This window comes from Gastrolobium bilobum, unplaced genomic scaffold (genome assembly GCF_033153095.1).
Source record: "Gastrolobium bilobum isolate Gb01-03AN ecotype WA unplaced genomic scaffold, APGP_CSIRO_Gbil_v1 utg10537, whole genome shotgun sequence".
Classification (NCBI taxonomy): domain Eukaryota; kingdom Viridiplantae; phylum Streptophyta; class Magnoliopsida; order Fabales; family Fabaceae; genus Gastrolobium; species Gastrolobium bilobum.
The window spans coordinates 206,276-278,364 of record NW_026897921.1 but is presented as its reverse complement, the minus strand read 5'-3'; the positions used below and the strand labels follow the sequence as shown (position 1 = coordinate 278,364).

Here is a 72,089-nt window from a genome sequence, read left to right as displayed (position 1 = left end):
CAATTTCATATGAAACTGTATTTTATTTTTACAAACTGGTTATTTACCAAACCATAAAAATAATTGGTTATCCATAACCAAACTGCTCTACAATTATAGAACAAATAAGAAAATCTGTTGTGAGTTATCCTTTTAACGGCGCTGATTCATCACCTTAAACATCTCAGAGACGTTAAGCCAATTGATTAATTTTGTTGCCCTTTTCGTTATGATTTTTTAACTTCATCTTTGTCATTTCAAAGCCTTCGCCTTGTCAAGTTGTGAGTTTACCCAGAGGTCTGTATGCGGTTTTTTTTTTTAGAAAAAAAGTTGTTACATTACATAAAAAATGCTTTCTTAGGATGCGACATTTCGATTTATGAGTAATTTTTTTAAAATAAATGTTTTCTATTTGAGCTGCTTAACTTTTACTGCTAGTTTATTGTTTGGAAGTTTGAGTCAATTGACTAATATAATAGGCATGATAAAAGGTAATACTTATTTATTTTTTAATTTTAGAGCAGTTTGGTTATGGAGAACCATGGATAACCAATTATTTTTATGGTTTGGTAAATAATCAGTTTATAAAATAAAATGCAGTTTTATATGAAATCGATTTTAAAAATAACCGATTTTTAAAGTGTGGAACAGTTTGGTTATGGATTGGTTTGGTTCTTTTAGACATTTGAACACCTCTACTAGTGGGGATAACCGAGAGAGCCTATTCGCCTCAAAGAGGTAATTAGGATTGATATAAAAAACTGTCTTTCATGTACAAATCCTCTGTTTCGGGTTCAACTTGTTGGGCTTCCTCCTTAATGCTAAGCACAAAACCCTAAACCTTTTCCTTCCCATATAAATACATTAGTTGTGGGATGGAGGTAGGTTAGAAAAAGAAAAAGAAAAAAAAGATTGAATTGTGAGATTTGAGGGTTTTGAGTCTCTAAGCTTTGATTTTGAGAGCACCTTTAAGGAGAAGCTTGAGTGTTATACCTCCTTAGGAAAGTTTGAGAAAAAACCACCATTGTCGGTCAGGTTTGAGTGTACCACCATTGTTGGTGATGCTTGATCTTTTGTAACCCATTATTTTCATAGTGGAAGTTTGATTCTGGAATAGTGTCCCGTGGATATTTTACTTCTTCACATTGGAAAAGATTTTTCCACATCAAAATATGTTGTGTTCTTCTCTCTCTCTCTCTCCTCTGTGTTTTTTGTTTTTCCGCTGCGCAGACCGACTTATTGATACAGGCAGACCTCTGATTGAAGAGACGAGCTCCTAGCTTGACATTTGACTTTCGCAAAAGCTTCTTAGCTGAGATTGAGGGAACCAAGTTCCCAACATAACCCGGATCTCTTCTTAGGCCGACGTATGAACCCCTTCGACTGACTTGCTCCTAATACCCAACTTATGACTTAACCTGTTAGCCCGGATCGTGGGTACGATCCCCTCTCTCCTACGTAACTGCCATAACCACCTTCGGAGGAATTGCTTCAGATCCCCGATCCTCCTCTATAACTGCTCAGGACAACCACTATAAATATAAATATGTCTATAGTACTAAAGTAAGTGACTCAACTACATTGCATTCACTATTCCTACCAAGCCTGTACATTCGCCATTCTATACACTTAAACATATATGCTATTGTTACTAGATCACATATAACCTAGTCTATTTCAAATACGTATCCTATTGTCCTATACCGTAGTTGATGTTCACTATGAACATCCTTGATCCAAACAATGATGTTAGCGCTACTTGTCGATTAAGTGTGAACTCATGGATGTGACAAAAAAGGAAAATAGATCTTTTGTTGTTCTTTGATATCGTGCAATTGCTACTATAAATATATACAGTCTTGTTAATAAGATAAGAGAAGCCATTCCTCGAGGAATAATTTGATGAGGCTTGGATGCCCATGATTGATATAATATAGCACCTTCTGATTCATTTAATCGATGATTTGTGAAAAATAAAGAAATAAAAAGTTTGTGTTAACATTTATATTAATATGATTTAATTTGACAAGTGTCTCACTTTGTTTGAGTGCTAAAGATATTTGTACACTAAAAAGGTTACACTATTTTCACCAAAGACTCATAGCTCAGTTGGTAGCAGTGGAAGCTGAGTAGTGGAAAGAAAAGAGTTTGATCCCCATATGTCATCTTTGGGAGGAGCTTAAATATCTTTATCTCTGACCCGCTCTGCCCTTTGGATTAGTCTTATAGCCGGCTCGAAGATTCGAAACTTGTAAGGATACTGGGGGGAGCCGACTCGCCTCAAATAGATAATTAGGGTCGGGTAACTCCAAAAAAAAAAAATTACACTATTTTTACATTTTGCATTTCATGAAAAAGAGAAAAAAATATTATAACAATTTTTTTATTTTATTATTTAAAATATAAGAATAGTACACTATTTTGGTGTATGAATATTATTTCTATTTTAGCGTGCTGCACGATCCAAATTCAGGTCCAACTTATGATATCACTTAGGGAACGGGATGGACACCTATAAATAGGGAATATCAATACCAATTGAGTTAGTTTTTTATAATGGAGAAGAGCGAATCCTAATTTGGTGACAGAAGCACATCTTTCATGCTTTGGAGCATTGGAGCGGGTTGATTTCAAGAACACATTGGGAGCTTTGAGTATTCACAACGCCATCACACCAATGGAGTTTGGGGAACCTTTATTTCCTTCTCTTGTCTTTGAATTCGCTATGCTAGGCTAGATATTTATGTAGTTAGGGATAGATGGAACCCAATTGAATTATTATTTTATTGAATTAAATTGTCTCTGTAATTTTTCCTTTTTCATAATTGTTTGAATTTATCTTTGTTTAATGCTTTCTATGAGTTTGCTCCTTATAGATTGATCTAGGAGAATTGTATGACAATAAGAATGTTGGTGCATGAACCCTGATAAGTTCATCATAATCCTTGTGATATAGGAATAGACATAGGACAATTATGTAATCTTTAGATTCTTGAACTTAATGCATATGTTTCTCGAGGAATAACCATAGAACTATGATTCTTTCAAAATCACATAGAATTAGAGTAACAAGTGATTGAGTCTTAATTGAATTAGAGGAATTGATTGACATTATATTAAAGGAAGTTACTTGATTATTTAATTCATAACATAAGAAGGATATTGAGGAAAATCGAAACTCTAACTACACTTTTTCTTGATTATCAAAACCAACTTCTTTTTAATTGTTTGTTTTAATTTTGAATTCTTATGCGTTTGATTCATCTTAGTTTTAATTCAAAGTTCTCATAATCCTTGTCCAAATAAAGTGCGAATAGTGAACTAATACTTGAAATCTAATCCTCGTGAGAACGATCTCTTACTCACGTATAATTTTATTACTTTTATGAGCGGTGCACTTGCCGATGTCACAAGACAACTTACAAATAAACTACTAAGGTATCTTTTAAGGTAATACACATATGGGAAAAATATATTTGCTTTGATGCATAATTTTTTTTTTCTACCACATCCACATAAAGGAGAGAGGGTTCTATTCAAAGAAAAGAAAAGAAAAAACTATGGGACCCATTCACCTTTATGTGAGTGTGACAGGAAATTTTTCTATGATAAAAATAGAAATATCAAACCATACACATACATTCTACATGTGAGCAAGTTTAAAAATTAATTAAAAATAATAAAAAGTTTGATGTATTTAATATGTATCGAGCTTTATCTGCAAAAGAATTTGGTTAAATTTAAATGGTTATATTATTATAAGAAATCATTAATATAAAAATTATGTAAATATTGTTCTTTTTTCTACTTATACGGGTATGTGTTTCTTTTTCGAAACTGTATCGCATAATTTGGGCCTAGATGCTAGATCACTTGGATGCGGTTCTCCAGCAATTGAGCCCATGGCAAGACAAAACTTATTGGGTCCAAAACTTGTCTAGGTAATAACTATTCTAAGTTAAAACATCTAGACCTACCTTAGTCTAATTCTCAGATATGCAAAAGGAGAAACTGAAATATTCATGCTCTATTTTAACCCATACAAAAAAGAAGTACTTTTGCAGCCTTTTGCTGATTGAGAAATGCAGGACAATATGGATTTATAAGATTTTAAAAAATTATATGAATTTTTAGCAAATATTCAAAATTACAAGAGTCAATAAAAATAAATAACAAAGAAATGCAATGATGTTAATAAAAAAAAGTAAACTTAACAACGGGTTGAAAATTATCTCAAAAATTACTAAACAACAACTCTCCACATATCAATAAAATCTAATATAATTTTCTCAATGAGTTTAAGTTTGAGTTTGAGTTTGATTTGCGAAAATAATAATCATATATCAATGGTTAACTTCCAAGTTAAATATTAATTAATGAGTTTGATTTGTGAAAATAATAACCATTGATTGACGGAAATCAACGATTAAAATATGGTTGTAAACAAAAATAGGTTGTATGTATAATATTCCCCATAAAAAAATAACAAAGAAATGCCATGAAATTAATAAAAAAAAGTAAAACCTAATATAATTTTCTCAATCAGTAAAACATAATATAATTTTTAACAAACATTCAAAATTACTAAACAACAGATTTTCACATATCTAATGGGTTGAAAATTATCTTCTTCATTTGGTATCAAAGTTATGCATATATGATTATAAGACCCAATTTTTTTTTAATTATAAAAATAATTCTAAATTTGCATATAGAACCTAAAGTTCATGATAAAATTTCGTTTGAATTTTTTTGCAATTGATTTTGAAAACCTTGGGATTTTTATTTTACGTGATGAGAGTTTTCTAACCATATATCATATGCATATTTTCATTGAATATTCTAAGAAAATTTTGAATCTGAAATTTTGAGTTTAATTACATGAAAGTTTAAAAAATTTCTCAAATTTTTTTCTGTCGATACATTGAAACCTTAAATTGCTTTGGGACTTTTGAGAAACAAGTTTTTAGTTATCTATTGACACAAAAATTGTTTGAAATCTTTTCCTATAATGAAGGAATTTCGTTCATGAATGTATTGTTACGAAATATAGGGTTCATATTATGAAAGTTTCAATATTTCTTTAAATTGATATTGCTTCATTTATCTAAAACGAAAAATTGGTTTGAGGGTTTTAGTTTCCCTGTTATTTTTTCACTGTTTTATGTTGTTTTTAATACAAAAATCACACATTTTTGTGCCAAGAAAAACCGCGACCCATAGCTTGAAAAATCACTTTTTAAACTTTCAAAATTTCTCAAAAATAGCTCAAAAATATGTTATTTTTGAGATAGATTATATTAAAATCTCGTTGGTTTGTTGTTTCTCGATTGTTTTGTAATAAAAATCGCTCAAAAATATGTTTTTTTTTTAGTTTTGACGAAACTCCCATGGCAGAACCCAATTTCGAGCAGTCAATAGGAAGAAGAAAACACTGCAACAGAAGAATCTCAAGAAATCCTAAGGGTTAGGGTGAGATTGTGAGAGAGACATCCTATTTATATTTTTCACTAAAAAGTCTCACGAAATCCACACCAATAGAAAATCTATTAAAATCGTCGGATTTTTGAATATCACGAGATTGTGATTCCATTGTTTAAAATCCTGATTGAATACCAACGGATTTTAAAATAATTCTTTAAAATCCTAATCGAATACCACGTGACTTTTTTTTAATCTATTAAAATCGTAATCGAATACCAACGGATTTTTTTTGTCCAAAAACAATCCATTAAAATCCTTTAAAATTCCAATCCAATACACCCCCTAAGTCTTTAGACTTATATTTAGTTAAAGTACTAGGGAGAGGGTAGAGAAATTTTAGGAGTAAGTATAATTAAGTCTTTAGAATTACATTAAATCTCTCATCATTTAGATCAAGATTATTCTATAAATAAAAAGAGATGATAATGTATTTCTCTGAATGCTTGATAATGTATTTCTACACTAACAATAAGAGAGATTGAAATATGTATATATATATATATAGGCTTATCGTTTCTCAAGCTGCTTGAGATAATTTTTCTGCGGCTACTAAATAATACCGTTCAAAGATGGATCAATGGTGATAAAGAAAGAGAAAGAAAAAGGAAATCATAATCATTCAAAGGTGAATGAGTCAATTAATATAAGGAAATAAATAAATAAAACGATGTAGTTTTGGGATAGCCAGAGATAAACTTATCTCAAGGTGCTTGAGAAATATTTTTCTCTATATATATATATATATGGGGAAGGATATTGTAACAACCAAGTTGTGTTACTACCATGTTACTACCACTCAATTTCACCGTTAGATCGCTTATGTTGATCCAACGGTTATATTTATTTTCATCTTTGTATGGATATGATTCCCCATATTTAAAGTGAAAGCATTAAATATGAGAGATCATAATCATACAAAGGTAGAAATAAATATAAAGTATTAATTTTTTTTTGGTAGTAACATGGTAATAACACAACTTGATTGTTACAATATCCTTCCCCTATATATATATATATATATATATATATATATATATATATATAGGAGGCATCTTTTGAAATAAATGACAACCATTAAATGTGATGTAAATTAATGACTGAAATGAAGAGTAAGACTTTTAAGTCTTATACCAGAGTCAAAAGATTTCTCCTCATATATATATATATAAGGATCCGTTTACAAATTTTTTTTACAAATTACACTAAGTATGACCAGTCATGTGCTCTTGATTGAAATATGATCGGTCATACTCAGTGTAGTTTGTAAACAAAAAATTTATAAATATAACCTTCCCCATATATATGTGTATGAGGTTTACATTTCTGCAGCTACTGTACGTGCAACAATCAAAAACTTGCATATATATATATATATATATATATATATATATATATATATATATATATATATTTAAAAGCATTACATGCGGGGAATCATAACCATACAAATGATGAAAGCATTAAATGTGAGGAATCATAACCATACACCTATCGTTGTTGTACGTAAAGCGGCTGCAGAAATGATTTTACCTATATATATATATATATATTTGATAAATAGATTGAAACATATTGATGATAACATATTTTATTTTTTGACTCTAATAATCAATTTAAAAATTATTACTAAATTCATAATTTGTAATATAGAATATAACTATTATGTTTTAAAAATATAATCTTAAGAGAATAATAAATACATGATTTTAGCAAAAGAAATATTGATTATGAACTCTATTTATTAAATTTAAAAAATATTATTAATTAGTTTATTATGATGTCTTTTATTATTTGAACAACGAATTTTTAAATACTCTTAATTCTTTTAAATATAATTATTTCAATGACATATTTTAACAACATATTTTTTTATCAAGTTATATTATTAATATTTATAAGTAAAATATAAAACATTATAATTTATGTCAACACCATTTAATAATAATATTTATAATATTAAATTAATTTTAATAATATATTTGATATGTTTAAAATTTATTAAATACTAAAAATGACAACTTTCAATAAACGGTATATATAGATTTCACCATGGTCTTGCTTAGGGTCTCTATTTTTTGTTAGTAAGACAAGAAAGTTTGTTGTGTGACTTGAGGTTAGGCCCTCTGAGAAATTCTTGCTCTGCTTCATTCTCAGCCATAACAACCTGTTGGAGCTCAACTATATCTGCCTAGTGCGCCTCTCTATTAGGTGATTTTGATGCATGATGGCCTCCATATGTTCTTTTATTTATGTTAATAAAGAAATAAGATTTTTAAACTTTGGTGCATAACTATATGACCCCAACGTACAGGAACTTTGGTGCATAAGAGGACGATCACTTCACAAGGTTGCCCGTTTAAAGTACCATGAACCATTTTTTTCATTGATAAAATTCTGGGAGTTTTTTTTTCCTTTTTAATAATATAACAATTTACCAACAATAATTGCTTCAAGTAGCAAGGAGTTTATTCCCTTTAACTAGAGTTTTCAAAGTTCGAATATTGGAAATTGAGAAAATAGTCTCGAGAGAGTTGTCCTTATAATAGGTCCGGCAATGTTTGAACTGAATTAGTTGAAGAACCAATGAACCGATAGGTATATAAAATAATAGAATAATATAACACTTTGCATATTTATTTATCTATAAAAAAGTTCCTATATTACAATTTCAAGTGAATTTGTATTCCATTCTTATAACAAAAATGAATATGATTATATTTTAAAATTCTAAATTTCACTTCATATCCACATTAGTGCATCTTTTCCAGTACACGAAAACAATAACTTTTATTGTAGGAAAAACTTTTGTGATAATTTGCAGAACTAGGTTCACAGTTTTTTGTTGTATGTATATCAGTAAATCCAATGAAAGAGATGAGGATGACAATGGTTGCAACGTGGGTGAAGTGGATAATATAAAAGTAGTTTCTCCCCATAAGGCAAGAGTCGAGGCTATGAATTGTTTTTCCCCTTAATTTGAAGAACCAAAACAAGCCATTACTTTCTCACGAGATATGTGACATACCAGAGCTAGACAGCTAAAAACAATGGAGAACAGTGTAGAAGCTCTTTGATTTTTGATTCCGTGACACAACACACAACCCCCACCCTTAAACACATAGGTATGCATGTACCTATCTATGGGTCAACACTCCTCCAATAATTAGTGTCCTTTTCGTCCAACCAACGATATATCAGTCTCAACAAAATATTAGGGAATCATCTATAATCCTATCTAGTTATATTCACAGGCGGAAATATGATTTTTTAATTTATGAGAAGAGTCGAAAATAAAATACTAAAGTTATAAATATTAGCAAGAATAATAAGATGAGTTAATTATTATAAATACTTTTTTGAGAGCCTCATTATTTGCTCTAACAATTTATTATTATTAAATAAGTATTATTTTATATATAATAATAATAAAATAATCAAAATTTAAGAAGGGGCGGGGTCGCTTGCCCTTCCCTCAGTCCATCTTGGCTATATTAACACACTCATTTTCATTGTGAATAATCTGAATTTTACACATGTCTCATTAATTTCCAAGTTGATGAGATTTTCCCTAACTCATCGCCTCTCCTTTTATCTCCAAGAGCAACGTGATAAGTGATAACAAACTATAATGCTTGTAAAATATCTTGCAAAATCATCTCAGTTTTTAACTTGTTTTTCCTATTTCTTAATTCTTATTCCTATAATATGATGATCAAAGTTAATTAGATAATAATTCCCTCTACACCTCGAGTGCTTTATCATCTCCTTGGTCATGATCAACAATTGGATGATTTCTATTTACATTTTCATCTGATACTCCCTTCAACTCCACCTTAATCAAACATTTTCTCACCAACTCCTCTCCCCACTCCCACACATGCAACACAAGGAACGTTCCAATGCCACCTATTAAACCATAAGCTATGGAGTACGTTAATGGCATCAACACAATGGTCACAAATGCAGGTATAGCTTCCCTCATGTCATCCCAGTTAATCTCAACCACACATCTCATCATCAACACCCCAACCAAGATCAACGGTGGACCAACCGCCCAAGGGGGTATCGAGGCCAACAAAGGCGTGAAAAAGAAAGCCAAGAAAAAATACCCAGCCACGGTTAACGCCGTCAGCCCCGTCCGTCCACCTTCGCGGATCCCCGTTGACGACTCAATAAACGTCGTTACTGGTGACGTGCCCAAAAGTGACCCCACCACAATGGATGACGCATCAGCCATGAAAGCAAAATATTGACCCTCGAAATCACCGTTCAGATCAAGAAACCCCGCAAATCTAGCCATTGAATATAAAGTACCCGTGGTGTCTAATATATCAACGTATAAGAACGTGAACAAAGCCTCCCAAAAGCTACCTTTACCCATAATACCCTCAAAACTCAACGCCCCAACGGTGCTCCTAATCACGTGCACATCCACCACCTTCTTAAAATAGTGATAACCCGAGTCACCCAACTCAGTATTCGGGAACACCGTAACAGCAGTGTTCCTGAACCAGGAGATAACCGTGACGAAAACGATGCCGTATATCATAGCCCCTTTGATGTTTCTCATCAAGCAATATGCTATAATAACGAACCCAACCAAACCGAGCCACAACGTTGGACTCTCCATCCGGTTCTTCAAACACAATATGTTGTCAGAGACAGTGCCACCAGGGAGCAAACTAACGGTTCCGTTAATCGCCGTTATAACCGGAGCTAACGCCGTTAGATCGGATCTCGGGCAGGCTCCGAGTGTGACAAGGGTTGATGGGCTGTACCCGATAAGCCCAATACCTTCGTTGCTTTGAAGCCCAATGAAGGCTAAGAAGAGACCGATTCCAGCTGAGGACGAGACTCGGACGGGTTTCGGAACGAGTTTGGCGAGTTTGGCGCGAAATCCAACGGCTGAGATTAAGAGAAAAATTAACCCTTCTAAGAAAATAGCCGTTAAAGCTGTTCTGTATGGTACAGTACCCGACCCGTGAAACCCGACAACTGAGTAAGCGAAGTAAGCGTTGGCACCCATACCCGGAGCCAAGGCTAAAGGAAGGTTCGCGAAGATACCCATTATGGTGCATCCTACGAGGGAGGACAACACTGTGGCAACGATGAGGTCCTTTCTTGTTCTTTCCACGCATGCAGCGTAACCCGGGTTAACGGGCGGGTACTTGCATGAGTCGTCGGGTCGGATGACCTTTCGGGTCAGGCCGGTACATTGTTGGAGCGGGATACTTGGGTCGGAGCAGATGGGCGTGCAGTCGGAGACACTGCAGGTTCCGCCGGAGTCGGCGATGATGCTTGCGTTGACGGCGAGGATGTAAGCCATGGTGAGGAATGTGGCGGTGCCGGCGCGGAGTTCGGTGGTGAAGGTTGTGTTTCGCTCTGCGAGCTTGAAGCGCTTGCCGACTCGGCTTTGAGCCACGAGGGAGTTGAGCCGAGCCGAAAGGGAGGGTTTGGGGTTTGGGGTTGGTTGGGGTGGTTGTTGGAGTTGTAACGGTGCAGGTGCCATTGGTTATATTGCAACAACGAGAAAGGGTGTTTTTTTGTTATGGTGCTTAAATGTTGGAGGTCCTCTCGTATTTATATTCATTCATTCTTAGTGCTGTCGGACCTCACCTCCATTGGGTCCTTAAATGTTGGATATCCCTTTTTAATTTTTTTCTTTGGGTTAATCATTATCTTTTCAAGTGATTCATATATGACATAGAAAGAAAGGAAAGAATATATTAGAGAAAAATAAATAAAATGGTGTTGAGGAATCTAAATGAGTGAGTGAAGTTTTATATTGGTTAAAAATAAACTAAATGAACATCATATAACTGCAAGGACTAATGCACGTAATGTTTTAATATTTTGGGTTTGATTTTAATATTGTTGATATGAGAGCCACTAGATAAGGGTGAATTGAAAATATGTGAAGCAAAGTTTCGATGAGAAGTTAAACATTGATGAGCTTCATGAATATTCGAAAGAAGCGCTGCAATCACAATTCTTTTTCAGCCGCGTACTCCTCCCGTGGAGAACACTTTTCATACAACTGTAGTACATACGACTGCGAATTAAAAAAATACACCTGAATTTTTCTTTTTTCTTTTCTTTAATCTGTATCTATGACACTCAAAACAAAATACTTTAATTGGATTGTCGCACCCAATCAACGGTGCGACAGTAGCATTAAAAATATTTTGTCGCCCCCGTGGGCCCAACACATGACAATATTGGTATGACCAAATTTGTTTTTATATGAAAAGAATAAAAATTCATGTTTTGCTATCATAAGTCAATATGTTTTTTAAAAAAAAATAAAAAAAATGAAAGGGTTATTGGACAGTCCATACTTTTTCTTTACTCGAGCAATACTTGAGACTGGTATAGTGATCATGGGCTCTTGGCGGGTGAGGGTACTTGTTCCATTGGTTAATTGATTACTATAAACAAGGGTATCCCTCAAGAGGAGGGTATGTTCTTTCCACTTTGATGCTTGTACGCTGTGGAAATTAATCTTAACTGATGTGAATGTTTGAGTCTCTTTTGTAGGTAACACCCACCTAGCATGGACTACCCTACCTGCACTTTGACTAGTTTAAAAATGAAGTGATAACTACCCAAAGAAGTGAACAGGAATAGTTATCTTTGTGGGATTGAAAAAATTGATATTTATTTATCATTTAAAGAGAATATTATATTAATTAATATTTCAATTTTTCAATTTTGATTAATGAAAATATTTTTGTTATAAATTATTTGTTTAAATTATAGCACAAAAGATATAGTCCATGCATGATGCAACAACAACAGAAATATATAATAGTCCAAATTAGGTAATTGAGTTTTTATTTTTTTAGTTTTTAACTGGGTTAGATTGCTGAGATTAACTAGAAATTTCTTGTAATAATTACCTTTTCCAAAATTCAAAATTTAGTGTTCCCCTACAAGGTTACTGAAATTTAGAGCTGATTGCTGAATTTAAAAGAAAAAAAAAGTGGTGGAAATTATCAATCCATCCAAAAGTCATTAAGTATATATGTGATTATTATCATTAATCCTTTTTTTACTTAATTTTGGTTGTGTAGCACTTTTTGATTATACTTTTCATGTCAATAATTAGACTCTGGACTAATTGTTGTTCTTGAAAATAAAATAATTCACGGTCATGCTTCTAATATAATTACCCAAAGCATATATATAGGATGTAATTTATCACAGTGGCTAACTGTTACTTGCAATGAAAGGGTGTACTATCAATATGAAGGGGGATTAGGACAAGTGATTAGTATGCTTTTGAAGGATAGAATTTCATTTTACAAAAAAAAAAAAAAAAAAAGGGATGGAATTTCATAAAGAATATATAACAGCGTGAGGTTGAGCGTGTATGAAGGGAAATTAAATTATACATGAAAAGGACATAACAAATTGCACCAACAAAGGTTCCATCCCATGAGTGACCACAATGCAGTAACATCATGTTTTCTGTTTACAACCTTATTCCTCCAACAAATTTGGAATGCTTTTTCCAAAAAGAGTTTCATTTCCATTGGTTAAGTTCCTTTTCATATATATATTTTTAAATATTAGTTTTTAAATTAAATTAAATCCTAGCAACTAAAGCTTTTCAGAGTTAATATATGTAATTCAAATTAATTGATGCCGGTTGAACACGTGAGAATGACATAATTTTCTAAATAATTCTCTTATACGAGTACACAAACACAAGCAATGAACATTCCATTAACTATAGAATCTTCTTCTTCATTGATAACCATAGATAATTCTTCAAACCATGATATGTGGAAAGAATAAGAACTAATTGACTGAGAAAACGAAAATGAAATAAAGGGTTTTTGTATGGAATATGGGGACCCTTGTCTCTCTGAACTTTTGCACCTCACGGGGGCTTCTCAACAAGTGATGGACTCACTCATATGTTGCTTTTACATGTTTTATGATCACACCCATCAATTTCCACCACCGCCCTCCATCTCCTATCTCTTTCCTCTCCCTTTTTCTCTGTTAGGTCAGAAGTGCAACTTTTAGGTATGGTGGGGGCTCCTTTTTTCTTGCTTGATTGACCCTCTTCAAATATGTTTTCCATCAAAATAACTATGGAGTTAATGTTTCTCATATTGTGGGAGATAATTTTATTTCATACACACACATAAAAGTGTGTGAAGCTAGTATATGTTATCTTTCTTTCTCTCTTCTCTTCACATGGGCCCTACACACTTTTATGTATATATGAGATAAAATTATCTCCTACAATATGAGAAACAATAATCTCAATTACTATTATTTATACTATTGTATTTGTTCCGACCAGACAACACCCTCTTAGTGCCAACCGGAAGGGCTGTTTTCCCTTCCAAGATATCAATCAAGGCACATTCACCCTCCTACAACGCAGATAGTGCATCCACCTTGACATTGGCCCTAAATATCTTAACACCCTGACTCCGTAGGCTATTAAGTTGGGGGGCTTTTGTTTCGACCAACCCAAATGGTTGGCCCAGTAGCCAGGCCCAATATGGAAGCCCATAACTGAGGGCTGACTGAAGACCCCCTTCCTTTGAAGAGCAGCTGGTAGCACACCCATATACTTGGTACCCCTCTTTCGCATACAAGCAGCCATTATACACTGACAATGGCTGCCTAACATTTTGATCATATAAGATAGGCTATGATGTCTAGGTTGTCCCATCCTCCCATACCGTCTACCTTACAAGGAAGCTCTACCCACCTATAAATACCTCATCACTCTCATAAAGACAAATACACTGTTCTATTATCTCATGAGTTGTCACTCTGTTTATTTGGAGAGCCATCATAGCCATTAAACACCTCCCCCACCACCATTACACAACATCTATGAAGCTCTTTAAGAAGAGTCTTGGTTCATATCATTGTCATAAAGAGCACCCTATATTAAAATATATCTGATTCTCTTGATCACCGGATAACTCAATATTGGCAACACATACTTATCAATTCGTATATTTTATTTTTTGTTAAGATATAAAGTAAAAGCACAATTTAAAATAATTATATAGTGAAAATTCTTAAAGACAATTATTACGGCAGAGTAAGACTTACTTGTTTTATATTTATCTCTGAATATTTGAATGAGTGATGTTTTTTAAATAATTATCCTTAAATGAGGAAAAAAGACGCAATTACATTCTTTTTATATTTATCTTTCAACTTTTAAATAAGAAATTAATAATGGTAACTTTGAAAAGACAAAAAATTGTATAGCAAAATGGATAGTCTCCTTAAAATAGTATATCCTTTACTCCTAGATCAGATTTTAGAAAAAATCGTTTTAAAAGAACATGTCCTGAAAGAATTGATTTTAAAAAATTAATGTTAACAAACTTAATTTTTTTTTGGGGGGGGGGGGGGGGGGGGGAATGTGGATCATCTTGATTTCCATAACCTTTGACTTGTATCTCATGCATCTCAACACATACCTAGTCAATGTTTCACTTTTATATTTCGAGTTAAGGTTTTACGTTTATATCTTGAGCCAAGGCTTTATGTTTATATCCTTTTTCCAGGTTTTTTTTTTTTTTTTTTGGTAACACCTTGCTCAAGGTTTTACCTTTATATTCTACACAATAATTACCATAATCTTCTATCATTTTACTAACTTCTAAGATTCTTATATAAATTTACTATATTTAACTTACGTCTTCCATAAAAATATTAACTAAATTTTATTAAACAAATGTTATGTGCACTGTCATGTTAATATTATGCCAGTACTTCATTAACTCGGTATATTAAGTTTATACAAAAGTAAGTATCTCTTCTTTGACATTGGTAAAAGCAAACAGTCACTACAAGAAAAAAGTTTATTTGTGACAAAAATTTTCATCACAAATTTTGTCACAAATGACAATTTTCGACACAAATAATCAAATTTCGTCACAAATAAATTTGCGACTTAGAAATTTGTGACGAAATTTCATATGTAGTGACGAAATTTGTAACACTAATAAGATTTTTTCTTGTAGTGAGTATAATGCATTAGTGCAATGTGTGTCAAGTGCATTGCATATAGCTTAATTCACTGTATCAAATCAGAGTTTTGCGAGCTTTTTGCTTTCTTTTACATCATTCTTGGCTAATTAATTTGCATTACTTGTAAAGTGGCATCATCCTTTCGACATTGTTAATGGATTACAGATTTGATTGCCAATTCATTGGATGAGCAAAATACTATAAAATTCAAAACCGACCATGAGAATTAATTATTATTATTTATATTATCACAACTACTTTACAATGACCAATGAGAGACTTAATTGGTTGATTTATTATGGTTGTTTGGTTGGTTTTCACTTGCAGTAACATATCCGAGCAGGTTTTGTCAAAGCTCACTCTATTATGTTTGTTTGGTTGGTTTTCACTTGCTCTTAATATGACAAGCAACTTTTTGGTGGGATTTACACTGTCTCTCCAATGTTCAAAAAGTTGAGGATCATTTCAAACATGTAAATTGCCATAAATTATTATAATTTAGAAAAACTAAACTAGTGCTTCTTCTGGTCCTCTCGTTCTCTCAAGAAAGAAGAAAAAAGGGACAAAAAAAAGACCGATTGCTAAGTTATAGTGTGGAGTAGGCAGAAAGCACTTTTGACATTTAGAATGTACCACACTATTTAAGGACAATATTATATTGTTCTTTTATTGATCTAGTAATATATGCTAAGCTTTTTCGTTAATTGCTAGCGTTTGATATATTTTTCTAATAAATTATTTGTAAAGAATTATTTTAACCCAAAGTTTAAGTTGGTGAGTGAAAACCACAGTAATGATTTTATAATATATCTATCTAACACACCTCATCTTACAAGAGCTCATTGAACTTGAAGGTTAGATAATACATATGTCTCTCCTACTTATACTAAAAAACTTCACAATATTTAATTATTTATTAATTAAATAAGATAGTGAGAATCGAACTGATCTCGTAACCAATTGGTCATATAGACTGTGATATTATGTAAAAAATAATTTTAACCCAAAGTTTAAGCTAGTAATTGAAGGTAACAGTAATAATTTTATATTATATCTCTCTAATACTATTATTATTATTATTATTATTTGTTTTTCTTTGGGTGGGGTAAACTGCCTTTGATATATAAGTGCTAGATACTTAAACCCTTTTGTGAAAAAGAATAAGAAAATGAAGGAAATGTAACTTGTAAAGCATATGGCCGACAAATTGTTGAATTTGATATCCAATAAAAAGACAAGGCTTTGTGCTCCTGAGACTTTATCGAATCTTTTGATTTTATCACTTCAATGAATTCGGTATGGATTATTGTTCATTTGTTCTTCGTTTGACATATATATTTCGTAGAAGAAATTAAGTTCGAACACTGAATGACAAATTTCTATCCATTTATGTTCAATAAAAGTTGGGAGAAGAATATGACAAGTTCGGAAGTATTTTCTTCTGGTGTAGAAAAAAAAAATAAGTGCCAATTAGTGCGGTCAAATTTTTTAATAAATAAAAATCAATTAAACATGAATTTTGAAGTATATCCGGTGAAAAATATGTTTTATCATATTGAAAAACTTATGTATACGAAGCATTATATCAAGACTTATATCACTAAGGTCCAAGATAATGGGTTCAAGTCAATGACTTCATATTTGGATCATTATCCACAAACACATTGCAATATGTACTTTGTATTTGGGCTCTCCAAAATAATAAATGGTCAAGTTTTAGTAGGTTTTTTTTGTAAGTCCAAAGAGGAAGAAGAGTGAAGTGTCCAACCTTTTCTAAGTGGGGCTCAAGTGAGTAATGGTCCTCTCCTTGGTGTTTGTTTACAGGAGATTGCAAGGAAAGAATAAAACAATGTCTCAAGAACCCGTGGAAATAAGACAGCAAAAAAAGTTTTTTTATTGTCCAGTCAAAATATAATATTTAGATACTTTTTTTGAATAATAAATTTATGAGTTACTAACGTTAACATATACTTCAGTTGATGATAGAACCATATAAGTGGTAGCATATTTATAATCAAATTTTAAAATGTGTATATTTGTATTTTATATATATATATATATATATATATATATATATATATATATATATATATGGAAAAATATCTGTTTACAAACTTTTTTTATAAATTTTTACAAATTACACTATATACTTTCGGAAGTACATAATGTAACTTAGCGTACTTCCGAGAGTACATAGTATAGTTTGTAAACAAAAAGTTTGTAAATATAACTTTCCGGCCTCATATATTATATATATAAATATATATAAGGGTTTATTTTTTTGCCATCAATATTGATAAGTTATCTATATTGAGCCAAAATGATGTTGTTTTGCGACAGAAATAAATGTATTTTTGTATTTATAATTTGTTTCAATGTTATAATAGTTTTTATCATTATAATATTTTAATCTTTCAATCCAAAATGACGTCATTTTGTGAGTGAATGTAGATAATTTATCTGCATTCATTGTAAAAACATTAAAACCTATATATATGATGAAAAATAATAGTTTCACGTTGTAGGAGACTACTATATTATGTCATAGACACTTTAATAATTGTGCTGCTAATTTTTTTTCCTTTTAGTGATGAGCTCCACCACTTTATGTCTTAGCATAAAATATACTCTCTCCTGCGAGCTAAGAGTAGATAAACCCATATATGATTCTCATTAAACATTACACTTTATAAGCTTAGTGATAAGTTTGTGAACTGAATATTGATACTATAAACTACGAAGCATCCGAGATGATGTAATTTATGGAAAGGAATTAACTAGTGACATCTACTTAAAACTCGTCCAACGCTATTATTTTATTTGACCCCAAATAATTCAAAAAATGGGATAATTTGAATATATTTACAATTACTATAAATATTATTTTTTAGTTATTAATTATGTAATTAAGATACATTATATATTTAGTTAATTTGTTTCAAATATTAATTTTTTAATAGGTATTAAAATGAAGTTGATTTGAAATAATAGTTAAATTTTAATTACAGATGAGGGTTGAGTTAACTAGCAAAATTGAACAATTTCAATGAAAATATTTTAAGTTTGATTGTTGCTAGTGGACGACATTTATTGTTTGGATTTTATTAGTCTCCTTTCAAATAAGATAATTATTTTATGTTGTAAAGAGAAAACAGGTGGATCCCAATATTATAAGAAAAGAAAAGAAAAAGATGGAGTACGAAAATCAAAGTGAGAGAAAATACCTTATGTGAAAGGAGAGTAATATTTCTTTTATTGTTTAATCTTGAAATAGAGCGACCTCTCTACTTTCCAATATTCTCTTTATAAAAAATAGTTAACATTTTTATGACAGAAAAAAATATTTCTTGGACACAATGCGGTAAGATTATCCTACCTTTTATATTGATTAATGATTAATAACGTAAACAGTAACAAATTATCATAAATTAATGAATTAGTGTTTATAATTATATTTATAAATATAAATACCATAACACTGATTTTATTTTATAAATGAAAATTTTAAATTTTTAACTAGGACCAAGACCATTTGTAATATATAACAACCAAAGTAATTTTGAAAAACACCTAGAGGAAGAATATTAGGCCATATTTAAACTCACGTAGAAACTATTATGGGCTATTTGACCATTTTGTCCCTCATTAATTAATTAATAACTATTTTGCCCCTGATTCAAAATTATCCACCAATCTGCTCCTCTTTAATCGATTAACTTGCATTTTTAATCGATTAAATGGTTGTTGGGAGATTTAATCGACTACATCTCCCTACTTAATCGATTAAAAAATCATACTGACTTGTTTCCCTTTGTTGCCTGTTGGGAGATTTAATCGATTAAATAGGGAGATTTAGTCGATTAAATCTCCCAACAGTCATTTTTGCCTGTTTTGACCATTTAATCAATTAAAAATGCAAGGTAGTCGATTAAAGAGGGGCAGATTGGTAGATAATTTCAAATCAGGGGAAAAATGGTTATTAATTAATTAATGAGGGACATAAGAGTGAAAAAGCCAATTATTATGAGTATATATGTTGCAGATCTAGCAAGTGTACTAGTCGTACAAGTAATAAAATGACGAGTAAAGATCGTTCCCACGAGGATTTGTGTCAAGCACTGACTAACCATATGTACTTTGAGTTGAATCAAACAAAAGTTCATAGATTGCATAGATTTCTTGTCACCAGAAACTACACTGAATTGAATTAAAACTTGATAAATAAATAAAATGTAAATTATAATGTAAACAAGTAGTCAGATGTCATTTTCCCTCAAACATGAATTTATAAATGAACCAATTTCCATTATGAATTATCTACTATGTGATGTTGATCAACCTTTTTCTTATCATCTCAAGATGTAATCCCTTATTACCCTGATAGACACATTAATCAGAAACCCTAATCCCTTGGTGATTCCTTTCTTAATACATGCATTAATTACTAAGGTCTTAAGAACACATCAGAATCCTAACATCAATCCCTTGACTACTAGAACACTGATGATGAAGTTGTCAAAAATAGAGAAATAATGTAAACATGTCTGTTCTACACCATTCCTCAACATGAAGAATTAATCAAGACAACTTCATACAATCACATAATAGATAAACAAAACATCTAATTAACCATTCATAAATTCAAACTTGAGTTCCATTGAATCAGACTACAAAGGACTCTACTCAGACATAATACAAATAATAACAAGAGAAGAAGAAGAAAGATCAAACTCCATTGTCATGATAGTTGAGTCTTCAATCTTCAAGTACAATTACATGAAAATATTCTAACTATTACAATACTAAGTCCTAAGAATTTGGAAAGTCAAAGAAAATGAGGAGTCAGATCAGATCTATGAAAGATCTGACCTGATCTCCCTTCTCCTAGTGTGATGGGGAAAGTCAGAATGAGATATGATAGGATTGGATTGTATGTCAGAGTATGAAGGCCTCTTGTCCTTTTATAGTTTACAAATTACAACTGAAAACTGACTTGGGCGCTAAAACGTTCACTTATGGGCGTTTTAGCGTCCAACCTTGACGGATGCCCAACTGCTTTCAACTGTCTTGGGCGCTAAAATGTTCGATTTGGGCGTTTTAGCGCTCACGACCAGAACCTTTTTGCACATCAGAGCGCTAAAACGCTTGACTTGGCCGTTTTAGCGCTCAGCACCAGCACTTTTTGGCTTCATTTTGCAGCAGGGTGCTAAAACTCTTGACTTTGGGCGTTTTAGCGCCCAACAGTTAGAATTTTCCCATTCTTCAGAATCTTCTCCATTCTCTCTTTTGCTTCCTGAGCTTCATTTCCCTACAAAAACAATGTAAATTTTCAACATAAGCTTCAAAACTTGTATTTGAGAGATTTCCAGGACATTAACCTCTTTTTCATCCATTTAATCACACAATTTGATATTAATTCATGCTTAAAAACCTGATGAACCAAGGGTTTATCAATATATACAAAAGTAACATAAAATTATATGGGTTATATATCTCTCATGCTAGAGGAGAGAATTGTATCTTATACATACACAAAACACAGGTGGATCTCACCTGTTTTTTCTCTTTCCTCTTTGTTTGTGGGCCGCATTTATGCTTTGTGTCTGCTATAGGAGACAATCATTCTCCTACAGCATTCTCTCCTAGAGTAGGAGCGATATATTATATATACCTTTATGGTATTAAATTATGAGTTAATACTTGTTAAATTATGAGAAATATCTTAAGTTATGAAAATTGAATGATTTTATTCTTTAAATATGGATAAGAACATAACAACTTAAATGAAAATATGATAAGGTGACCTTTTCTTATTGCTCTAATTAATTATGATTTTTATGATTGGTGATGGATACATGACATAATTCTTACAAAGTTGAAATGAATGAAAAATATTTATTTATTATTAATTACTAAAGGCTAAAATGCTTGAAAGAAAATAAAATACAAAAGGAAAAACATAAATTAAAAATATATTAGCTCTAATCCACAATATAACATTAAATCATCGGCAAAAAATAAAGGATTCAAGCTCCACGGGGGAGAATGAGAATCTAGCCAAGCTTCACTTGTGTGAAGAGCCGATTTGGTGAGTTGATCGGTACAAGAATCTAGCAACCTCTAATCTTACGCCCACCAACTCAAATTTCATTTTTCACAATGCGTGAGATATATGCATCACAGTTTTGTGCGGTTACCTTAGAAATGGTGGATTCAAATTCCTCTTCCATCACTAGGCTTTTGCACCCAAGACTTCAAGCAAGCTCGATTCCTTTTAACATTCCTTGTAACTCAACCATAAGGAGAGTGCAATCACCTAAAAAGAAAGAGAAGCCCTTTATCGAGCCACTTGCTTTATTTGTGAGAAAACATTCAGAAGCCCTTTATCGAGCCCAATAAGTGCTTGGATTTCTAGCCATATCAAAATTTAGCTTCACCCATACAACATTTGGAGTTTCCCAATTACGATTGATATGGTGCTCATTAGCCACTTGCAAACCTTGATATCAACTTTGGTTGGAAGAGATTATATTCCCCATGTGTGCATTGATGAAGGCATGAGGGATAAGAGGTACTATAAAACCTTCGTCATGGATATACTTATTGTGCCATTCCCATAAGTATTAGCAAGAAACTATAAAGATACTTATTTGGTCTTGATTTTGATAGGTTTTCCAACTAAATTTAAGGCCATCATAAAATAATTGATCTCTACTTAGATAAAATATGTTTGTATTTTCTATGTAGGGAATCTAAGATCTCCATTTAATTTTGGCATAAGAATTATCTGTGAGCACATGAGTATGCTACATTTTCTCCAAAATCATATACAACACATCATCATAATCCAAAACTCCAAGGAAATAAGCCATCTCTGTGTGGGCTTCTTGCCCTGTGAGGTTCCACCTCTTTCAGCTGAAGTACCTAAAATATCATTCTCCAAAAAGGGTGAGATTCACATCTCAATCAGCTCAGGGTTCTTGGAGTATTACTCCACCCATGAATTAATTTCCTGCATGATAGGTTCGATAATATAGTATAATAACCTCATATAAACATAGACAAAATCTGAATCTTCCAAGGTTTGTCCTAAAGGATAAATGCCCCAAGGAATAGTCCATAAATAACCATTCTAAGGACTGTCCCAAAGGATAAAATCTCCAAGGAAGGTTTATACATGATAGTTCAAAGGTTTTTTTTCAAAGGATGAATGCCCCAAGGAAAGTACACTTCTAAGGGTTGTCCTAAAGAATGAATGCCCCAAAGAAGGTTCACGTATGAGTTCATTGGCCAAGAACTAATCAATGAATCATCATTCAACTCATTACATAAATCATCACAGAAGCTTCTAGGTACTTGTCCATTGGTTCATTCATCAATGATATAATAACCTCATGTGAATGCATCTATAATACTTATCTAACATTCAATCAATTATCTATTCTTAACCATAACTCCTAAACAAACATAATGGAACAACATAAAGGGAAATAACACTTCAAGAGCAAGAGTTTACCTCTTGAAGTTATTTCTTTACAAGCTATCTTTAAGCTTAAGCAACCTATTCACAATTAGCCACTTCACCAATACAACCTACTCAAGGTATAATTCCAATCAAACACTTACATAACAATATATTCATCATGTAAAACCCTCTAATTCCCTTCAAAGTGTTAAGTTTAATAACTTACCAATTCCTTGAAATATCAAGGACCAATGTCTTCACCAATGGATTGATCCAATGGTTGATCTTCCACTAAGATACCACTTAGTTCAACACTACACAACCAAACAAACATAACTTCACCATCAAAAGCCACATCAAATCCATGAACACCAAAATCTATAATTTCTCAAAAACCTAGTTTATGATTTCTTCATAAAACTTAGAGTAAGTTGAGTTATCTTACCATAAAGTTCCTTAAAATGATTGTAGGAGTAATTTCCAAGCTTTAGAGAGTCAAGACTCTCCTCCCACACCAAGCTTCAAGAATGTCGCCTTACTTGGAGAAGAAATTTCTCTCAACACAAAGCACCTCAAAGGAAACTAATTGGTAGGTTTTGCTAATTGTAAGAAACTAAGCAACTTTCATTACACAACCTAAGTGTTTCAATGGTTAACACTCAAATGAGTTTTTTTCAACAATGGTGAGGCGGTTTGGAGAAAAGAAAACATGGTGAAACATGAGAAAGATTAAGTGTTTAAGTCATTTAATCAAGGTTCGACCTTGGTCAATAAAACACACATGACAAGTTACTAAGTTGCCCTTCATTCTTAATCACCTTCTAATCCATGACTTAGACTATCTAACATGATTTTAAACTCATAAAATTTATGAATTAACTTTATCACTAAATTCCTTCTAAGTTTTGGACAAATTTGCTTAATTGCATTTTTACCCCAAAACTTTCTCTATTTGCACTTTTACTCCGAAAAGTGACTTAATTCACATAATTAGATTTTTAATATAATCAACCTCTTTTAATCTCTAATTAATTCCTAAACTCATAATTTAATTAGTCAAGTTATTATAGAAGACAGGGCCTAGGTCACCTAAATCCAACATGTAACAAACTGACAATCATCCAATGCAATAGCAAAAAAAAAATAAAAAAAAGTAAAAGATCCATTAGATCTCCACCTTTTTTTCCCTGGGTTAAGGCAATTTTATTTAAATTTCCCCGTACGAACCAATGATCAGATATGGAAGAACTTAGCCTTCTCAAGTAAGGCAAAAAAGAACTCATTTCCTCACACTTTGAGCTTACATAAAAAACTATAAACATGACAAAATTGTTAGTAGAGAGTGGGATCTTACATTGAATGTATTGGTTGGACTACTCCAAGGGAGTGATCTGCATATCCCTTTCCATTCACATAATCCAAATCCCTCCCTAATAGATCGATAACATATAATGTACTTAGAAAGGCCAAGTTTGCTGATTTTCTCCTTGGCCCGTAGTTCACTGATCCTGGGCTTAAAGAAAACAACCATATCTATTGATGTTTTTTTATGAGAGTTTTTAGGGTCCTACTAAAACTCGCTTTAACCTTTATAATCTAGATTAAAGAATTCATAAAGCCATTTCCTCGTTGGAGATTTAATTGGAAGCTACATGTTCCTATGCCATTACTACACTTGTATTGTGGACAGTGAAAAACTCCACCTCTATATATGTACTGCCACCATATTAGTATTGGTGACCGAGCCCACTAAATCAAACCCTTTTCTAATTGACACTCCATGTAAATATAGGGTATACATGGTGTTGGAATCCATGTTTGGGTTCATAATTGGATGGTGTTGTGATATCCTAAACCCTAAACACATAAAATAAGATATTAGTGTTTCTCATGTTGTAGGAGATAATTTTATCTCCTACATATATAAAAGTGTATGAGACTCATGTTTTTCTTTTTTCTCCCTTATCTTTACATGACCCCAAATGGACCCTACACACTTTTATGTATGTATAGGAAATAAAATTATCTATGTTCTTCAACATGAGAAACATTAATCACATAAAACAAATTATTAATGTGATAAATTAATTTTTAATGTGATTAATGAATTTAAAGTAAAGTATAATAAATATTAAGAGAATTTTTTTATTTTAAATATCAAAAAAATATTTGTACATAATTAAATGTACATATGTATGCATGCATGCTTTCAAAGAAATTATCATCCATCTGCTTATAAGGAAAGAAATTTCAAACTACAAAACTTGAATAATGCATTTCTTGTAAATCTCTGAAAAATTAATATTTTTAATATAGGAGCTACTAAAAAGTTATAGTCATGGATTATTATATATTAATTATGTTATTTTGTATTTCTTTTAATTATTTTTTAATGATATGCTTAGGTCCTCTTAGAACATATAATGCATATAAATTATATGTACTTATTGATTTCAAAATATTGGCAAACAAAGCTCCAATAATTCCCACACAGATATTTTTTTTTTATAATTATTGTGTAACTATTTTTTATTATTACATTATTAAATTTATCATTTGCACAATAACTTCATTTCCTTAGACAAAATGAGGCACAAGGACACATTTGTAAAGTACGGATCTTTGATACATAGAAATATCCATATTTATGAGAATATCTTTGCAGGCAAGGTTATATATTTTCGATGGTAGACTATCTTAATATATTATGATTTTAGCACGATTCATTTAAAATCATGGATGAATTTTTCATGCTAAGTTATGACTAAATACATTATATTTTTGCGAAAGCCCTTTTTTTTCCGTAATCACGAAAGCCCTTCTTATTTGTTATATTTGATAGGATAAATATATCATTAAGTGTATGATTTTAAATTTAAAGAATAGAGCCTAAAGTAGAGACTTTATATGTCCAAGGCAAAAGTATCATCCAATAAAATTTCTATTTTTATCGAGATATATAATATAAAATTTGTATTATAATATATAATTCTATTTCAATTATGATATTTATATTTAGGGAAATATTTATCTCATGTTACATGAAAATAATTCTCTCATGTAACAGAGACAAAGTAGTGGAGTTCACATTATTTTTTCTTTGAGTTCGTTTTTTTTGCAGTTACTGCAGATAAGAAGCTCAATACGACGTCGTTCTGGGGCGAAAACCATGGTGTTTTTGTAATTTTAATCTATTTCAGGATTATAATAGTCCTTATATTTATAATTTTTTAAGATTTTAATATCAAAACGACGTCGTTTTGAGAATAAATGTAGATAACTTATCTGCAGAAACATTTTTCTCTCTCTTTTTTTTTTTACAAATAATGGACCCCACTATTGTCTCTGTTGCATGAGATAATTATCTCATGCAACATGAGATTAATAGATCCCTTATATTATATTTAAGAAAGGTGCATAATATTTTGGGGTTAATTTGTATTTATCATTTAACATGACCACATAAAGTTTTCTACACACACAATATTTTGTGGGACCCTTAAGTTTTGAAGAAAAAAGGAAAAAAAAAACTGTGACACGCAAAATGAATCTCTATAACATAACACAATCATCTTTCCTACAACATAACACTTATAAAACCCTAATATTTTAGGTTGGTTTAATGATTTGTATTCTCACATTTCATAATAATGATATTTTAGTGGAAGACTTACCTTCCAAGTTTTCTTTATAAACTAGGAACGTTATACTTCCAATGGGGATCCTTAAGTAAAAAATATAGTTCTTCCAACTTTAAAGAGATTGTACGCTGATTTAAGATAAGAACGTAAATAAATATGGGATAGTTTATTCTACATATTATTTTTTTTGCTTATCTTTGTCTATCACTCTTCAATATTGTTAGATCAGAATTCTGATTATATTTTTTATTTCTCTCTTCTATTGAGATTTTGATCTAACGGTATTTAACGGTGGTAGATAAATGTAGGCAATAAAAATAATAGGTAGAATAATATATCCCAATAAATATTATCTATGAACTTACACACTACACACTAAATGAAATCTACCCCATTTACATATGTTAGCCCAATATATTTTAGGTTGCAACAAAATTTGATTTAATTTATTATTTTACTTCAACAATTGAACACTATTAACACTTAACAACATGAATTTTTGGCTTAAAAATAATATTAAGTGGATAATGAAGTCTCTAACCACCGACTTACCATTCAGCAAAGCAAACCATTCATTTCCATATCTAGCTTAATTGGACTCAGTCTTCACTTGAAGGGGCTAGGCAAAAAGACCATATCAAGACCCGGTTCGGTTCACGGACTACGTTCCATCGGTTCGGCTCGGTTCACTAGCATAGCTTAATCCGATTTTGGTTTTTCTCTTTCCTCCTTCAAAATTTTCTCCCTTCTTATCTTCTTTCTCTCTCTTCTAGCGAAAGTTTCTCTCTCTTATTTTTTCAGAACCCAAACACCGAACAACCCGCGACCGAGGCTCCGACCCGAATCGGAAGAGTTGAGTCCAGCTCCGAACATGTTCACGCGCTTCTGCCCCAATCGCATTTCGCTCCCATTCTCTCAGGTTTTCTTCTTCTCGTTTTTGCAATGGATGCGAAATCTGTAAATGTTCGATTCCCATTTCATTTCCGCTTCGATTGATGCCACAATTGCCATAGCTGAAGCTCCAAATCATTCTCTTTTTTCTAGGCATAGTTGTTTGTTAAATTTCATATTTTCTATTGAACTATCGAGGCCTTAGCTGCTATAGGGTAATTTCAATTTGAATTTCTTAGTACAAATTCTGAATCTATTTTTCTTTTTAGGTTTGAAATTTAAGGGTTCTGAAGTTTCTGTGTCTATCTTCGATATTGACTATCGAGAGGGGGAAAGTATAATAGGGTTAGGGTTTTCTTGAAAGTATTGGTTTTTGTTGCGAACAACAAGAGAGGATACGTTTGGGAAGAACACAGAGGGTTAGGGGTTAGAGGATAATGTGTATACTGTGTGTGATTCAGAAGTGGTCTCGCCGGGTTGCTACATTGCTACCTTGGTTAGTTATTCCATTAATTGGTCTGTGGGCGCTTTCTCAGCTACTACCACCTGCTTTTCGGTTTGAGATTACTTCGCCACGTCTTGCTTGTGTCTTTGTGTTGTTGGTTACTCTCTTCTGGTATGAGATTTTGATGCCTCAGCTGTCTGCTTGGCGGGTGCGGAGGAATGCACGGCTTAGAGAGAGGAAGAGGTCTGAGGCTATAGAAATGCAGAAGCTAAGGAAGACAGCTACGAGGCGGTGCCGTAACTGCTTGAATCCCTATAGGGATCAGAACCCTGGTGGGGGTCGGTTTATGTGTTCGTACTGTGGGCATGTTTCGAAGAGACCTGTTTTAGACTTGCCTGTGCCGCCAGGGTTGGGGATTTCGAATTCTGGTATAGTTAAGGACTTGGTTGGAAAAAGTGGCAAGATATTAAATAGCAAGGTTTGGTCTGAAAATGGGTGGATGTGCAGTCAGGACTGGTTGGAGAATGGCAATCCTAGCAGCTGGAGGATGAATGAGAATGGTGGTATTTGTGGAGGAGATGAGCATTGTTTGACAGAGGGGTCACATTCTGGTCTTTTGTTTTATGTTTGCAAGTTTTTGACATCTTTTTTCTTGGGCATTAGATGGCTCTGGAGAAAGATTTTTAGAGTTAGTTCAGGGGAAAATTGCTTGTCTGATGCTGAACATAGTACACTCTTAGCAAAACAGGGTGAGAATGGGGCGAGCCTCAATGAAAGTAGAGGGGAAAAAGCACGCAGGAAAGCTGAGGAGAAAAGGCAGGCTAGGCTAGAGAAAGAACTTTTGGAAGAGGAAGAGAGAAAACAAAGGGAGGAGGTTGCAAGGTTAGTGGAGGAGCGTAGGAGACTGAGAGATGAGAAACTGGAAGCTGAAAAAGATCACAGCAAATCATCACCTTCCAGTAAGGAGAATGACAGTAGGAAGGAAGCTGAAAAGAAGCGTCAGGAAAAAAGAAAAGAGAAAGATAAGAGCTCCAGTAAGAGCAACTCTGATGCAGAAGAATTGGAAAGAAGAGCTGGCAAGGAAAGTGAACGGAAGCGGGACTTTGACAAAAAGAGTGAAATGGATCGTAGAGAGCATCATAAATCTGGGTTAGAGAGTGGCAGGGGACAAAGTACAGACAATGCACATAGTAAAAATGTAACTGCAAACAATTATAACCGAGGGAGTGCTGGAACAAGGTACCTTGATCATATGCGGGGTACAATTTTGTCCTCTTCAAAAGCTTTTGGTTTTGGAAGGGGTACTAATAATCCTGCCACTATGCTCAAAGAAAACAAGTTTAACAGTTATGTAGATCATGTTCATACTGCTGCCGGAAGGAGAGATGTATGTCCTCCTGAACGTCCGATTGCAAAATCCAATTTGAATGGAGATGATAGGAATATCAATCACTCTGTAAGTTATCTTGCTTTTGGTCCCTTTTCTTTGCCTTTTTATCATACTGTTAATGTTTTAAGCAGGTTTTGTTGAAGGTTGATTGGTGTAGGAATACTATTTACTGTCTCTTTTTTTTAGAAAAAAATGTTATGTGGATTTTTCAAACCAGAATTATATTCAAATGTCTTTTGTCTCTAATCTTCAGTTTGTTTGGCCACATTGTGAACTGTCAGTCTCTTAAATTTATGAACAAAATTATATGATGCTTTAGTTAATATTAATTGTTTGCTATATAGGATTATATTAGGTAGCAGTTAACAAATTCTCTATAAAGAAAACAGTATTATTATGATGATTGCTCCCTGCAGGTTCTCCCAGAACCACAGCCTTGGAAAGCACCTAAAATGTCATGGCAGCAATTGTTTACTAGATCTTCATCTGTTCCTCAGTCCTCAAATTCAAATGTAATATGTAGACCAAATTCCAAAATTCAAGCAGAAGCCAAAAGCCCTCAGTTATCAAGCCAGTCACCGGTTACACAATCATTTAATAATCCAATTCACTTTGGTCTTCCATCACCTTTTAAAATTTCTACCCATCCAAATGGATCAAGCAGTAGTAGTCTAGGTTTTTCTCCTGCAGTTGAATCTTTATTCTCTCCAGTTGGAAATACATCGCGTGACTTTAGACATGACAAGCAAGAGCTTTTTGAAGACCCTTGTTATGTTCCAGATCCGGTATCATTGCTTGGGCCTGTTTCAGAGTCACTTGATAATTTTCAGTTGGACTTGGGAAGTGGCTTTGGGACAGACATGGAAGTAGCAAAGCCTCACTCTTTAAAAGACATATCTGATGGTTCTGATGTTAATAAGCCATCTCCAATTGAGTCCCCATTGTCTCGAGAAAAGCATAGCTGTTCTAATTGGTTTCCAAGTACCCCCAAGGGCCAAGACATGCATGCTTTTCCTTTGGATGATGCAGCTGCAAATGAGAAGGGAACATGGCAGATGTGGAGTACACCACTTGGTCAGGAAGGTTTAGGTTTGGTTGGTGGCCCAGGAAGCTGGCTGTTACCCTCACAAAGAAATGTACCAAACAAAGATGACTTTGTGCTTCCATCATCTCAGAATACTATGGCTTCACTTTTTAACAAAGATGATAATATAATATCTGGGACCCATTCTCCACAAAACGTTTTTATTCCTAATGGTCAGAGTGGCGGGAACTTCAGCCCTGTTACTGTTTCAAGTGGCTATGATCCTTGGTTACAGAGTGCTTTATTCCCACCATTGTCAGGTGGCCTTACAACTCAGGAGGGAGCTACTCAGAATGAAATCATATATGGGAGTCCAAATGGATCTGCTAGCAGCTATGTTCTTGAGGGTTCTCCGGCTAACAGTTGGTCCAAGTGAGTAATAACTGTTTGGCTTATTTTTTGCCTTCTATTGTATTAGCTAATTTGGAATCCTGCTGTAGATGGATCCTTGTTGTTGACCATTTGAAATTGATGAAACTTGTTTAGCACAAAAGATGAGATAAACAATCCCCTCATTTTGTTTATCCCAAATGAATTGTAGACCTCTAAAGATTGATTGATAACATGATTGTTAGGGAGACTGTTTTGTATCTTTCAATTTCTATTGAGATTCATGATTCATCATGCCATCAAGGTGATGATGCTTTGTGGGGAAATTTTTTGGTTTCAGTGATGAAGATTTATTAAAGATGTACTTATAACAAGTGATGGAACGATGATAGGAATGCACTTGGTTTCTATCTATATGCAATGACTAATAATATTTTACCCTAGGATTGATTGATAACGTGATTGTTTTTAATGTTATTCAATATTTATACCTCAGGTGTACTATAATACAATGCTTCTGTATGTAGGAGATGCCAGCTACTAATTGGTTCATAGTTGGTTAGGTTCCAGCTATTTTCTGTTTTATTGTTAGGCTTTAGTTAGTGACTCATTTGTTGAGTCATCAGTCTTTAGCTAAATAAGTAGGGCACGTGTAAACCTTTCTAATTTGACCAATTACAATACATACAAAGTTCTTTTCTAATTATCTTCTTTACCTTTCCTCTCTCTGTCTCCTCTCTTTCTCTCGTTTTCTTTTCTACTCAGAAGCTCCCCCACAACTTTCATGGTTTCTACCTTAAATCTTAATACACTGAAACCAAAAATTTTCTCCACAAAGTATAATCACCTTGGTAGCATGTTGAATCTCAATAGGAATAGAAAAATACAAAACATTCTCTCCAACAATCAAAGTTATCAAATGCGGATTGAAGCGTGTCGCGGCCAACCCTGAAAAATGTCATTGCGCTGTAGCGGGTTGCAGTTGCGGAAATAGCGGAATAGATCAATGGAACCTAGATATTCCACACGTATATATGCTCAAAATTAAAAAAATCAAAGCATGCTAGTAAAACATGGATAAGGACAGTGGAGAAGTATTAACAAGTAACAAAACAATTCTTCAATACAAGTAACATAACAAATTATTAAGAATTAAAAGAAAAAGAAAAAGCACCATCATATAAAAATTAAAAAAAGGAAGCCTTAGATATCATAGACAGAATAAAAATGAGTTAAAAACATCATAAAAAACACCGTCATAAATTTTTTTTTGAAGGCTGTTTATGTTTATGTTTTTTTTTATTTTTTTTTATAAAATAGAGTTAAAATATCAAGAAGCTGCACTTGTTAAAATGTCACAAAGCAATGTTCAATAGGGTCTATTCTTGCTAAGCCTAAAATTAAAAATATAAAATATGTTTGATTAAGCTTTCTAAAATGTGTCATGAAGGCTTTGAGAAAAAACAGAGAGAACTGAGATTGGGCATGACATATGAGAGTTCAAACTCCACATCTATGTTAAGACAAAACAGAGTAGAAAAAAAAGAGAACAGTTTAAAAAAAGAAGAAGAAAAGAAAATAGATAGAACCTAGAACAGCGAGAGTCGTTGCCGGAAGTCAGTTGCTGTCTGCGTTCGCTGTTTGCCGGAAGTGGAAGGGCTGGCCACTGTTGTTCGCTGCTGGTTGAGAGTGAGAATGACGAATAGAGGCACATTACAAATAATGGTTAAAAGATAATTTAACAAAAAAAGTCTGTTGGGTCATTAAATGAAGGGCAAAAATGGAATTTCAGAGCCCTTTTTCTGTAGCGGCGCAAAGTTCCGCAATTCTCCCGCAAAAGCAGACGCAATAGCCGCAAAAGCAAACCAACACATTGCGTAGCGGCTTGTAGCAGTAGGTCTCGCAATGTGCAACCCGAACGCAATTGCACGCAATAGCGGCGCATTTAACAACTATGATATGCAATGGCTAATAATATTTTACCCTATATGTAAAATTTGTATTACATCTGACGTGTAAAAAACATTCCAATTCAAATGTAAATTTCTTAATATTTTATGTGCTACGTTAATCTTAAGTATGGTCCCACTGGTCTGTAGGCTGTTTCTAGAATTACGGGTTGCTTATTGATACTTTGACTCAGTCTATCAAAATGTAATTTTAAGAGGCTGAACTATTGCTATTCCAGAGGAGTGCATATTGCTTAGGGCATTTTTGAACAGATTGATTGAATCAAATTTTAATCCTTCCTCACAGGAAGAAATCTTATAAAGCAGAATTAGTCAATTAGATGCATAAATTCACACCCAATTAGGAAAAGTACTGCCAAACAAATTTTTATTCATTCAACGTTTTAAATGAGGATGAGCTGCTTTTGATGCTTGTTGGTAATAGTTTGACTATTTGACTATTTGCATACACTAAAATAAAGAGAGGTATTGTACTAAAATAAAATAAAAATAGAGGTATATACTTCAAAACTGTTTTGTTTTATCATCATCAGCCTGTTTCTTCAGAGAAGAATCAGGAACAGCAAATTAAATAGGAATAAGAGATAAAGTAAATGGCATAGATGCCCTCTATGTGGACTTATGGGATTGCTGCTTTGAACAGTGGCGGAGCCACCAAGGCACCAGCTGGTTTTCAAAAATGCTACATATTTTCTTTAAAAATTATAGTATAGCCTTGGTATTGGTTAGTTTTTTAAGAATAATACAACATTGGTACTAGCTGGATTTTACTAGTTGGGTCTTTTGCACTAGCTAGATTTTACTAGTTGGGTCTTTGGCACTAGCTGAATCTTGTCCTTGGCTCTGCCACTGGCTTTGAACAGATTTTCCTAATTTTGGTTTTTCTGCTGTCCATAGACCACATATTGTTGTCGGACATCTTTGGATGCACAATACATGACCAAATAAGTTGTTGGATTCTACTTTAAATATGCCTTTTTATGCTGTTTCATATGGTAAAAATGGATTTAGTTGCAAGATATAAGCCAAATGATTGTGTGGTTCCATCTGTTTGATCATATGCCAATCCATTCATGAAATGAATGGGTATGTATAGGTATGGTGTTGGTGCTGAACGGTATACTTTCATGCCCAGTTTCTTTCTCATCTGTTCTGTTGTTTGATTGAGTCTTAAAGTGGTATATAAGCATGTTCATTGATAAGTTCTTGTTGTAATCAATTTGACTATCCTGTCTACTTATAGCTGTATACTGACAGCAAAATTGTCGTACTCTGCTGATGGGTTGAACCTGACAAATAAAGAAAAAAAATAATCATAATATCATAATGGAAACGAAGGTGAAAAAGATGAAGTCTGCATGTCTTGAAAATTCTTTTGGGCTTCTTGTGTCCCTTTTGACTGCTTGTGGCTTGATGCTTGTGCTGACATTGTCTTGAATGTTTTCTGTCTCCTTGATTCTGTAACTTGTGGTCCTCCTCCTCTAATATAAATTTTTAGGAGTATCTTACTCAAATCTCCCCTCTATTTTGTGTTTGTTACACATAACTTCCTCTATTTCTAAATGTATACAAACCGCCTCCTTTTTTTTTATAAATATGGTGCACTTCACATAGCTGTTACTTAATAGCCTATCGATATTTTTTGTGTGGATTGATGAAAACACTCTTACTAACTGCAGGTTTTAGCTCATTAAACCAAACTCTCTATTTCTTAAACCTTACACAAACATTCTCATATTTATAAATGCATTACAGATTTACAGTTAAATCCCCTCTATTACAATAAAAAATTGAAATTATTAAATACTTAGATCACAAAAATTATAAAATAATTTTAGAGTATCATAAGAGAATAAACAACAAAATTAGCTCTAGTTATATATCTTTAAAGAGTATTACTTTAAAATTGTTGTAATGAAAAATCAATAAAAACTTAGTTGTATGAATTTTTGTCACATACTAATAAGATGGATCAAAACTAATAGTAATAATTCTTCAAGAACTAAATGATAAAAAGAATACATTTTGAATTTCTTTAGACATGGATATTAGTAAAAATGCTTCAAGAATAATAGAAAAATGAAACAGGATTATTGTGTAGAATAATAAGGGTTTACGTCTTTAATGTTTTGCAAAATATAATAATTTCCACCTCTCTTACATTTTTCCTTAATGTTAAATAGTGTACTTTGCAAAACATTGAAGAAGTAAACCCTTATTATTTTGCTCAATAATCTTTTTCCTTTTTAATTTTATAATTCTTGAAGTATTTTGATTAATATTCATGTCTTAAGAAATTTAAACGTTATTTCTTTTATCTTTTAATTCTTGAGAAATTAATCCTAAAAGTTAGTTTTGATCCATCTTAGTAGTATGTGATAGCAATTCATGTGATTGAGATTTTATTGAATTTTCATTGCAACAATATTAAAGTACTTTTTTATTTTGAAGATATGAAACTAGAACTTGTTTTGTTATTTATTCTAATGTGATTTAAAAAATTTTGTAGTCTAAGTATTCAATAATTTCAAACTTCTACTGTAATTTAACTGTAATGCATTTATCAAATATGAGGGGGTTTGTGGAAGGTTTAAGAAATAAAGGGGATTTTGTGTAAAGAGCCAAAAGCTGTAATTAGTAAGGATATTTTCATCAATCCAACACAAAAATAACGGTTGATATTGACTAACAGTTCCCTGAAGTTCACTATCGAAAGTTGGACTTGAGTGTAGCTTATTTATAAAATATGAGGGGTTTGCGTAACAAATGCAAAAGAAGAGGTTGGAGTAATATACTCAATTTTTAGTGTTCATATACACGGTTGAAGCTGTTGTTTAGACCTTGTTCTCTTTTATGATTTTTTATTTTTGATAAAAAAACTGAGTTATTTTAGCTGGTAGTTTTAACAGGTTGTTGTTTTTTGTTTACTTTGCAGAAAGGAATGGCCTGTACATGGTTTTGTGGAAAGCATAGGAAAGTCATCTGTTTCAACGCCCCATAATGGAGATCTACATCCAACCTCAGATGTACAGTCATTTGGGTCATTTGATTAAAAAGATATTAGTGACAGGGTTTATGAGGGACTCGATAAACACAACTGTTCTCTTGAGGGAAGGGTTTTAGAATACTGAACGCATTGTGTCTTCCTTTCTTCTTTATGAAAAGGGAGATCAATGTTTTCATTACTTTAGCATTGATAGGAATACATGTTGGATGCATTCTGAGCATGGCAACAAGAGAGATGCCCCCATTTTGACGTCAATATGTCCTTTGGAGAATGGTGCTTCGTATTCCCTCGTGTCATGGTCTTCAAATATATACTGTAATTGATGTCTTAATGAGAAATGAACTGATACTAACATCATCTGCTGCCAATGGAATATACTTGTGTTTCTGTATGTGGCGAGCAACGTCTTTGAGCACAAAGTTGGGTGTGTTCTGACCCAGTTATTATTAATACAACTCACCCGTAATGGATTCTTTTTTCCCCCCCTTTTGTTTATTTCCCGATGGGAGTTTTTGAATCCTTTGATCGATGTGTTAAATTAATGGGAAAGCGTCGTTTGGAAACGGGTGATAATAAGTTATTATTTTGTACACATAATTTTATAGCATAATGTACACAAAATAAAAATAAAAAATAAAAAATTCTTGCATAAATTGCCTAATCGCATAAGTAGCTTGAATTTGGTCGTGCATAAATAGCGTTGGGGGTGTCCGTAGTGGTTTTTCGAATGGAGCAGAATTTATAGATATTATAGAATCTATATTTGAAAAGGTAAAAATGTGTTATTTTAAATGACACACTTTACATTTTTTAACTCTCATAAAAAGGTGGGACTTACATCTTTAAAAAAAATTCTCCCGCTCTCTCTCTCATGATTTAATCTCTTTCTCTCACTTAAAATGACATAATTTTATATCTTTTAAAATAATACATATTTTTTCCATTTGAAAATTGTTAATACAATAATTGAAAAATTATATAAATTCAGTGTACGGAATTCTTCAAACAATGATAAAGTGCTGTTTTTGCTATAAAGGTAAAGGAGTGTACCAGTACAACACTATGTAAGGATAAAATTTAAAAAATCCGACCTGCCGGATTCGAACCAGCGACCTAAGGATTATCTGCTTGGAGCATTTCCCACTACAGTCCTCCGCTCTACCAACTGAGCTAAGGTCGGGTTGTGATATACATTCCAAACAAACCTTAATTTAATATATGACATTACATTGAGCGTTACTTACACAATGTAAAAACAAAAATTATAATATTTATGTGCATACATTTTGAGGCATTGATAATATCTTATTCATCATGATGTCTTCAAATTCTTATATGGAGGAGTTAACAGTGATAAACGTTGCTTCATAAATCATAATAGATTAGAGTTTTCAGACTCTGCACGAAGATACTATCCTTAAGCTTTAGAGCTACGCTAACAACGAAATTTTCAGTGTTGAAATGAACTCCAATTGCAAATAGCTAAGGAAAGTACAATTGAATGATGATGTAAGATTAAGATGGATCAATAAACTATCGAACAAAAGTATTTTTTTCCTATAAACTCAGTTCGTGGTAAATTTTATATGAAACATTAAATTTCATGACTATAAATTTCAAGTTAAATTATTTTTTAGTACTTCACGTTACCATGTATTAAATCTGCTATGAACTCTAGTTTCAAGTAATACAGCTTTAGAAGAATCATTTGACGTTTGTGAAATTACATAGAACATGCATAAAATAGTCCCAAAAAGTGAGTTAAAAACACCAAATACTGAATTTGCCCTTGTTTTACAGTTTAATCCTTATACTTTCCAGTTTACTGCAAAACTGTTAAATGATTTACATTACAGTAATGCTGAGAGGCCTTGCTTTCTAGTTATTACATCAAGTAGTTCTGAACCCAACGAATGCTAAGTATTTTAATGCCTCAAAGTTTTGATTCACTGTTCAAAACATGCAGCAGTCAGATCATAAAATTTATTGACATTAGGGATGATATTTAAGGAACCATACCTAAATAAGCTTAGAAATTCTTAAGGTGGACAACAGTAATCGGACAATTGTTTTCACTTTTCAATCAAGCTCTTCCATATTTTTTTTTTCTGCCTAGTCCACATAATTTTTTTTAAAAATTCGAATTTAATAAACATTTTTTTTTTCACTTTACTACATCGAGACACATTAAAAAAAAAAGAGCAAAACAAAAACGGCTGTCTTGGTCAATCTCAATCCAGATATATCCTGTCTTATTATTTACAGTTAAATCAGAGCCACGATCTTCTCTGCCACAAAACATTGCTCCAGCACTTGCTAGTAATCTGCCATTAATAGAAAATGTTCCGATTAAGACATCATAGTTCACAAGATATATTTCATGACCCATGTCACAGTCACAATGAGTGCCTCCACAACACAAGAAAATGCTCACAAGCAACAAAAGTTTCACTTTATCTTTGTAGATACATCACACTAAAGATCAAAGAAGCAAGCCTGGAGCAATGGTAAAATTGCTCCTTAGTGACATAAAAATCCAAATCCGGAAAACGGCCTCTTTGCAAATATGCAAGGATAAAGCTGCATACAAGAATTGCCTTTAACTCCACTCTTGCTAGTCAGGGTTTAATGAAAAGTGATTTTTTTATCACATGAAACATCAGCAATTAAACAAATATATACAACCTAGATCAAAATCTACATTGAAGTATTTCGTTGTTTCAATTAGGAAAACTCCAGGCCTACATATGTAAATTATAATCTGATATTTGATGGAAGCAAAAAAAAAAAAAGTAGATACAATGATTTTGATTCGTTGTAATCCTAGTCCAGTGATTACAACAACATATATATCCAATACCAATTGAAAAGGTAATGGAATAGAGGCATGTCCATACCATTGTTGGTTTTTTCTGAACTCAGTAAGCACTGGATATATGTTCTCAAAGGCTGTGTACGTTTCATCTCTCACCTAAAGAAATGGAAATGAATACATCATTAATCCCATGTGCCGGAAAAATGGTTTAATATAAAATTACATGGGAATATCTCAAGACCATTTATTTTACCTTGGCTCCCGTCAGAACAATTTTTCCAGAGACAAATATAAGCAAGACTATCTTGGGTTGCTTCATACGATAGATTAGTCCTGGAAACAACTCTGGTTCATACTGCCACCAGGAACAAGCAAGTTCAACAACGTTCATCATTCCCTAAATTTCTAGTATATAGAAAAAAACTAGCTGCACATGCCAAGACACAACATCATCTATACTTTCCTTTACCACACAACAAGCATCACGACTGAAAAGACTCCCATTAACTTCAAACAGTTCGAATTTTAAAATTTTTAAAACCTTTAAAACATATAAGCTATCAGCAAAGTACGTTTGGTAATGGATATGATAGGATCAAAGCAGCTCCGATATAATAAAAAATAAAAAAGGATTAGTGGTTATTTGGTTGTCATGGACATCAAGATTGGTTTTGCATCTGTATTAGTCAAATATTTTTTTCATAGTTTACATCCGTGGTACCTCTTATGAAATACAGTTTCTCTATAGAATATTTGACATCAGGTATATAATTCAAGGAAACAACATACAAATTATATAATATGATACCGAACACTGAGATTTGAGTTCCCAACAACAATTTTGCAAATAATTTTTTTAACATAAAGTCACCAGGAGCATAAACAGGCCCTAAATAAACCAGGAAAAACAGAACATAATAGCTACATTTCATACTTACACTTGAGAAAGCACCATGAGAATATGCAAGACCCTCAAGCCGTATGGGGAACTTTACATCACAAGAGCCAACAATATTCTGAATCTTGAAATCCTAAAGCACAATACAAAAGGAATAAATCAATGACAAGCACTACTTATGTAGTGAGAAAAAGAACCGATAAACAATTTTAGATGAAGCAATTTTAATGGATATAATGAGAAAGAGTAGAGGTGGAACCTTAAATTTAGCTGGGAAACCGAGCTTTTGGATAATCCTTGCATACTGAAGGAGAAAACCTAGTTAGAAAATACTATAAATATTCAAGAATAAAATGATTTCCTAATTCCAATTAAAAAAAAAAGTAATATACATTGAACATGCTTATACATAGGAAAAGAGAACAATAAAACCATCCATCCTCCACCATTGGTTTAAGGAGCTTATTTTTCTACAAGCAACAAGATGAATAGGCTCGAAACCAAGCTACCATTTATGGCAAGGTTCTCCAGTCTAACGAACCTGAACTTGAGAAACCTAAATCATATACAGGATGAATGAGCTAACAAAAGGAAAAAAAGAACATTAGCATACCTTCCTTGCTGCCAATTTAGACTGCTGCTCACTCTTAGCTCCAGTACAGACCTAACCATGCCAATTAAATTTAAAAAAGCATAAGAAATAGAAGCACATTACAAGCAACATACTAAACCAATTTGTTTCCACAAGAGAAGAGGTCCATAAAAAAAGCATGAAAAAATTATCCTAACGTAAGTTCTGCAAAAACATTACAAGCACCTATAATGGTGAACAAGTGGCAAATGGACAAATCTGAATTTTATAAATACAGCATTCAATTGGCATTAGTTGTCCAAATGCCTGTCCACTGATCTTATCAGCACAGTTAACTAAAACATGGGATAAGAAAAGGGAATTCGATAACAGAACCAGACAACCACGAATTGATGTCCAACTTCACCTACATAGTATCTAAGCCTAGCAAGAGAAACCCTTTATTTCAGCCGCCTATTTTGTTTCTCTCCTCTGCAGCTGTCCACCTCACATCTACAAACCAGTTTGTTGCCCCAAGTGGCTGTTTGGTTCCATATTCCTCCTAGATCTGTATCTTAGTAATCACAGCAGAATCGCAATTCCTGCGATTCTGTGCAATTCTGGTGATTCAGACATTAATTCCAGCACCAAAAACAAAATTTCAACCAATCTGTACTGGTTGGTTGCAGAATCACATTGAATCACATGAATCTATTGCGTTCATGCAATTCCAAGTAAACTGGAAAGAAGTACCAGATGCAACAAAAGGAACATACCATCTTGCCAGATGCAAAAATGAGTGCAGTTGTTTTTGGTTCCCTAATCCTCATAATCACAGCAGCAAAACGCTGCAAAGATTCAAATCACAGACATCAGAACTGCAGACAAATGACCGAATTGCATGACAACATATCTAGCATGTATGTTTATCATTGATTTCCAATAAAAGTGGATAAGTGGTTGACATCAATAGTAACAATGATAGAAAATCTTAGATCAAACAAGCTTTTCTGTACCAGATAGAATACTGCAATTTTTGAAAAGCAAGAAACAAAACTCCACAACTGAACAAAAACCAAGTCAACCTTCACTGTACTTGCAATGCAAAATACAACACAATATGCAATGCACGCGCGCACGCACACACACATATATGGGATCAATTCACAACAAAAAACAAAACTTGCCTTGGGATTGTATTCTGCATTACGAGCTTGAAGCGCAATTGATTTAAGCTCCAACTTACAGTCCAAATTGACTGTCGACACAATATTTCTGGCAGTACAAATAGTACACATTTTTAGATATTCCAATACAAATATAAGCAAAGGTTATCCAGCCCAAGCAACTGATAACATCACAAAATCACCAGAAGAAGCATATCGACCATATATTTTGAGTTCATCTTGGAAGAAACACACATACACATGGGGACATCAGTCTAGAAAAGAATACACTACAAGGAATTCCATATTGGAGAATGATTCCCCTCCATTATACGAAAAACAAGACTAACTTTAACCAGGACAACTTCTATTTAGAAGCAATAAAAACCACTCCCCATTAAACCCCAACTAACGAGGGTGAGGTGAGGGTAATCCTTATACACAGTTTTATCCTTGCATAATTGCAAAGAAGTTATTTTCCAATTTCAAACTCGTAACCTTTCAGTCAAGGAAGAATAGTTTTACCACTGCTTGAGGCTCGCTCTCTTAGAAGCAATAGTTGATTGGAATAAAATAAATGATATAATGACAAAAGAGAGTATTTTAGCCCAAATACCAGTAAACCCATCTGATCCGCTCCACATAAAAACACAAGCTGAATTTGGATAACAGTATACCCCATCAGAAAAGAGTTAATTTTTTTATCATTTGCAAGTTGTAATCTCAATATCATACATGGAGGATCACTTGGAATATGGATAGCAACATCTGGTCACTTCTTTATTACAAATGAGCAAACCCGCTGGCCTAAACTCAAAACTCCCATATCACTCATTTGAAGCAACCAAAAAAGCCCAGCAGACAGCACAGTTATTCATATATCATGATTCTCATGCTTGCAATTGATATCCAGCAAACAGGTACTGTAACCCGTAAGGAAACAATTCAATTTAAAGAAAACGGATACTCACTGAAGGGTAGGCACAATCCCAGAAGGGTGCTTTCTTAGATCCACAGGTTGGCTTCCTTCCAATCCTTGTTCAGCCATGAACCCTTTTTAACCTTATTCTATATGCTATACTTCAAAACCAGCTACACCCCACTAACACAAAGCTGCCCTTCAACAGAAACCACCATGTTCCACAGTAATCAGTACCAAAATCTTCACTTTTGCTTACAAAAAAGATATATACGTACCCACACACACACACACAAAGAACCCATTTCTAAAAGAACCCAGATCTCAGATGGTTTGATACACACTCACACATAAAACCAACTAGATTTTAATACAGTCAAGCATATTTTACTTTTTCTCAGGGAAAAAGAAAGTAAAAGTCGAAGAAAATTTCCCACATCCAGAACAAAATTTCTTAACTAAAAATTGGGGAAATTCTGTGTATGACAAATTAGATCTGGTGGTTACAAAGTTAAAAGACTTATTGACAAGATTGTAATGAATATCAGACCTTTTTCTATATTGTTTTCCGGGAAAAGGGTTGTAAGAACAAGAACTAGGGCTTTCGATTTTTTGTTTTTTTTGTTTGTTTTTTTCACAGATCTAAGAGATTGTTGAGTTGTAATAAATGGAATTGAGGAAAAGAAGAAGAAGAAGAATGAAAGACTGAAGAGAGCGGGAAGGAATTGATGTGAGAATTTGTATATGAGGGTTTAAAAAGGGAGAGAGTTTTTGGGTGTTGAAGGGGCTTTGTGAATGTGATTGTGAACATAGGAGGGATCTGGTTGATTATGTGAAGAGAGAGAAAAATGGAAGAGAGAGAGGCTAGGGTTGATTTGTCAGCTACCTTCACTTGCCTATATTGCCCCTTCATTTGGACATAGAAGTTGAGCATCTTCAAAGGGTATGATTGGAATGTTAGAATTGTACAAATGTCAAATGGCAATGTTGTGGTTATACGATAATTGATAAAAGCACAATCTATTTGTGGAATGGCAGTTTTGAAGGATCTTGTTCCAATTTAGACGTGTTTTATCATTACAGTTCTTTTGACATATTCTGATGTAATTGTATTTTAGGAAATTTATTTTTAAGGATTAATTAGGATATGTTTTTTTTATTGTTTTATTAATTAGGAAAAATTCCTCTAATTAATTAGTTTTCTTTAAAAGAATTTGTATGTTTTGAGACTTTTTTTAAAAAATTATCTTGATTTTAGTTTTAAGATTTGTATTGGATATGGCTTAACTTTTCTTATTCACTTTATTTGTTAGAGACTAAAACGGGTATCGTAAAATTTGTTGAGGACCAAAAAGGATATTTATTCTAAAATTAAGGTATCGAACATTACTTAATAAGATGTGAAATATGTTTAATAGTTGCACGATTTCCAAGTCTGTGTGAATTGAAACACTTCAAATGGCAATACACATATTGAATTAAGTTCCAAGAAAGATTTTTCTAAAGACTCCCTCCGAGTTATTCACAGATTGGAAACCTAGTTGTGAATGTATATGCTTCGCATGCTCATTTAAAGTAAGAATCTATGTTTGGAGTACTTGATAAAGAAGATAGGACAGGATAATGTTATGAGTATTTCCTAAACTTGTAATATCATGTTGTTTATATATGATATATTTGATATTGAATTTATTCCATCGCTGCATCTGTTTTGCATATATACTGGAACTTGTTATAATATTTGTTTAAGCCATGTGGGTCCAAAATGAATATAGCATTATTATTTTGTGGCCCAAAACGGTTTTGCTTTCTTATTCTCATTTGGCAGTATTATTGCAACTAAATAAAACGCTGCATTTTTTATGGTGGTATATATATATCAAATTGAGAACTACAACAGTGTGTGAAAAAATATTCAGTTTTGTATGCATTATTCTGATCGTGCTTTTATCTCTCTCTCTGTTCATTCGGGTTCTTTGAAATCAAGAAAAGGTTAGGGTTTGTTGAGTGTGTGTGTGTGAGAGATTTGAGGGAAAAAGAGTGAGAATCTCATCTTGGCTCTTTGAAGAGAAGTGATCCTCGTGTGAAGGTGCATCAATTGATCGGAGCATTATTGTTAGAAGATGTTGTTAACAGTGAACGAAGGTGAAGCTTAGAGGCGTTCCTAGCTGGTGAAGTCTGGTCCGTGGAGTTGTAGAGCTGAAGACACAGATCCATTAGTGTTTGCTCTCTGATTCGGTGATACCTTTCTTTTGTTCTTGCTATTGTTGATTTTTGTTTGCATGTACTTTCTAGTCTTGGAGGTTATTTTCTCTGTTATTTTGAGTAGTGTTGATTTTACATGTTTAGTGTGTGCTGTGTTAGCTGCTAGTATATGTAAACTGCTGAACATATTTGTACCTATTTCTATTCTGAATAATAGTGCATGCTAGAGGGCGTTTGACCCTCACTGGCCAACTTGGATGTAGGAAATTCTTTTACAAAGAATTTCTGAACCAAGTATAAATTTCTAGTGTTGTTCTTTATGTTTTCCGTTTCTGCAAGTTTGTTTTCTGGGTTAATTCTTGGTAGCTCTATACCAAGAGTTGTAACAAGTGGTATCAAGAGCTTAGGTTCTTGGTTCCTTTTCTCTTCTGGTTCGTCTCTGTTTCTGTTCCGTGTTTTTTGTCTCTTTCTCTCTGGTCCTCGTGCTTTCTGCTGCTGGAAGCTGAAGAGGATGGGCATCACCAAGGTTGAGGTGGAGAAGTTTGATGGGAGGGGTGACTTCAACATGTGGAAGATCAAGATGAAGGCTGTCTTGGTGCAACAGAAATGTGAGGATGCTGTTGGTCCTCAAAAGGATCTTCCTGATTCCCTAGCACCTAAGGAACTGGAAGATTTAATGGCTCTAGCTCATAGTTTAATTGTGGTAAATCTGTCTGATAGTGTCCTTAGGTGTGTAAGATAACTAATCCTAGAAAGCTTCGGTAAAAGCTTAAGGCTCTCTATCAAACTAAATCTGCCCCAAACAAGATGTTCTTGAAGGAGAAGTTTCTTTCCTTCAAGATGGATCCTTCTAAATGCTTGGAGGAAAATCTTGATGAGTTTAACAAACTCACCTTAGATCTGGATAATGCTGGGGCAACTGCCTCAAGTGAGGATCAAATTTTGATCCTCTTGAATTCTGTTCCAGATTCATATAGCGGTGTAAAAGATGCTATAAATACAGCAAATGTGGAATGGACTTAGATGAGATAACTGAAGCTTTGAGAGCAAGGGAGGTTGAAATACTTTCCCATAAAAAGTCTCATGCTGAGGGGCTGGTTGTGAAGGGTAAAGGGAACAAGAAGGGAAAATTTAAAAGTAAATGGAAGGGAAACAATAATGTATCCCAACCTAACCAGAACACACAAGGTAATAAAAATAAGGAGCAGCCAAAAGGTAAACTTACCTGTTCGTTGTGTCATAAAGAAGGGCATATCAAGAAGAATCGCCCTGAAAATAATAAGGGAGCTGCAAAGGCAGCAACTAAAACTGAGTATACAAATTTACTTAGTGGGTGTGAGGGTGCTGAAGTCCTTATGGTGTCTAATAAGGGTTTTGAGGCTGAGTGGGTCATGGATTCAGGTTGCACATTTCACATGACACCTAGGAAGGAATGACTTGCTGGTTTAAGGTTCCAAAAGGGTGAAAAGGTCCTTATGGGGAATGACTAGGTTTGTCAAATAGAAGGGATTGGAGCTATCAAGTTCCAAATGGCTGATGGCAGCCATAAAATCCTCAAAAAAGTGAGGTATGTCCCTGACTTGAGGAGAAATAAAATTTCTCTAGGTATGCTTGACTCAAGTGGGCTGTTATTCAAGAGTGAGCAAGGTTCACTCACTGTTCTTAAGGGTAATGAAATTTTAATGAAAGGAAGGTTGATTAATGGCATGTACATATTACAGGGCCATGCTATCTCATCCGAAAGCTGTATAACAGCAGCCAAGGATGATGAATCTGTTCTCTGGCATAAGAGAATGGGTCATATTAGCAACCAGGGTCTGTCTGAGTTACGTAAACAAGGCATTATAAGTTCTAAGAAAGTAACTTGTGTTGAATTTTGTGAAAATTGTATTTTAGGAAAAACACACAAGTTACCTTTTTCTAGTTCTTCAAATTTTTCTAAATCAGTCCTTGATTACATACACTCTGATTTGTGGGGATCACCTAATGTTCCCCCTTCTCTCTCTGGTTTCCATTACTTCCTTTCAGTTTTGGATTCATATTCTAGGAGAGTATGGACCATGTTCTTGAAGCAAAAGGATCAAGCCTTTGATAGCTTCAAGAACTGGAAGACCCTTGTAGAGAATGAGACTGATAAGAAAGTCAAGGTTCTAAGGACTGATAATGGGCTTGAGTTTTGCAATAATCAATTTTTTGATTTTTGCAATGAGCATAGTATAAAGAGGCACAGAACTTGTGCTGAAACTCCTCAACAAAATGGGGTGGCTGAAAGGATGAATAGAACCATCCTAAATAAGGTCAGATGTATGCTGGCTGAATCTGGTCTCCCTAATTCTTTTTGGGCTGAGGCTGTTTCCACAGCTTGTTATCTTATAAATAGGAGCCCATCCACTGTTATAGGTCTTAAAACCCCTATAGAGCTTTGGTCTAGTAAGCCACCAAGTCTATGACACTTAAAACCATTTGGTTGTCTTGTATACATGCATGTAAAACAAGATAAGTTGAGTCCTAGAGCTGTCAAATCTGTTTTTGTTGGTTATCCTTCAGGTGTTAAGGGATATAAGTTATGGCTCATAGCTGAAAGGAAGTGTGTCATAAGTAGAGATGTGATTTTCGAAGAAAACACATTCTATAAAGACATATCCAAGCTTAGTGACAAATAGCATCCTCCTAGGACTGTTGAGTTGGAGGTGGAGCTGCCCAACAACACTGGGCAGCAACCTGATGTGGGTGAAAATGAACAACAGCACACTGTTGCTGAAGTTCAAGATGATGGGAATGACATTCCCATTGAGGAGCATGATGTGGAAGTGGATAGAGATAATCTAGAGGATTATTTGCTATCTAGGGATAGGACTAGGAGGAATATAAGACCTCCAAGTCATTTTGCACATGCAAATGTCATAGCATTTGCACTCCAAGTAAGAGATATGCTGGAGTTTAATGAACCCAGCTCATACCAAGAGGCTATGAGGCTGGATTCTAAAATTCATTGGCTAAAAGCCATGAAGGAAGAGATGGAGTTTCTTGAGAAAAATAAGACTTGGGTTTTGGTGGAGCGTCCAAAGAACAAGAAGGTGATTAGATGCAAATGGATCTTTAAAAGGAAGCCAGAAATCTCAGGTGTTGAAGCTGCCAGGTTTAAGGCAAGGGTTGTTGCTAAGGGATTTTCACAAGTTGAGGGTGTTGATTACAATGAAATATTCTCCCCTGTTGTGAAACATGTTTCAATTAGGCTCATTCTTTCAGTTGTTGCAATTAATGATTTAGAATTTGAACAATTGGATGTCAAGACTGCTTTCTTGCATGGCAGCCTTGAAGAGCTCATATTCATGGAGCAACCCGAAGGATTTATAAAAAAAAAGGGCTGAGAACAAAGTGTGCCTTTTGAAAAGGTCCCTTTATGGGTTAAAACAAGCCCCTAGGCAGTGGTATAAGAGATTTGATGATTTTGTTTTGTCCAAAGGTTTTAATAGGAGTAGTTTTGATCATTGTGTGTACTTCAAACAGCTGCATGATGATTGTTTTATCTACTTGTTGATTTATGTTGATGACATGTTAATTGCATCTAAGGACATAAATGAAATTAATAATCTGAAATCATTATTGAAAAAAGAATTTAAGATGAAATTCCTTGGTCCAGCCAAGAGGATACTTGGCATGGACATTACAAGGACAAGAGATGAGAGGAAATTAACTCTCTCTCAATCTGAGTATGTGAAAAAGGTCTTAAAGACCTTTGACAGTACCTGGCCAAACCTGTAAGTGTTCCCTTTGCTGGTCACTTTAGGTTGAAGGCTGTAGATGGTGAGTTAGCCTCGGATGAGGCTTCTTTTATGTGCAATATTTCATATTCTAATGTTGTTGGATGCCTAATGTATGCCATGATAGGTTCTAGGATTGATATTGCATATGGTGTTAGTGTAGTAAGTAGATACATGAGTAAACCATCTAAGAAACATTGGAATGCTGTGAAATGGTTGCTTAGATACCTTAGTGGCTCTGTTGATTGCTGCATTCATTATACTGCTGAAAACTCAATTAATTGTGATATTACTGGTTATTGTGAATCTGACTATGCTGTTGATCTTGACAAAAGAAGGTCTCTAACTGGTTTTGTTTTTTGTGTGGGAGGAAATGTGGTGAGCTGGAAGGCAAGCTTGCAACACATTGTGGCACTCTCCACAACTGAAGCAGAGTATGTGGCTCTCACAGAAGCTGTCAAGGAGGCAATGTGGCTACATGGAATTGTCTCTGAGTTGGGTTTAGGTAAGGACCCACCTAAGGTATTTTCTGATTCTCAATTTGCCATACACTTGTCCAAAAATGGTGCATACCATGAAAGGACCAAGAATATAGATGTTAGGATGCATTTCATACGGGAAATAATTAGTAATGGTCAGGTTAGTGTGAATAAAATATCAACTGAAATTAATCCTGCAGATATTTTGACTAAGACTGTTCCTCTTAGTAAATTTAGGGAGGCTCTAAATTTGCTAAAAATAAAACCTCCCTAAATTGCATGCATTGCATAGGCCTTGGGCTAAACGCCATAAAAACTCTAGTGTGCACTTTGTTCTGTTGTATGTTTAGTAAATAGGTGGAGATTTGTTATGAGTATTTTCTAAACTTGTAATATCATGTTGTTTATATATGATATATTTGATATTGAATTTATTCCATCGTTGCATCTGTTTTGCATATATACTGGAACTTGTTATAATATTTGTTTAAGCCATGTGGGCCCAAAATGAATATAGCATTATTATTTTGTGGCCCAAAACGGTTTTGCTTTCTTATTCTCGTTTGGCAATATTATTGCAACTAAATAAAACGCTGTGTTTTTTTATGGTGGTATATATATCAAATTGAGAACTACAACAGTGTGTAAAAAAATATTCAGTTTTGTATGCATTATTCTGATCGTGCTTTTATCTTTCTCTGTTCATTCGGGTTCTTTGAAATCAAGAAAAGGTTAGGGTTTGTCGAGTGTGTGTGAGGGAGATTTGAGGGAAAAAGAGTGAGAATCTCATCTTGGCTCTTTGAAGAGAAGTGATCCTCGTGTGAAGGTGCATCAATTGATCGTAGCATTATTGTTAGAAGATACTGTCAACAGTGAACGAAGGTGAAGCTTGGAGGCGTTCCTAGCTGGTGAAGTCTGGTCCGTGGAGTTGTAGAGCTGAAGACACAGATCCATTAGTGTTTGCTCTCTTATTCGGTGATACCTTTCTTTTGTTCTTGCTATTGTTGATTTTTATTTGCATGTACTTTCTAGTCTTGGAGGTTCTTTTCTCTGTTATTTTGAGTAGTGCTGATTTTACATGTTTAGTGTATGCTGTGTTAGCTGCTAGTATATGTAAACTGCTGAACATATTTGTACCTATTTCTATTCTGAATAATAGTGCATGCTAGATGGCGTTTGACCCTCACTGACCAACTTGGATGTAAGAAATTCTTTTACAAAGAATTTCTGAACCAAGTATAAATTTCTGGTGTTGTTCTTTATGTTTTCTGTTTCTGCAAGTTTGTTTTCTGGGTTAATTCTTGGTAGCTCTATACCAAGAATTGTAACAGATAACTTATCATATCTTACTTTTATCTCTTGTTTGGTGGATCAATAGGATATGATTAGCTTATCCTATTGTCTCATTTTGTCTTATCTAATACATGATTTCTTATCTTATGGGAGGAGTTGGGTTAGGATTCAACATGATAAGATACCAATATTGGATACCCAATATATCCCCACGCTACCCAATATATCCCTACGTTACCCAATATATTTGTATTTATTACATTATATTTTGTTTTTTCTTTCTCCTTCTATATAATCTTAACAGATTGCTAATCAGGTACTCATCAAACACAGGACATGATATAGGCTTATCAGCCCCATATCATATCCTACCCTTATCCTATCATATCCACCAAACCAAACGAGCCCTACAATCCAAAAGAAAAGAAGCTAGACCTAAGACTATTAGTGGATATTTTGTTGTATACGCTAAAAGGTTTAAAATTTACAAAATTTATTATCTATTTCATATCAATAGGATTGTGGAATTGGGAAATATTAAATTTCTTGAAAATGACTTAATTAGTGGGAGGATTAACCTAAAAACTTATTTTTTGAAAAAGATAATTCAGATTCTTAACTTTCCACATCAAGTATAAATTTGGATGTTATTCACAGTACCCTTTTAGCTAAACCAATGTTAAGAACCAATCGTTGAAGATTCTAAACCTCATGCTATTAATCCAATAGATCCAATTGTTCAACAATCACTCAGAACTATTGAACAACTAGTTGAACAACATCATCTGGAGAAGAATGTCCATGCAAATTAAGATAGAGTAAAGAAATAAGCACTTCATAGTGATCACATAGTGTATTCACAAGATTCTAACTATGATACCAGAAATGAGAATTATCCTGAAATGTTTTACAAGCCATGAGTTGCAATGAATCTATTATCTGGTAGAATGCCATGAGCAAACTGGTGATTTCTGTGGCATCTGGCAAAGTAAGAGATTTAATGAAATTGTCCAATTGAATGAAGGCTGTTGGTTATAAATGATTCTTGTTGTTTGTGATCTTTTTCTCATTTTCTCACTTTAGTGTACATATTCATTTGTTGAGAATAAAAAATATTATTGATCCTTCAATAAACACAAGGTTTATTTACTAAGTGATATGTTCTAGTTAGGAGGTAAAATGGTTTATAATACATGATAATACTTATTACATTATTCATATATTAATATGATAATGTATGTTGAGATATATAGTCCCACATTGGTTGTATGTGCAACTAATGTGGAGTTTATAAGGTCTTGGACACTCTCACCCTTTGAGCTAGCTTTTGGGATTGTGTATCCCAAGGTTCTTTATATGGTATCAGAGCCTCGTCGTCCCCCACTTTCTCTTGTGGCGTTTCTTAGCACAGGTAGGCTGGGCCTGTTGCATTATCCACTCTTCAAGCCCAATGGACTCTTGTGTGAGGGGGCGTGTTGAGATATATAGTCCCACATTGGTTGTATGTGCAGCTAATGTGGAGTTTATAAGGTCTTGGGCACTCTCACCTTTTGAGCTAGCTCTTGGGGTGGTGTATCCAAGGTTCATGTACGTTATGGTTTGACTTATTACCATGATTCATATATATATTTTTTGACTGATTCATATAATTTTGTCTCTTCCGTATAAAGTTTCCTGATTTTATGACTCCGATAAATATATTGGAGTCAAAACGGAAGAATGTTAAACGTTACATGAACATTAAAGATCTCCAATATATAGGATTTCAGTTATAGTTTGACTTTAAAAACTATTTAGTATGTTTCATTAACCACATTTCTAATTATTGTCCCTATCAAAGTCACTAGGAATGGTTTAATCGTGAAGGATTTGAGTAAGTTATATTAGATCATGTGTTCAATTCTTACTTGTATTAAAAAAAAAACTATCCGTATCGTTTTACGTTTTTATGTTAAAATATTGTTCAACAGCCAATTATAAAAATGGGGGTCCCTTGACTTAGAAAATGTGTAGTTTATAAATAAATAAATTAATTAATAATATTTATTTTGCAACTTTTAAATGGTCGCAGGTATGAAAAATGACCTTTCCCGCATTTTATTTTATGCATGTACGTCTTTATTTTTTCATTCATATTGTTTTACATTAATTATTCATGTTAATTATTTAAAAAATCAATTTTTTTATTTTTTCAATTTTAAATTCAATTTTTTTAAAAAAGAATTCACGAATATTTACATAATTAATATAGCACCTAGTGATTTGTGTCTCTATGTAACTGGATCTATGAATTTGTGGAATAAATCAAGGAATAACATGACTGCAGTGAACTATGTCTCTGGGTCCAAGTTGACCCTTTATTTCAAGTCAGATTGTGAGAAAAAAAAAAATTGACCTGAACTTGATCACAAAGTATTGCAGTGGAAAAACATGATTGAACATTTCAATTACCTACTATAAAAGGCTTAAATATAAGTTGAAATAATGCCTTTTGGTATATTAGATAATCCGTGCATATGATATTTGTTCAACAAAATTGTATGTCTTCTTAAATCCAATATAACTTTCAAAGCTTTGATTTCACTTTGTTCTTTACCACAATTTATGTAATATGTATCATTTGTTGACTGTTGTTTCCTCAAAAAAAAATCAAGGTTAAAAAATTTCCCCAGAATAATGAATAGCCCAGGTATAATTTTCTTTTGATCAAACTATGGCCTCAGTTGATTGTTGAAGTGGTATTCACACCACTGCTAGAATTAACCCACCTTCAAGTTGATTTAACCAAATTTATTTTATTTAGGTGTACTTAAATTACCTCTTATCATTAAGTCAATCACATTATTTGAATTAATAAAATTAATTACTAGTTATTCACCATAACCTCAATGTAAGTGGTTAATGTTAACTCACTTATTGGTCAATAAAAGTAATATATGATATCATTTTTATTTTTATTTTTACCCAATGGCATTTCTGAAACCCCTTTCAAATAAAATGCATAATACAAAACAGAACAGCCCCAAATCAAAGGCAACTTGATATTGAAACATAAATTTAAGAAGACTACACCAATAGAGACTACCAAGTAGTTTCATTTAGAAAGGGAACATAGAGGGTTAGGCTGTCATGTGATGGATGCTTAAGTAAGCTATGCTATCTTAGTTACTGCAAGCTCCTTATGTCACAACTTAAACTTCAAAATGCAGATGCCAGTTCAATATTATGTGCAGCAATAAAAAGCATCATGAGGGATGACATAGAAAACCCAAATGGTCAAAATTTGCAATTTAGGAGTACAAGCTTTTTAAGTATCCATACAGAGAGGAGGAGACTTAACTATAGCCACCTTATTGTATGACTACTGTCAAATTATGCACTTGACCAAGAAAATGAAAAAAGAAGCACAGGGCATACAAAAACTTAGTGATGCAATATTGTTTATGAAGTTCACTGTGGTACAGCCTCTAACTGGGCAGGGACAGTATGAGAAGGCTGTTGCTCTTCCTGCACTACTTCATGTTGGAGTTGCTGTGGTTGTTCTCCTTGCCAGGTCCAAACAATGTCCTTAAGTGCTGGTCTAATGTCCTGTTCCAGAAGCTTCTGGAACTCCAAGGTATCCCCATTAGACTTCTTAAGTTCCACCATATGAAAGAGTGGAGTAATCTCAAAAATCTCAGCATCAATACCCAAAGCCCCTTTCCTGCCTTCCTTGGAACCTTCCAACTTGAACAAACCTCCATCTTTCTTCTTTACTTTCAAGTGAAGACACTTGCAAATTTCTTCCAACCTAGAGATTATAACTGAGACAGGCTTGTTAGAAGTAAACCGCATCTCTTTCTTATGAAGAGTGTCCTCAAACAAACCAGATAAATCAAAACCAATTGAGAAGGAGATGATATCAAAAGCATTTAGATTAGAAGGCTTAGCCTGTTCTTGATTTGAATCTGCAATAGGACCACTATTCTCACAAACTTCAAATGCTCCATCAGCATCCTGAGAAGCTAGTCCTTTGTTTTCGGTTTCAATAATAACAGGCTTCTCTAACCCCGTTCTAAACCAAGAATTTTTCATGATATTGGTCATTGATATCCTGGTATTTGGGTTTGGATCCAAGATTTTGGACAACAGCCGGCGAACATCGGGTGAAAACCATTTAGGAAATTTGAATTCCCCTTTACCTATTTTCCTGTACATCTCCATCAGATTTGAATCCTGGAATGGAAGATAACCAGCCAATAGAACATACAAGATTACCCCACATGACCATATATCAGCTTTGCTCCCATCATAACCCTTTCTGTTTATCACTTCTGGAGCAACATAGGCAGGGGTACCACATGTAGTGTGGAGTAATCCATCTTGGCACTTAGATTCAGCAATGGCACTCAACCCAAAGTCTGAAACCTTCAAATTCTCATTTTCATCCAATAGTAGATTTTCAGGTTTTAAATCTCGATGAGACACGCCCCTGCTGTGGCAGTAGTCAACTGCACAAATGAGTTGCTGAAAATATTTCCTAGCAACATCCACCTTGAGCTTTCCTTTGGCTACCTTGTCGAAGAGCTCGCCACCTTTTGCATACTCCATGATAAAGTAAATTTTGGTTTTACTGGCCATTACCTCATAAAGCTCAACCACATGTGGATGTCTGACTAATTTCATCACTGAAATTTCACGCTTAATCTGATCAATCATCCCAACTTTCAAAATCTTTTCTTTATCAATTACCTTAACGGCCACACTCATGCCAGTTACAAGGTTCCTAGCATGGTAGACCTTTGCAAAGGTTCCTTGGCCTAATAATTTCCCCAGTTCATATCGCTGCATAAGCACACTTCCCTTCCGTTCCATCTCTGGTAATACTTGTTGCGTACGACTGATGCTACTTTCAATAGTATAATATACTAAGTACAGGTACTTATGTTACCAGAAATTTGTAAACTATTGAAAAGATGCTCAACACTCAACCGTCTTCAGAAACATCACATTTTGGCATCATACAACTGCTTGGATTTCCAGCCACCTCAGGTACATGAGCACAAAATAGATATAGGCAGTGGAATAAAAATCCAATCTCATCAAGAATTAAAAAGGCTAGCTCAGGTGGAGCTACAAGCTCATTAATCTCAGAGAAGGAATTTTTTACTTTCAAGCACATCTTTCAGCATTCCTTAGTTTTAGTAGTGACACTAGAGAATACTGAAGAAGATGAACTTCTTAAAAACCTTGTGGAATGGTCAAGGAATAAAGCAGCACCTGGCTAAATTTCAACTACCCTGAAGTAAAACATCTAGTGAAAAGCACACCTGAAAGAAAGACATAAATTTAGTAGGCAACTTTAAACAATCCCATAAATAGCTTGAAATATATCTTATAAATAAAGTATAATTTAGGAATTGAAAAAACAACTTAACTGTAACTCTCATAAAATAAAATTATAAGTCATAAGTCTTAATTGAGTCACATAAACTGACTGTGTGAAGCCTATGCTTCGGAAGAATAAAAACAGAGGAGTTATATAACTAAATAGGGAGTATATATTCAACAACAACAAAAAATAAGGAGTATATAGAGTGACTAAATGATTATGTGAAGCCTCTACTTCAAAAGAATGAAAAAGAGCAATAATAAAATAGACAAATAAGATGCATAGAGTAGATGAGTGAGTCTGTCAACCCCCTCTTAAAAAAAACGGAAACAAGACAATAGAATAATCAAATAGGATGATTCAGTAACGTTCCTTTAGTTCCTTTTAATTTAACAATTTAAATTTATTTAACTTTTTAATTTATTTTATGAGACTTGATGAAAGCAAAGTAAAAAAGGAAAAAATAAATTAATGACTCATTGAATCATAAGATTCATAACCGTGATACGAAATCACACAGATTCACGCATATGCCGCACAATTCAAAACCATCTTTGATTTATCAACCGTGATACGAATCACTGGCTTGCCAAATCATATTGAATCATGAGATTCAAATTGCAAATGGTAAGATTCTAAAAAATGATTCAAGACAGACAAAAAGAAAACTCATTTCATTTGAACAAATACAAAAGTATATGCTGTCAAAATTAGGAATAGATATACACTGGAGGTGACAATATGCTATGTTGAAGCAATATGGTTGAATCAAATAATCAATCAGCTGGTTACATAAGCACCCTGACATTGTCAATACTTAATACAACACACCAATTGGCTTGAGACTTGAACGGGACACATGTAACAAGCAAGACCATCATTCTGTTTTGAAGCAAAAACAGGTGATTTCTTACCATAGAGAGCTAGACATACAAATAAATCAGTGGTCACATATCTTTGTGGATTTTCTAAAAGCGGAAGAATTTGATAGAACTTCATAAGCAAAGGAAATTCTACAAGGCTGAAATTTGGCACTACAATACAAGCTTCTATATGCATGTGTTTCCACTTTCCATCAAATCACGACCTAACTATCATAATCTCCCGTTCTGTCTACCTTCTTTCACGTTTGTTCCACATGTCACTAGTCCTTGCAAGTTGTAACAGCATGTTGTGAAGGATAGTGATGAATAAGTACATGAATCCTTCATCTGTGCTTTATTATTGGTAAGAGGGCGAGTATTGAAGCAACCAAAACATCACATGTTCAAGCTTAATAAATAGGCTTTTTGAGTAGAATCCAACCTCATTTTCTACCCTCAAACAAAGTTGAGGAGCTTTGTGAACTAGGGTTTGCCTTGTTGCCCTTTTATAATTGGTAAAACTAAAACTATCAACACATCTGTGTGCAATACCATAATACAATAATTCAATAAATGAAAATTAGCACAGTAGCAGCCAAAAAAAATAAAAAAAACTGCTACAAGAAATGAATAGAGAAACTATTAAATTGCCATTAACAGATATATACTTGTATCAACAAAAATGCCTCAAAAGAGATGAAAAAAGAAGCAGAATAGCACACCCTCTATCTACCCCACCCCACCAAATATTAACAAATATGGGAGGGCAGAGAGAGTGGAGTATCTTGTGACTCAGTGAAATGCAAAACAAAACAGTGAGAAAACGCTTAAAATGGCGTTGACATTCATAATGATCTCAAACTCCAAGGCAAACAAATAAAGCTTCAAACTTTCTAACAGCGAGAAGAGTAAAAATTTGAAAGAAAAAAAAAACTCAGAAACATTGTGAAGAAAACAGATCAGGGTGTCTCAATATACCTGAAATGGGGTTTGAGGATTATTGTTTATCTAATTGTGGATGCAAACTTCAATGAATGAGAAGAAGAAGAAGAAGGAGCAACGACGAATAGGTGAGAGAGAGAAATACGTGAAGAGACAAAATGTGATATGTTTTTAACGTAAGACGAGGAATTTGAGAACACACAAACGGCTACGGAGCCGCTTCTTATAAACTTGTGCTCTGTCTTGCTTAGTGATTAAGGGGTGATGGTGACATGTCATTCGGTGATTCGGTGCTTCTACTTTAATTAATTATTAATTTGTAATAAATGATAACCGTTGATCGGTGGAAATCCACGGTTAAGATGTGGTCGTAACATTATGCGTAACATTATTTGTGTGTCACAATATCCTATCCCATAAAATTATAATAAAAAATAATTTAAAATTATATAATGTAATTAAGGAGTAAAATATTATAACAATCAATTAATGTTACTACTAATATTATTATTAATCAATTTCACCGTTAGATCGATTATGTTGATCTAACGGTTTTATTTATTTCCATTTTTGTATGATTATGATTTTCCGTATTTAATGTGAAAGCATTAAATATGAAAAATCATAAACATACAAAGATGGAAAAAATATAAAGTATTAAATACGGATAATCATAGCCATACAAAGATGAAAATAAATATAATCGTTGGATCCACGTAATCGATCTAACGGTGAAATTGATTGGTAGTAACACTAATTGGTTGTTACAATATCATTCCCCTATAATTAACATCATATGATTCCAAAAGGATCCAATAAGCAAAAGATATAAGTAATTAAAATACAAATCAATTATTCTTCTACTTATCAATCATTATGACTAAAATTATCACTATTATCATCTATCTATCAGTGATATAACTAATCCATAATCGTCTTTCAAAAAGGATCATTTTAGATTATTTTTTAATTTAAATCACAAAACAAAGAGAAAAGTATTTGTCATTTTAAATGGCAGAAAGTTATGTCATTTTAAGAGAGATACAGACACAGAAAATTTGAATTTTAAATTAAAAAAAACCACTCACTTTCTCTCTCCCATGATTTCTGTTTTTTTGTGTCTATCTCTCTCCTAAAATGACATAACTTATGTCATTTAAAATGACAAACGCCAAACCCCAAAACAAAACTTTATTTTTTATATTAAAAATTTTGATTTAATTTTCATATTGCATGATGCATCGTAAGATATAATATCGTATTGTTCGATACAAACTCCTTTCTGATATACCTCATGATACGTATCGCTGGGATTATGAATCATATTGTATCGTATGAATCGTATCGTGTATAGTAAGATACTGATAACTATGTTGTAATTTCATATTATTTTTTTATTTTATCTTTATTTAAAATTTAAAAAAATTAAATTGTTTATCATTTTATTATTTATTTTCAGTCTTCAAATGTTTTTCTTTTTAAAATCCTTTTATCGTGTATCAAAAGATGAAAGCTTCCACAGAAAATTAAAGATTTAAAATAGATTATCACCAAAGTAAAATTTGTCATTTACTTATTAAGGCATAATTTGTAACTCTTTATATATATATATATATATATATATATATATATATATATATATATATATAAATTTTCAAAGAAGTTTAGAATTATTATTAAAAGCAATCACTCACAATAAAATTTTAAGGGCAAGTGAAAATTGACCTTTGATATGGGTGCTTGAAATATGCTAAAATTGTCAAATTGTAGATAAATTGGAAGGGAAGGCAAGACAATTTTATAAGTGAAGAAGAGATAATGAATGAAATAAATAATAATAAAATTTCTGTTTTTTAAAATGTAAAATGCTATAAATATAAAAATAAATAAATTGTGCCTGTAAAATGATATATTAAAATACTAATAGGATATAAATAAGTCAGTCGGCCTGTTACGATCCGATCTACATTAGGTTAAACCTGACCTAATATATTCAATAAAATATAGAAGACTCATACCTTTAAAAAAGTTTATTTTGAAAATTTATGGCTTATTTATATTAGATTTAGCCTATAAGTCTATATGTCGGCTCATTTTATATTATTTATTTTAATTAAAATAAAATAAACTAAATATTTTAATAAATTTAACTAATAATTTTTTTTTATTTTTTAATTGTTGATAAATATTGAATGTTTGATAAGTTTTATTAGTTTTATTTATTTTAATTAAGCTCAAATAACATATTTTCAAAATTATAAGATGAGGTTGAAAAGATAAGGATTAGTACGAGTCCTTTTAAATATAGCAACATGAATGATTAAAGAACAACCAATTTGTTGTTTTGCTTTGTTAGTCTTTAAAATATTTAGATGCACAATGTATTGGCCAAGATATTTTGCTTTTAAACTATATAAAATTGCTGCAAGTGGAAGCACTTCAACAACCATCAAATGCGGTATTCTAGTATTCTTAAAAACAACGGTCTATCTAGGGTTGTACGAAAAAAGTGTCTATCTAGGGACATACTAATCACCTAATTATTTGCCAAGAACAACGTTACGTCCATTTAATCACTATTATAGTATTATTTATAAGTTAAACTAAACAGAAAAAAAAAAAGAACAACGAATTTAGCTGATCATCGTTGAAAAAAAATATTATTAATAATCTTAAAATTTTAAGAGGAGAAAAGAATAATTTGGTTGTTTCATTGGCGGAAGACTATGAATTATGAAATGAACAATAAAGCTTCATACTCTCGTGATTCAAGAGAAAAAAACCAATTACGAGGCGACACGTTGCTGGTGAAACTTCGAAACAGCTGAATTATGATGGTGATGCGGGTGCAACGTTCCTGGGTTATGTCGCTGAGAATTGAGATTGCGTCGTGACCATACACGTTTTATGAAAATTTATTCAGTACCACACCTTTTAAGTACTGATTTGTGGTGTTACCATGTCAGATGTTGACACGTAGTTTCTGTCTGTCCAAGTGTGACCTCACCCCCTGATGGAGCAAGGGAGGGCTATTGTCCCCTCAATTTCATTAACTTTTATATTAGACAATATTAAGATTTAAAAAGGTAATATAGCATAAGTTTGCCCCTTCCGTTCTTATTATTTTTTAATCGAAGTTATACTAACTTATTTTTGTTTAGAACCTCTTATAATTATATTTTAATTGTTGATTTTCGTCAATCAATGATTATTATTTATTGTGAATTAATAATTAATTAATAAATTTTATTTGTGAAAATATTAACTGTTAATTGACAGAAATCAACGGTTAAGATATGAGTTGTAAGAGATTGTAAATGAAAATAAGTTGTAAGTATAATCTTTTCTTATTTGTTATGTATAAAAAAATTTGGAGAGTTTTTTTAAATCTGATTACTTACCAACCCATTATTGCATTGCATTGTTCTGCTTAAATTAGTGCGAATTTTGCTTTTTTTATGACTGTGTCATTAATCTCACATGCTTAATGTCAAGGGAGAAATTCTTAATTAAATTCAATAAATAATCCATTTGTTTTGGACGTCTCCATTGTTCGAAAATGTATGGACTGACCCGTCAAGGCTCACAAGGGGGTTATGACCTCAAAATAGAGGATCATTCGCTCCATACATGGCTCATTGTGCCCACTTAATGGAGCACATCCTCACATGTAGTGAGGCATATCACAAGAGCAATTGTGACTCTTTTCTCTCTGATCATAAGAGAATATTTTCATTTTTATATATTCCTCTCTTTTATACAAGATAGGCATCTGTAATCACTATTTAATAAGTGATTATTCTACCAAAATGTAAAGTTACCGTGGCCATTCAAATCTCCCTTTTACCCGATAAAGACGTAACTCTAACTTCACAACAACTCACACTTTAGGGCTTGTTTGGTATGCGGAATTTTTAGGGATTTTCAGAAAATTGAATTTTTTAAAATTTTTAATTTTAAGATATTATCGTAAATTGAATGTAAAAATCATATTTTTGAAAATTGAGATTCCCGGATAAAAAAAATTTCTCCTCTACCAAACGTCCCCTTAGTATTAGAATTTTGGAGTTTCAAAATTCATGCCTATATGGACTTAAGAATAATCACGTAAAATAGAGGTAATAAATTATAAATTGTCCTATATATATTTTTAATAATAAATTTGCAAAATAATCCTTAAAGAGACCATATTTGCAAGAGATAATAAGTCCTTATTTTTATTAAAAGAAATACATTAAATAATCTTCATTTTTCCTTTTTGTTTGAAATTCCAGTGGTTTTGCCATATAGTAAGCTATTCCATTCTAAGAATATTAGTAGGGTTAGGATTAATTTTCCACCGTGAGCGACTTTTTTATGATACCTTTTGTATATTTGATTCTCACTCTTTTTTTCTTTCATTTTTTTCAAAAGGATATATTTTGAAATAACTCCACTTTTTCTTCATTGATTTTGGCATGTCATGTGTGTTGAATATGTGAAGATCTGTTGAATTTCTCTGAGTAAATTTTTCCAAAAAATTAAATTATTAGGTGCAGATTATTTTTATAAAAATAATTATATATTTAGTATATTTTTGTCACAAAAGAGAATTTTATTCCTTTTGGTAGATAGACATTGGCTTGACTAATTTTTTTAAAAATTAAATTGATTATTAAATAAATAAATAAATAAATATATATATATATATATATATATATATTATGTGTGTATGAGAGAGATAGGAAGAGATATATAAGTATACAAAAAAAATTATAAAAAAAAATTAAAACATATTTTCAAGAAAATTAAAATGATTTAGAGCAACAATAATAAGCACTGTTATTAAAACCGGATCGGCCCGACCGATCCGACCGATAACCGGCCCATCAACCGGTCCGGTTGTGACATTGGACCGCTTAAGTATGTGACCCGGGTTTGACCCAGTGACCCGGTGATAAACCCTAATTTTTAAAATTAGCTACAAAATATTTTTTCGCAATAGGTGGGATTCAAACCCGACATATTGAAGTGAGCAGCGCCACTTCAAACCACTAGACCACCATTATCAGTTGAATAAAATACACCATTTAATATATTTATTATATAACTATTAAGTTAAGAGAATTAATTCAAAAATTACATCCAATGGGGTTCGAAATCCTTCCATTGAGGATATGTAATATAACAAATACCACTAAACTACATCAGGTTATTGTTTAGATGACATCATTCAAAATATTTATTATGTAATTAAGTATAAAATATAAATTTATATATATATATATATATATATATATATATATATATATATATATATATATATATATATATATATAGGTTCATGTGGTTCAACCAGTGACCCACCGGTTGAACCATTGACCCAATGATCCGGTACCTTGGCCGGGTCAATGACCGGTCCGGTTCTAATAACATTGATAATAAGTACTGAAATAACCCTAAAATAAATTATAATTATAAAAATAACTTGATTTTCGTCCTAAAATAATATTGTTTTGGATTCAATGTAAATAACTTATCTACATTGACTCCAAAAAAAAAAAAATGAACTGAGGAATCAAATGCCTATAGGTGCCGAGTGTTTATGACCTGGTTGGGCAACCATTTGAAATTGTTGGGTAAGGCCACCCGACTAGTTCATAACAAGTATTAAATTAAAAATGATTAACAAATAGATTTCTCTAACAGATTAGCCAGATGGTAAAAGACAAATATGAAGGGAAAATATGAGATGAAATGGATAATGGATCATCACTGGGATAAGATTTTGAATGTTTACGAATAAGATATTGTTAAATGAGGTGTTTCTTTAAATGTCAATTGGTTTTGTTGGTTGTAATTATCTCGATTCAGCAGAGTACCTCACCTTTTCATTAAGGACATGACCAAAAGATTATCTGAGCGTAAAATATATTTTCCGTAATAATAACAACAATGCTTAGCTTATCCCTTCACATTGAGAATATTTTTTATTCTCAACGAGGAATTTATTCAATCTTATCATAACATTACCAAAAAAGTCGACATGTTCTCTAAAGAATTGTCGTGTCTTTCACTATCATGAATCATGTGGAACATTAATCCTGATAAATTATATAAGTGACATTTAATCACATGCCATATGAACGAATGAATAAAAAAAGGTTAACTTCGGGAAATATCTCTTTAATTAGATACGGCAATAGCAGGGTAGTCTTTGTCAGTAAATTGGGAGAAGTGCTCCTTTGAAATTGATTAAAGGCCAATGGGAGTTGATTAATCTCGTCACGTCAACTTTTCGCTCCATTATATGGGTCGAGTTTAAATCCAAAATACTTGCTCGTAAATATTTCATATTTTTACTATTATACTTCGTGAATTGTAATTTATTTTTGAAAAAATATAATATAAAATTATTAATGTAATTTTTATTGAACAATTTAATTTTTTTTAGCTTTTTTTTTTTTTGGAGGTTACAAGAAATTAAACACAACACCCTACACTACACACACTCCTAACACACACACCCCACTTTTTTCTTTACAAGGTATCAAAATTTTCATATTTAAATAGTTATGTGTTCAATTTTTATCATTTCAATCTATTAATAAATAATTATAATTATAAAATTCCTTAGCATAGAAAGATAAGATCTATAAATCTTTAAGCTAATAAACTCTTGTGTTATGAGTCATAATAAATAAATATAATATAAAAGTATTAATATGATATTTATTTAATAATTTAAGTTTTTGAGTTTAAAAAATACTTTATATTTACCATCATCAAATAAAGAGTTCGCACCTTCCATAAATTTTTTTTTTTTTTAAAAAAGAGAGCATGTATTTAAAAAAGAGTATTCAACTTCTCTTTTCATTGCAGAAGAATTTTTTGGTAATAACTAATTAACATTATATTTTATCAATAAGATATAATTATAATATTAAAATTATTTTTTTTTCTCTCCACCATATCTGCAGACAACTTTACAAGGAAAGAAAGAAAAAATTTAAAAATTATTACTATATCTTACAAATAAGACATAATATTAATTAATTGCTGCAAAAATTATATGAAAAAGAGAATTACATTTCCTTTAAAAAATAATGCTTTATTATAGTTGCCAGCGTGTGTGACGTGGATCATGACAGGGCTTATCGCTTTGAAAATTTATGGCATGAGTTTACACTCATCCTCTTTGTTAAACTATTTTAAAAGACGAAAGTATCCACTCCTCGTGTTTTATAAAATATTTTCTTATACCTTAATTGCCAAAGATGGCTTCATTGTTTCTGGTCCGCGCAGCCCTATTTAATTAAGGGTACATTTTTTCTTCTTTCACCGCAAAGATTTTTTTTCTTCAACAAATAGCTATGAAGTATTAGCACTTTAAAAATTTTGACGTGTCATATTTGAAACTTTCTGACACTTATCGATACTCTAATATTCATCGTAAAAAATCAAAAAAGATTCAAATGTTACATTGTGTTGCATTTTAAGTTTCAACTGTTAAATTCGTTAGATTACGATTACGATTTTATTGAGTTTAATATAAACATTTAGAATATATTATGTTTCTTTGCAAAATTGATGGGTATTATAACTTTAGCTTTATTTTTTTATTAAATCATTGAATACTAAATATAATATACACTACATAAATTAAAAAAATATTATATAATATCAAAACGTGTCCTAACGTGTCGAAATTCAACATTTTTTAAAATTAACGTGTCAGAGTGTCGTGTCGTGTTGTATCCCGTTTACTGTGTCGGCGTCGATGCAACATAGGCAAATAGTACATAGTTATAATAATAAAATAATTTTTTTCTTTCTTCTCAGACATTATTAACTGACGTGGAGAAGAATTTTTTTTTGTTTTTTTTACCATTATAACTATATACTACCCATAATATATAGTTAAAATCGATTGCTGTAGGAAATTTTTTTATCGAAATTACAACCATACTTTTATATATGGGTCCGTCAAATGTCCTGGTGCAGGACATGTTGCAACTATTTTTAATTATGTACTAAGGATAGTACATATTTATAATATTAAAGTTATTTTTTCTCTCTTCTCCACGTTAGCAACTTTAATATTTTAACTATATACTTTTCTTAGTACATAGTTAAAAATTGATTGTAGGACAAAAAACTCATTCCTACAACATAATACTTATATTTTCCTTTATATATATATATATATATATATATATATAGAGGAAGCATTGAGTGTCCATCAGGATACAATTTATATCATGACACACCAGCAGAAGAGCCCACCTTTTATTTTAAAAATAAAAAAAATGGCACGGGTTACTATATATATATATAGGGTTTTGCATTCATCATTTAACATGATCACAAAAATTTTCCTATACACACAATATTTTGTGAGACCCGCACGTTTTGAAGAAATCCAAAAAAAAAAACTACGGCACGCAAAACGAATCTCTATAACATAACAAAATCATTTTTTCTACAACATAACTCTTATAAAACCCATATATATATATATATATAGGGGCAGGATATTCTTACACCGGTGTAAGAGTTAGAAGTCTTACACTCAATCTTGACCATTGATCCACTTATATCTAATGACTCACATTACTAAAAAATTAGAGCCCTTAAATATAAATGAGATCAACAGACAAGATTAAGAGTGTAACTTACACTGGTGTAAAATGATCCTTACCCATATATATATATATATATATATATATATATATATATATATATATATATATACTCTTTCACCAAATAGGGGTGCTTGACCTTTAAATATACCAATCTGGTATCCGGTTGACATATTTTATAAATGAGGGTCTTCAAGTTCCGCGAGAAGCCCAGTGGTTTTGAGTCCCGCACCCCCTCCCCTGCGGAAGGATGCATTACAATCATAATTTAATTCAGAATTGCCATATAAATAAAGAACCCAATCCAGAAAAAAAACATCTATAATCAATGCATATTTATTTCTTTGCAGGTGCACTTATTATGTCCTCGTTTCTTGCAATTTCAGCAAATATTGATTTGCTTTGATGCTTCTTTAATCTTGCTTCGAATCCTTTTTCAGCCTTCGTCTGGAAAATGTTGGGATCCTTCAAGTTCATTGTAGAAGACTCTTTGAGTTGAGAATTCAAGCACTGAACATCAGTATCCCAAAGACCATTACTCTCCCATATATTGGGAACTTTTCAGAAGATGTATCAAGAGAATCAAGACCATCAGAAATAATTTTAAATGCTTCATCTAACCTCTATGTAAGCTCAATAAGTCCATTACATTTAAAGCTTATGTGAAGGCTATGAACCAACCCATCTCCTTTAAGAAAACACATTTCTCTATCTTTACTGAACACATTATTTCCTTCCTTGCGCCAACGTCATAAAATGAAGCGTTCAGGTATCTCATTAACATTTTCAACAAAAAAACAGCAAGAACATGCAGACATAGGATTCCCATGAACTCAAAATAAATACATGAACACCTAGCTTCTCTACTTTCCAACTTCATCTCAACTGTTGTTTAGTCTTTTATATCTCTCCTATTATAAACTCGATAGGTAACCCATTCACCATCAATTTTAAGTTTCTCCTTGGAGAAACATAGGATATGAGAGAGCTCATTAACAAACTTTACATAAGTTGCACGTGTATACATTTTTTCTACTTGCTCCTCCAATAGCATATTAAATTGCAAGCACCTTTCTTTAAGCATGGATTCAAAATTTTCCTTTTTCAATGACTCGTAGCGAGTATCTATTGCTTGGTTGTATTTCACCACAAATTCTTTCAAGGTAGTGCCAGATGTAACAAAATCATCAAAGAATGCATTGATGTTTTCGCTGCACTGAGTAATGTGCATACCGACCAAAAAAGTGGAACGGTTAAAATTGGTAGCCAAGAGGATCTAATTGAATAAAGTGAATGCATCCACTCATTCCCAATAAGACCATACTCAACAATAAGACGATGTCAGTTGTCTTCAAATTCTTGAATACTATTGGACTTATAGATACGATTATTGAATTCCTTCTTAAAAGACGCATAGTCTTGGTACATATAGGACAACTTCTCTGAAAACTTTCTCATAATATGCCACATACAAAATTGATATTTTGTATTTGGAAAAACTTTAGATACTGCATAGGTAATTGCCTTGTCCTGCCACCATACACTTTGCCATTAATATTTCCCTTGAAACCGCATACCTTCTTTTCTCTTCTATTATTTTTTACTTTATATGTCCCTTTCCTTCACAGTATACTATGTCCTTTATTTATTTATTTATTCATTTATTTTAAAATAATAATAAATTAAAGTGGGCACTCAATCAATTGGTGCAGGTTGCTCTACCTACTTTTTAGTATCTTAATCTATAGAATCTTAAACCCACCATTGGAAACTTTGCTGACGTGCCGCTCTGTCTTTCATTCTCAGCTTTGTGTTCACACTTGAGATTAGTTTGAAAAGTTACCTCTTTTGAAAATCTTTTATTATTCGAAAATAAAAATATTAAAAAAAGGTGGGATAATATTTGACATTCAAAATTCATTGGTGGCAGACATCTGTATTAATGTCCCACTAATTTTTAAATTTTTAAATTTAAATTTAAATTTGAAGTGGGTGGGAATATATTTAAAATTCAAAATTCATTAGTGGCAGACATCTATATTAATTACCCACTACTTTGATTGTTAAGTTATTAATTGTTACAATAAAAATTAGTTCAAAAAATGAAATACTTCCTCTATAAATAGGATGTGTTGTGGTTGTAGATACAATGTATGTTTTGATGATAACAAAGTGGCAACAACAAAAAGAGAAGAGCTTTGATCAAGAGCAAAAAGCATCAACCATATGTGGATATTGAAGATGTATGATGCAGCCACACAAGAAGAGTGATGTCATATCAAAGTGGCAAGATCATTGGATCAAGAGCAACAAGAAATAGTTAGAAGAGAAACACCAAGATCAAAGACAACTAACCATGGACATCATCTAAGAGAAGTTCAATATCATAACCATGGAGAAAAATGGTCAAAACCAACAAAGTGTCAAGCATTGTCATATCCAACAAGTCAAAACATCAAGTTCAAGTAAAGATCCAAGACACAAAACATAAAGCTAAGTCTAAAATCATATTTAGTATATATCTTTATGACTTAGAATATATGTGAGGGTATATGATAGATTGCATTGCATGAGCTCAAAGTTTTTCTCAAAGTAAACATGTTTTTCAAATTGCATAATCATAACTATTATATACTTGAAAGAAATTTGAAAAATTCATGGAAAAGATCCTTGACATATTTTATAACTTCAAAACATATTTATCAAGACAAGATCTTTCACAAAAAAATAGTTGGAAGCAAGCTAGAACACATTTGAACTTAAAATTTGTTGCTTAATTTCGCTGCTGCCTTTCATATAATTTTTCGTATCTAATATGATAGATTGAGTGATTGTTACTCCCCCAAACACTTGAGTGCTGAGCATTATATGTTTTGTCTTGGTGAGGGGTGTTCAAGCTAGATTTTGACATTTTTATGAGAATAGAAGACATTGTTAGGAGTTCTTTGCATTGATTCAGTCATGCTTAGCATATTGATCTATTGATTGTCTGTGTGATGTTATGTTGGAATAATTGATTTTTCTGGATTGAGTCTTGTACATTGCTGGGGACAACAACATTTAAATCTGGGAATAGTTTGATGTGCCTCTGGCAAGTGTAATTTTCTGTGTTAAAATTGATAAGAATTGAGTCATAAAAGAGCAACTTAAATACATATTTGCTAATGATATTGATTCTTTCTTTTCAATAATATTTCTCACCTATTTGTTGTGTTTTTACAGCAAAAAGAAGTGAAAATTATAAAAAGCATGTTAACGCAATTCCACACGGATGCAGAGAAATACAAGTTCCAGAAGCATGGCACCAACCGGCGCCAAATTAAAAGAAAGCAAACAAAGTTCCATGTTGCATTGTGTTGCATAGGCCAAATTCCAGGGAAATGGCGCCACTTGGCGCCAAAATGAATAAAGGTGAAGCAATATTGCCAAGCCAACTAGCGCCAAAAAGAGACAAAAGTGGCGCCAATGTTGAAGGTAAGTGGCGCCAACTGGCGCCACTTTACGTAAAAGTTGTTCCGACTTTGCAATTTTGGACAGAAGCGTGGCGCGAAGTGGCGCCAATTGGCGCTGGTTTGCGGGAAAATAATACCGTGCTGCGCGAAGGATATTTTTGGAAGAAAAAAAAGAGGCTTATAAATAGGATCCTTATGACAGAATTAGGGATCCAGACCTATTCTACTGAGAGAGATGACGGTGGTGCTCCGAGAGGAATCTGAAGATCAAGTTTCTTTCCTTCTCCTTCTCTTTAATTTTATGATTTCATTGAATATTGAATTTTTAGCCATGATTATGTTTGGCTAGTTACTCTTTATTGTAGTTAGGTCACAAATCCTATGTGAACCCTTGTTACGCGGATTGATTTATAATTGCTCGTTTATATAATTATCTTTATCTCTACCCTGTTCGTATTTTATATTTTCTTTATTAGAATTGATCACTCTAATAGTTGATAATAGTCTGAGGGTTAGAACCCTAGATGAGAATATTGGGGTTTTCATCCTGAAAGGGGGTAGGATAACGGTTCGTATGCATGCTAGGAATAGATGTGTATTGAATTGAGGATGCCTAAATTATTGAGTTCATCGCTTAATTTTCATGAGGAGTTGCTAAGGGATTAGGATTCCAATTGAGATTAAAGGGTTAAATTGCCAAGGGATTGGGATTTAACTAATTATTTTAGATAATAATTTATCCGAGTAATTTTATAAATTAATATTGTAAATCAATCCAAAGTAATAAGTGGAGATCATAAGGTAAGTGGACTCTAGCTACAATGCTTTTATCATATTTTCACAAACCAATTCTTATTTTTATTGTCTATTTCTCATAAGCAAAAATTACAAAAACAAATCTTTATTTTCAGTTCTCAATTCCACACAATTCGACAATATTTGTCACAACCTTTGAACTCTTCCAGTCTTAAAAGGAACAATTAATTGATATACGATCACAATCCCTGTGGAGACGAACTTTACTTACTATTATATTACTTGTGCGATCGGTATACTTGTCGGGAAGCATCAATAATAATCCAGCCGCAACTATAAGAATCATTTTTATGGATAAATATAAAAATATATTACATGCTGATATAAAATGCTGACAGTTAGAGATGGCAAAATGGTTCTGCCCGGAGGGCTGGCCCACCCAGCGCACCAACAAATTTTTTTTTTATTCTTATGTTTATTGTCTAATTATATAAAACATAGATAGATAGTAATCTAGAGGCAACTATAAGAAAATTTTTCTTGTGGATAAATATAAAAACCTATTACATGCCGGTATAAAATGCTGACAAATATATGTGGCAAAATGGGCTCGGCCCATCGCTCGCCAAAAAGGAGAGTTAGCTTGGCCAACATATTTTTTTCTTATGTATACTGTCTAAGTATAGAAAACATATATAGATAGTAATCTAGACGCAACTATAAGAATCTTTTTTGTGAAGATATAAAAGTCTATTACATGCTTATATGAAAATGCTGACAGTTAAGGTGGTAAAATAGGTTCGGCCCGGAGGGCCAGCCCACCCCGCCCGCCAACACTTTTTTTCTTCTTATGTTTACTGGCTAAATATAGATAGATAGTAATTTAGATGCAACTATAATAATTTTTTTTTGTTGATAGATATTAAAACCTATGACATGCTTATATAAAATGCTAACAGTTAGAGGTGGAAAAATGGACTCGGCCCGGAGGGCCGACCCGCCCATGCTCACCAACACTTTTTTATATCTATTATTATGTTTATTGTCTAACTACAGAAAACATAGATAGATAATAATCTAGACGCAACTATAAGAATCATTTTTGTGGATAAATATAAAAATATTTACATGCTGATATAAAATGCTGATATTTCTCAAGTAACCGATTTGCTTTTATTCCATTATGTTTATACCTCCACCATTGTACTATTCAGAGCTTGATATCAAGATAAATGTGTTGATTTATCGGTGCAATGATAAACCAACGTCGGCGATAACAATTTCATTATTTTTCTCCCGGGCATCGCACGAATAATTCACTAGTTTTCACCTAATTGTTATCTAAATTATGTGACCCTGACTCTCGTGAACGAACAAGTATTATCATGAGAATCAAATGTGTGATTGTCAAATGTACGAACATAAGATTAAAGAAAGTGAAAAAAAGTTGCCTAACCTTACTAGATTTGTTTCAAATCTGCTATTTTCAAATGTGCGAAGCCGTGAGCTTGTTATGGGTACAATACCCAACTTTGTCACCATTGTGTTTGTGTTTTCTATCTTCAATTGTGGATAAAAAATATTTTTCCTTCTTCTGCATTGTACGATACCCAAAGTTCTGCTTGTACGATATGGTGCGATAGAGAGAAATGAAAAAAGAGAGAAATGGTGTGGAAGGCCGTGAGAAGAAAGAAAGAGGAAAAAAAGTTTATTTTATTCCGTAAATCTACATTGTTGGTTGAGATTGTAATTTAATGGTATTGAAAGGAGTAGGTAAAGGTAAACAAAATAACTTATTTCATATATATATATATATATATATATATTATCAAATATATTATGGGTTCAAAACTTCAAATAAAATTGATTAAAACAATTAACAATTGCCATTCTGAGGAGAGATTTAAAATCTTAATTCTTGACATGCTCGTACATACTCGAGATTAATCACATAACCGACTAAAAGAATCGTGAAAATCTATCCACCTCAAAAAAATAATTAGAATTTGTATAAAAAATATATTACGTATTTAATGTACATTTGTTCCGAAAACGTTAATTCAATTTTTTTTCCAATTTAAAAGCTAATGATATTCCAGGTAAGCATAAAAGATTCTAACCATAAGGGTCAAAATAATCTACTACTCCATTACAAGTGTGCAAAATAAAAGCACGATCAAACTTCTCAAACCACTAAGACTAGTAGCGCCGTTCTTGATAGACAAATATATTTTTTCACACCGTCTTTTAACAAATAAAAATTAAAAATAT

At 32.7% G+C, this 72,089-nt stretch overlaps 4 protein-coding genes and 1 non-coding gene across 7 annotated transcripts; 1 reads left to right on the top strand and 4 right to left on the bottom strand.

Moving 5' to 3' along the window:
* Positions 1-9,202: 9,202 nt before the first annotated feature.
* LOC133311466 (adenine/guanine permease AZG1-like) lies at positions 9,203-10,972 on the bottom strand. Its single transcript, XM_061512519.1, has one exon. It carries the CDS (start codon positions 10,970-10,972, stop codon positions 9,203-9,205), a length of 1,770 nt encoding a protein of 589 aa, XP_061368503.1.
* Positions 10,973-27,366: 16,394 nt separating this feature from the next.
* Positions 27,367-36,183, top strand: LOC133311470 (stress response protein NST1-like). The gene is made up of 4 exons (XM_061512521.1): positions 27,367-27,505; positions 27,747-29,378; positions 29,729-30,768; positions 35,632-36,183. The coding sequence occupies exons 2-4, from the start codon at positions 27,915-27,917 to the stop codon at positions 35,747-35,749; spliced, it is 2,622 nt and encodes an 873-aa protein (XP_061368505.1). The 5' UTR covers positions 27,367-27,505; positions 27,747-27,914; the 3' UTR covers positions 35,750-36,183.
* Positions 36,184-36,788: 605 nt separating this feature from the next.
* Positions 36,789-36,883, bottom strand: TRNAY-GUA (transfer RNA tyrosine (anticodon GUA)). The gene is made up of 2 exons: positions 36,847-36,883; positions 36,789-36,824 (listed from the first exon to the last, which is right to left on the bottom strand). It is a non-coding gene; the product is annotated as a tRNA-Tyr (tRNA).
* An 832-nt stretch (positions 36,884-37,715) lies between these two features.
* Positions 37,716-42,868, bottom strand: LOC133311472 (TATA-box-binding protein-like). 2 transcript variants are annotated; one of them, XM_061512525.1, is made up of 10 exons: positions 42,623-42,868; positions 42,125-42,271; positions 41,175-41,262; positions 40,764-40,835; positions 40,030-40,080; positions 39,676-39,720; positions 39,457-39,549; positions 38,772-38,873; positions 38,601-38,674; positions 37,716-38,027 (listed from the first exon to the last, which is right to left on the bottom strand). In XM_061512525.1, coding segments are annotated over exons 2-10 (603 nt in total). In that variant the 5' UTR covers positions 42,202-42,271; positions 42,623-42,868; the 3' UTR covers positions 37,716-38,026. The 2 variants fall into 2 exon arrangements, with proteins under 2 accessions (XP_061368509.1, XP_061368508.1); XM_061512524.1 differs by having other exon boundaries at positions 42,125-42,266.
* Positions 42,869-53,070: 10,202 nt separating this feature from the next.
* LOC133311479 (CBL-interacting protein kinase 2-like) lies at positions 53,071-57,165 on the bottom strand. Of its 2 annotated transcripts, XM_061512536.1 has the most exons (3): positions 57,026-57,165; positions 53,789-55,122; positions 53,071-53,743 (listed from the first exon to the last, which is right to left on the bottom strand). In XM_061512536.1, exons 2-3 carry the CDS (start codon positions 54,665-54,667, stop codon positions 53,264-53,266), a joined length of 1,359 nt encoding a protein of 452 aa, XP_061368520.1. In that variant the 5' UTR covers positions 54,668-55,122; positions 57,026-57,165; the 3' UTR covers positions 53,071-53,263. The 2 variants fall into 2 exon arrangements, with proteins under 2 accessions (XP_061368520.1, XP_061368519.1); XM_061512535.1 differs by having other exon boundaries at positions 53,071-55,122.
* Positions 57,166-72,089: the final 14,924 nt, after the last annotated feature.

Excerpts from the sequence above, each read along its gene's own strand:
- LOC133311466 (XM_061512519.1), bottom strand. The coding sequence starts at position 10,972 with ATGGCACCTGCACCGTTACAACTCCAACAACCACCCCAACCAACCCCA.
- LOC133311470 (XM_061512521.1), top strand. The coding sequence starts at position 27,915 with ATGTGTATACTGTGTGTGATTCAGAAGTGGTCTCGCCGGGTTGCTACA. Across the intron at positions 29,379-29,728 it reads ATAGGAATATCAATCACTCT|GTTCTCCCAGAACCACAGCC; the intron begins GTAAGTTATCTT and ends TGCTCCCTGCAG. Across the intron at positions 30,769-35,631 it reads CCGGCTAACAGTTGGTCCAA|AAAGGAATGGCCTGTACATG; the intron begins GTGAGTAATAAC and ends TTTACTTTGCAG.
- LOC133311472 (XM_061512525.1), bottom strand. The coding sequence starts at position 42,201 with ATGGCTGAACAAGGATTGGAAGGAAGCCAACCTGTGGATCTAAGAAAG. Across the intron at positions 40,081-40,763 it reads TTTTTGCATCTGGCAAGATG|GTCTGTACTGGAGCTAAGAG; the intron begins GTATGTTCCTTT and ends TGGCATGGTTAG. Across the intron at positions 38,874-39,456 it reads CTCATGGTGCTTTCTCAAGT|TATGAACCAGAGTTGTTTCC; the intron begins GTAAGTATGAAA and ends TCCTGGTGGCAG.
- LOC133311479 (XM_061512535.1), bottom strand. The coding sequence starts at position 54,667 with ATGGAACGGAAGGGAAGTGTGCTTATGCAGCGATATGAACTGGGGAAA.